General features: G+C 40.0%; 1 protein-coding gene and 1 long non-coding RNA gene across 2 annotated transcripts; both read left to right on the forward strand.

The window, feature by feature from the left end:
• Positions 27233-31031, forward strand: LOC109823547. The gene is made up of 2 exons (XR_002242412.1): positions 27233-27468; positions 30744-31031. It is a non-coding gene; the product is annotated as an uncharacterized LOC109823547 (long non-coding RNA).
• On the forward strand, positions 47067-58518 carry LOC109833912. The gene is made up of 2 exons (XM_020401776.1): positions 47067-47328; positions 57860-58518. Exons 1-2 carry the CDS (start codon positions 47067-47069, stop codon positions 58516-58518), a joined length of 921 nt encoding a protein of 306 aa, XP_020257365.1.

Consider the following 64821-nt stretch of genomic DNA (forward strand, 5'->3'; position numbering starts at 1 on the left):
ACATTCGCTCTAGCGAAGTCAACCGAATCCAAGTGGATCCGGGTTCCGCTGTGAGTATAGTAAGTTGGCGTCCACAGGCACTGTTATCTATGGATTCAATACTAGTGGGTCAAGACCCTTGGGTAAGATCCGGATAAAATGTCAAATGGGTGATTTGAAGACGGAAGTCACATGTTATGTGATTGATGCCGAGACTTCATATAACTTACTATTGGGTCGACCTTGGATCCATAGTAACGTTATAATCCCTTCCACTCTCCATCTGTGTTTAAAATATGTCGACACTGATAATAAGGTTAGGACGGTGGTCGCGGATAAGCAACCATTCAAAGGGTATGAGAATTATTTCACTGATTCTCTCCTTTATGGTAACGAATCTGATACTGAATCATCGACCCATGGCACGGACAGCGGAGAAGAAGCTGATACCGAAGCCGGACTTGATTACAATGGAGGTTTTGTTTTAAATGACATTGTACCCTTGATAATCAACCTTGACGATGAACAATTGTCAGATGGTAGTTGTAACTGGCAACTTGTCAATAATGAAATAAGTAACGATTTAGAGTACTCACTGTCTCTTGATGATGTAATAAAAGAATTGTATGACAATCCTGATTTATATGCACCGCTTCGATCGTCCTATATAACAAAGAAGCGCCTCTAGCATTCTTTCGGAACAACCCTGGTCATCCCTACCAAAATAGGAGGCGAAAGAGAAGTGATTTACAGTAAAGGAGAGGGTTTTCCATTACCAGATCATTTCTTAAGGGAAGATGAGAGTGATGACAAACCTGGTCTGCATTTATCTAAGTATAGTCCGGAAGCACGCAAGCTCATGGAAAAACAGAGATATGATTTCACACTCGGAGAAGGTTTATACTTCGATCGAGGTCCCCGTATTCCAGCCAAAGCGGCATATGTACCAAAAGGGAAACCGGATGATTATTATAAATTCAGACGAGGATTAGGGTATGTCTCTTCTTCAGAAGACGAATGTTGCTGGTTATTCAATAACCAATCATCTGAGCAATACAAAGATGGGTACCCATCAGATTCCTCGAAATGGGATTCTGATACAAGTCTGGGGGGAGTATTCAAAGCCCTAATGGCGAACATGGCTACAGCTGATCCGTCCACAATGGAGAACGACGATCAAATGCCAATATGGGAAGACCCATGGATTCATCACCTGAACATGCAGTATGGTGATAGGTGTGAACAGAGAGAACCCTCCACTGAAGATAAAATAGTCCAAATTAACATGGGCGACGAGGCTAACCCAAAGCCTATATTCATCAGCGATAGTCTTCCCTCAAATGAGGAGGAATTAATTGCTCTCATCAGGGAATATATTGACGTCTTCGCTTGGAACTATGAAGACATGCCAGGGCTCGACCCCAATGTGGTAATGCACCGCCTCGATATCAAGTCAGATGCCAAACCTGTCAAACAACAGCAAAGACAGTTTCGTCCGCAGATTATGAAAGCCATTGAGGCAGAGGTTAAGAAATTAATCAAATCAGGATTTATCCGAGAGGAGCAACATCCAGACTGGCTAGCCAACATTATTCCAGTCATGAAGAAGAACGGTAAAATCAGGATTTGCATCGACTTCAGGGACCTAAATACGGCATGTCCAAAAGATGACTTTCCTCTCCTAATCACGGATGTCATTATCGACAATACGTGCGGATTTGAGAGGATGTCTTCTATGGATGGCTTTTCAGGATATAACCAAATAAAGATGCACCCAGATGACGAGAAGCATACAGCGTTTAGAACGCCCCTCAGTGTCTTTTGCTACACGGTGATGCCTTTCGGTCTAAAGAATGCAGGCGCCACGTACCAGCGAGCAATGACTAAGATTTTCCAAGAACATCTTAGGAAAACAGTCGAGTGCTACGTTGATGATTTGGTTGTAAAGAGTCTTAACAAAGATGATCACATCAAGGACTTGAAGACAATGTTCGATCTCATGCGGAATCATCAATTGAAGATGAACCCCACTAAATCCTTCCTTGGAATGTCCAGCGAAAAATTCCTTGGATTCGTCGTCACCACTAAAGGTATACATATCGATCCTGATAAGGTGAAGGCGATACATGAACTACAACCCCCTAGAAATCTAAAAGAACTCAGAGGATTGCAACGGCGTTTCATCTCAAATCTTTCTGGGAAATGCCAACCATTCTCTAAGCTAAACAAGAAAGATGTGTCATTTATTTGGGATGACGCCTGCCAAAAAGCACTCGAAGATATCAAAACATATCTGACGAATCCTCCTGTTCTCGTTGCACCAAAATCAGGTAAACCGTTCTTGATTTACCTTAAGGAGATGAACCACTCGATAAGTGCTTTACTAGCACAAGACGATGATAATGGTCATGAACAGGCAGTCTATTACCTAAGTCGGACTTTGGTAGGCGCCGAGTCTTGATATCCGATGATTGAGAAAGAATATCTCGCATTAGTATTCGCAATGCAAAAGATGCGGCATTACTTGGTTAGACAGACGATTTACGTCATTTCTAACGTTAATCCAGTATGGGTATTTATGACGCAACCGGCCTCAATGAATTGGCGGTTAGCGAAGTGGGCCCTTCTCTTGTCCTAATATGATTTGCACTTCAAACAGCAGAAATCGATCAAAGGACAAGCGATTTGTGATCTTTTGGCGGCAAACCCGACGACGGATACAGCAGAAGTATATGATGACTTGTCGGATGAAACCCACGAGGTTAACACTACATCGCACCAACAAGTATGGCAATTATACTTCGATGGTGCTTCGAGGGCAGTTAATAGGGCAATAACCCCCGGATGTTCTAAAGTCTCCTCCGGAGTTGGAGTTGTCTTAGTTTCCCCGGGGAAGCATGTGATACCTCTGGCTTATTCACTGACTAGTCCATGTTCCAATAACATAGCAGAGTACAACGCGCTTCTCATTGGACTCAGTTTCGCCAAGGAGCTGGGGGTCGAATATCTCGAAGCTTTTGGGAATTCTCAATTGATAATCAACCAAGTCCGTGGAGAGTATGAAGTCAGGAACCAAGACCTGATCCCGTACCACCAGGAGGCCATCGAAATGACAGATTCTTTTAAAGAATTCTTTATTGAATACATCCCTCGTCTCCAGAACGCTTATGTGGATGCACTGGCAGCACTAGCGGTATCACTTGCGCAGCCTCCCAAAACTAAACTACTAGTCACGGTAAGAATGCATCAACTCTGCATACCCATATACAATATGGATGTTGAAGAGGAAGATGATATAAACATAAGCGCCAAGGAGGTGAATTCAACTCAAATTGGGTCTAAGTCCTGAGATTGGCGTTTTCCTATCATTGACTACGTCCAATATGGTATTTTGCCAGAGGATGTAAAAGAAAGGGAATCAATCCGCCGAAGAGCACCAAGATTCTTCTATAATACCGAGACCCATACATTATACCGTCGAGGGTACGATGGTTTGTTACTCCGATGCCTTTCGAACAAAGAAGCAGAAGAAGTTCTTAAGGAAGCACACGAAGGAGAATGTGGTGCGCATCAGCCCGGTCCCAAACTGTATGATCGCATCAGGAGAATGAGATATTTTTGGCCAACAATAGTTCATGATGCAATCAAATACGCCCGAGAATGTCATGCCTGTCAAGTACATGCAAATTATATGCACCAACCACCAGAGCGTTTACACACGTCATTCACGTCTTGGCCGTTTGAGACATAGGGTATGGACATTGTTGGTCCTATTTTTCCCCCTTCAGTCAAAGGTGATCGATTCATTCTTGCAATCACGGATTACTTTTCAAAGTGGGCTGAAGCGATTCCGCTTAGAGAAGTAAAGACGAACAACATCATTAATTTTATCAAACATCATGTTATATACCGACACGGCGTGCCAAGACGGATCATTCATGACAACGGTCCACAGTTCATAAGCAACGCCTTTGTCAGGTTTTGTGACAAGTTCAAAATTCAAGATGTTTCGTCAACAGCTTATTATCCCGCTGCGAATGGATTAGCTGAGGCGTTTAACAAGACGATCATTAAGATCCTGTCAAAGCTCGTGAAGACCAATAAACGAGACTGGGATGATAAACTCGGTGAAGCACTCTGGGCTTATCGTACCACCATACGCATACCTACAGGAGCTACCCCATATTCGTTGGTATACGGATGTGAAGATGTGCTACCATTGGAAATCCAAATCCCATCCCTTCGGATCGCTCTCGCAACTGAGATGACGACAGAAGAACAACATCAGAAACGTCTCGAAGAACTCGAAATGTTGGATGAAAACCACTTGGAAGCTCAACAACACATTGAGTTTTATCAAGCTAGAATATCTAGGGCTTTTAACAAAAGAGTCCGACAGAGAAGCTTCAAGGAAGGAGATCTGGTCCTCGCTGCTCGCCGACCGATAATCCTCAACTCCAAGAAGAAAGGTAAATTTGAACCCAAATGGGAAGGACCGTTCCAGGTAATTAATGCCAATAAATGAGAAGTTCCTGAAAAAGTACTATCCCTAGTACATTCAGGATAACCCATTTATCTAAAAGTTCCTTGAAGAATATTACACTTAATATTCTAGAGGATAACCCAAAAATCATTTTCACCACCAAAATCCCTCACTGATCAATTTCAATTGACAGTGAGTCCACCAAAAGTGTCTTTCTGGCCCAAACCACCAACAAATTCCCTTCTTGAATCTTTCCAGGAACAAGAGGTCCACTTTCAGTTCAGAGTCCCCTTTCGATAAACGAAAGAACTCCCTTCTTTTTCTCTTTGGTTAAGCCTTCTCATGGTTATAACCGAAGTTAAAATTTCACTTCGATAAACGAGAAACTCATCTTCAGATTAGATAACCAATCCTATAAAAGGTAAGTTTATCTAGATCTTCCAGATTCTCGGAGTGGAGATCCCACTTCTAGTTTCTTTTGTGCTAGAAATAGAATATAAAATTCTTTCTTTCCAGAATCAAGGAATAGCATATAAAATTCTTCCTTCCTTGTGTTCGGGTTCGCCTTCACCCTAAACGAAGACCGGGAAATAGAATATAAAATTCTTCCTTTTCCACACCAACCATTTCCAAGAATTTATCAATCTAGGATTCATCCTAGGAAGTTTATCCCGAATCCTAAGCAGGGATAAGTCTACGCCTAACACGCGCTGCCGGTTTAGTCTTTCTCCGTAGAAAAAGACACCAGAGTTCGATTCTGGGGTATTCTATCCTGAAACCTAAGCAAGGATAGGCCTACGCTTAACCCGCACTGCCGGTTAGTTCTTAACCGTTAAAAAGAACACCCGCCCATATATTCAACATTGTGGCAGATTGTTATTAATAACACCAAAATTCATGCCTTACACACATGGGGAATTTCATCCTGAATCCTAAGAAAGGATATGCCGACGCCTAACACGCATCGCCAGGTTAGTCTTTCACTGGCAAAGAAGACACCAGAACCTAATTCTGGGGAATTTTATCCCGAAGCCTAAGTAGGGATAAGTCAGCGTCTAATACACGTTGCCGGGTAGCCTATTCCCGTAACAATAGCGAAGTCCTATGTATTCAACATCATAGCACAAAGTCTAAGGGAGTTCATTCCTTTAGCGCAACGTTACATGCGAACGGATTTAGACAATCCGCATGCTAGCCCGACTCAAACGGTAGTCGGTAAAGGCTAATCAAATCCGTTGAAAGGCTGGGGGTTAGCCAAAAACCCCAAAGTCAACGCCTAACACGCGTCGCCGGGTAGCCTATTCCCGGAAGTCTACGTATTCGAAGTCGTAGCAACGAGTCTAAGGGAGTTTATTCCGTTAGCACAACGTTACATGCGGAACGGATTTAGACAATCCGCATGCTAGCCCGACTCAAACGGTAGTCGGTAAAGGCTAATCAAATCCGTTGAAGGCTGGGGGTTAGCCAAAAATCCTAAAGTCAACGCCTAACACGTGTTGCCGGGTAGCCTATTCCCGTAACAAATGGTAAAGCCTATGTATTCGACATCATAGCACAAAGTCTCAGAGAATTCACTCTCTTAGCACAACGTTACATGCGGAACGGATTTAGACAATCTGCATGCTAGCCCGACTCAAACGGTAGTCGGTAAAGGCTAATCAAATCCGTTGAGGGCTGAGGGTTTGCCAAAAATTCTATGAGTATTATGATCAATCATTCCAAACAAAATGAGAAATCACAATAAAGATAAAGATAAAATCATTTCCACTAAGAGGATCAAAAGTCAAAATATTCAGTAAATAAAATCATACATCAAGCCTATGGTAAAAGTCTGCTGACTAAACTTAGACAGCTTCTCATCATAAGCTTGCCTAAGCTCATCCTGCAATTCAGCTCAGATGGACTCTTCAGTGGTGGCTAAAGTCTTCACAGCAATCTCCTCCGTCTCGACCAGCTTCTGCTTCAAGGATTTCAACTCCTCAGATAAGGCAGTGTGGGCTTGCTGATCCTGTACCTTCGTCGTCTGAAGGATACTCAAAGTCTCCTCTTCTTCATGAAGTCCTCTTCTGAACTATTCTATCTTGGTCTCGCAAGAGGCAATAGAAATGTCAAGATCGTCAAGTGAAGATGATCTAACAGTAAGGTTAGCCTTAACTCGGTCTACCCGATCCCGCTGCACCTGAATCTCGAGCTCAGCAAAAACTTGAGTATCGCGCCATGTCTGTAAGCGAGTATCCAAATTGGCAGCAATGAATGAAGAGGCACCTGTATCCCGGAGCTCACGTAACATCTGAAGCTCGTGCTCCAGGCAATCAAGGTCATCAATTATAGCCTTCGCCAGATCCGGATATCCTGCATCCCTTATTGAATTTATTCTGGGATCAAGGAAAGGCTTAAATTGATGAAGGAAAAGTCCGCCGTGGAAGAGTTTGCCAATCATAGTATTCACGAAGGAGAAGAAGGAACAGACTTCTATACAGAGGATGATCTTCTCAGGATCGTTGTCTGATAACAACTCCTTCACGAGGACATGAAGCCGAGAAGAAGGCCCTATAAAAAAAGGGGGAAATCCGTCAAAAGCCTTGATGAGGAAATAAATGACATTTCTCAGTTGCTAAATGTATACCTCCTTCCTCTTGAGTCACTGGGGGTAGTGGAGGTGTAACCGTTGTTGATGTATCAACTGATGTGGTTGGTCTCACAGCCGGCTCAACAGGATCAGTCTCGACAAAAGCTTCTGTCAAACATAAAACGGAATTCTCAGATTCATCACATTATAGCTGCATTAGTCAAAAAATGGCTAGTCCTATAATTAACTTGAGAAGAGGCACGTACATTCAAAAGGACCATCCTCGGGATTCTTAGGGAGTGTAGACTCAGGAAACATATCTTCTGGCAATTGGTCATCAATCTGAGGAGAGTCATACATGAAGTGGAGCATAGGAGTGTCCACAAGCAAACCTTCCTCGTCGAAATCATCAGTCGAAAAATCTGACACAAGAAAATATAAATGCGAAAGAAGAATAAAGAGATTACGACCAATGGAAATGAGTTACCTCCTACGGATGTGTTAGCCTCTCTACTCCCAAGGTCCACGTTTGCCCCCTGCAATTTATCTAAAAGAGCAAGAAGCAAAGAGACAATTAAGGGAGACACGAATTCTGAATCGTTCAACTCCTTTGTTTGCCATCTAAAGGGTATATTATCAATGGTAGATGTACCTGGATTCGCTGAATCGGGTCCTACATTGATAGTCTCCCTAACGTCGGCAGCTTCTGCAGGCTTTTCTACCTGGTGTGGTAAGTCAGGCTCACCAGAAAATACAAAATCATGAGGAGCAGAATCGGGACTCATCTCGCTTTCTCCACGCTCTCCTATATAGAGATGGAAAAGCATGAGTCTGAAGTTCTGAATGATCAAGAGGATAGTCTATAGGGTAGATATTACCTCCGCCACTCGCAGGATCATCACCAGCCAAATCCATCTCAGATGCTTACGGAGCTGCACGCGGCTTGTGGGCTAGTCTCTTCCGCCTAGTAGCTGGAACAACAATCGAAGGTCTCGCTTGAGTAAAAGGACGGAATTCTTCTTCCCTGTCAGCCACTGTCCCTGAAACATCAAACAGTTGTCAAGATTAATAACTTTGGAAGACAGAGGGAAAAGATAGGTGATTAACCTCGTTCGAAATATTCCTCGTAATCTTCAGGATCTCCGCCTGAGGCCTCGTCAGCAGAATTGAAGGTCTTTTTTCCTTCTTCGTCAATTCGACGAGTCTTGCTCCGTGTCCTCTGTGACCGAACATCTTCCTGAATCACACGAGAATCAGCCTGAGAAGCCTCCTCAGCCACCAACTCTGCAATCGGCTTCACGGGGACGGTTTTGTTAGCTGCTAACAACCACCTACAGTTTAAGAATGTGAGCTTTAACTGACGCTCAGCACTCGGGAGACTAAACTTAGCACCAGTACAGCCCGTCATGGTCCACAGCCATGCCCGGAGACCGTCCACCAAACCGCCATGAGTCCGAAGCTGCTGACACGGGTTCCCGACATGAAGCTGATCATAACCAAACTGACGAGCGAATCGGTAGGGTAGATATGGCTCTATGAAACACTGAATCCTCACCCGGAAGGTCAGATAACCCGGCCTAATGTTCACTAGCCAATTAAAGCAGCCGATATCTAAATGAGTTTGATTCCCCCTCGGCCTGTCCTCGTCAGTCAAACACTCGCCATATTAGCTGAAGAACTGCGGGACGCAAGTGGAAAATACTCAACACTTATGGACCCGTAGCTGCTTCCTGACTTCAAAGAATCCTCACCCCTCTCACCTGCCATTCTCAAACAACTGTAGTAGGGGAACAGAGTGGTCTGCGGTGTTAGGTACCGACATCATATCAGAACGATGAAGGATGAACCAAGCCATCAAATAAGTGTATAGGAGCTTCACCTTAGTAAGAGGAATCCGAGCCGATGGTATCTTCTGTAACCGAAAAACTGTTATTCAAGATGGCAATGACATCAATGAAGAAAGCAACGAATTTTCCACGTTCACCGCACCAGATACCCCCTCCAAAGTTTTCCAGTCTCGTTCTTTTATAGAGGAGTCTGGAATACTTTGGATATGACTGTCCCAACCTTCAATCGGTGTAACGGGCTCTTGGAATAGCTTCTATTCTCGATTCCTTCAATCCTCCAGGCTATTCGGTGCTTTGTCGAATGCTTGAGAGGGTTCCGGTGCTGCATTTATTGCCTGACCGTTTGTCGGAATTTTGAATTTGAAGTCGATTCTTGATTTCCTGGCTTTTTAGCTCGAGTTAGTTGCTTCAACATGAAATTGACCATCGGTTGACTTTTTGTAGGCAAGCTGAACCGCTGGGTAGAGCACTTCCAATGGCAAAATATCACTGGACTGATACGGGACCACGCATTTCATTAACCAGATAGCGAAGTAATCGGCAAGAAGGGTCATCGGCTGAATCGATGTGGTCGCATGCCATAAGAATGATTTAAACTTGGTCCCTGCAGGAAAGCCACTCTCAGGACTGCTAATGGTATAGGAGTGAGCGTCAATCTTTTTCAGCAGACCATTAACCTCTGAAGGAGTAAGCGTTGCCAGCTCACAAATAGCCTCGCCAGAATTGCTCTCTAGATTTCTGAACAAATAACACGCGAACTGCTTCAGGCTCACATGTGACTTAGTCCTCTTCGCTAAAGGCTCAGACTGCGCCAAAGCAATATGGTAGTGACATGTGAGATCCCATAAAGTCTCATAGCGGTCGGGCATGCGGTCCTTCAGCTGACTCAATTCATGGTTAGAGGAAAAGTACTCCTGATATAACATCTGACCTATGGGCAAACCAGAAATCTTGTGCATCTCATGGAGAGCCAAGCCCAACTCTCCGTGCCTAGTCAGAAAAGTGTTCGAATCCGGGTTATAGAGCTCGCACAAAGCGAAGAAATGTTTAGCGCTAACGGTAAACCATACATGGTGGAACGAATAGCTGCATGTAGACCACAAGCGTGCAACTCCTCGCTCCATCGGCTTAAGACGTACTTCGTCATGCGAGCCCACCAAAGCTTGTCTAAAGAATTGACCCAGCCATAGAATCTATGGCGCGTCGTAGGCATCTCCCGTCCTAAGTCGGTGAGACGATTCTTCAAAGTAGAAGCAGAAGTAAGAAATTCGTTACGCGGTGGTGTATCCAGCCCCAATACTATAGGACGCAATCCAATGATATGACTCCTGCTCGAACCAGGAGCTGCCTGATGAGTAATATAGCCACAGTGAACACTCTCATGCTCCTCCGCTAAGCACCACGACATCTCCTGTGTCACGGCCTGACGCCTGAGCTCAGTCAATGAGCGGTGTCGAGGAATCTTAGGCAAATATAGAAAACCACTGTCATCTTTATGAAGCCACTGCTCGGCATCAATAAACACTGCATCAGGATCTTTAACAGAGTTACCGAATAAAAAGTCAGTCTTCCTGAGAGGCTAAACAGAGCTGGTATCCTTCACGAAAGGCGCATCAGTAATCAGCTGTCGAAGAACTCGATGTCCACCTTCCTTCACCACTTGGGCAACCTTTATCGACATGCCCGAAGAAAACTGAGGAGTAAGTGGAATAGGTAAAAAAGTATCGGAGGTTGAATAATACTCGTCACGACGCCCGTACACTGCATGAGATGAGAACGCTCCAGAAGGATATCCCACTGAAAACAAGCAATTAAGCGTTTGTTAGTCTCAGTTATAATAGGAAGTTGAACTCATCTTACGAATGGATAAGATAGAGTCACTGCTTTATAAAGGGTGAGACGATTTGGCCACATTATGCATTCATAAGATAGGGTATATCAATAATATATTCCTGCCTTATAACGCACAATGCAGCTTCAAAGCACCCCCTTTATTTACTTTGAGATATGGTTTTGACCAAGCAAAACCTATCTTTTAAAGCGTCAATCCTCACCAAGGAGAATCAAGTCTCTTCCCAATTGTCTCACCAAGGAGAACAAAACGGGGAAAAGGGATTAATCTACAAATTTCGAAATACGCCAAAAAAGAGCTCACCAGTGTACGAGGGAAGCACGCCATCAGCCGACGCAGTAGGGGATTGACCTCTCGGGATATGCGACATGATGATCTGCAAAATAAATCAGGGGATCAGATACAAAAAATTTCAGTTAGGGTGACAAACTCTAACCCTAAAATTTTACCCCATCTTTATTGCATTTAAACCCCTCAGATCTCCAAATTCTACCCCCTGAAATATGAGCTCGAGGCGTCAAATCACAACCTTAACCCTCATATGTAATCCCACAAATTCATATACTGAATTAAACATGAAATATGCTAACATTATGGAGGATTTACCTAAGGAAAAGCTCGAGGATCCAATAAAAATCAGATCTTGAAGGAGGCTCGAACCACGTGCTCGAGGGGCCTGAGAGAAACTTTATATATGGAGATTTTGAAGGATTTTTCAGTCCAAGATCAAAAGGAAAGGTAGATCTTAGACGAATTTTAGGGTTTGAAGGAGAAAGGATGCACGAGGGAAGAGAATGTAAAACCCCAAAATTTTATAATGAAATGGTGTGATTAATAGTAATAAATCTTTCTTTGGTGATAAATAACCATACATATATATTATGTATATATTTTTTACCAGGGTTTGGGAACCCAACAGGTGTTTATATATGAGAGATTTCGAGTGATATAAGTCCAGCAGGTGAAATGCCTGCAAAAGGCATTTTTGTGCTGAGCGGTCGACCGACGCGGTCGACCGTGGCGGTCGACCGGTACGGTTTTTACGGTTTTTGTTTTGGTCTTATTGGGTTTCGGGTCGGGTTAGGGAATTAGTATATATTCTAAACCTACCCAGGAGAGCCTCTCTCTTCATCTCAACGTAAAACCCTAGCCCCCTTTCTCTCCCCTCTCAAAACCCTAACTGGACCTGGTGATCTTTGAGGAGTTCGGAGGAGTGTCAGGGGATTTCCGCAGATTTGATCTCAGGAGAATCATCTCCAGAACGTTTGTCAACACCTATGGCGAGTAACTTCTCGCCCAACCCCCACCCCTTTCGTTTTTATGTCAAGATCTAAGTTTTATTGGGTTTCATTGAGCCAAATTCATATTTTTGAATAGCTAATAGAACATTATGGCATAAAGTATGAAATTAGTGTTTTCTTTGTCCTTAAAACTCACCAATGGTTCCTGTCTAAAAGATCTAGATCTGAATCTAGCTTAAAAGAAGTAAAAATCTTATTCTTTTTTTTATTTGTTAACAATGGGTGGATCATGTTTATATATATATATGGGATCTTGTTGACCAAGTTTTAAAGGTTTAAATTCGTGATTTACTGCTGCATAACATTTTCCATAAAGATGGGTTTTTGTTTTAAGATTTTTGTTTCAGGTTTCGAGCTGACAGAAACCCAGATTTGGGTTTCTGTCCGCTCGGCGGTCGACCGGTGCGGTCGACCGCTGAGCTCGTGTTGGACTATAATCCATAGAAGTCCTCGTGTTGGACTATAATCCATTTCAGTCCTCGTGTAGGATATTTGCCACTTATTCTATGAGTTGGAAATTTCCTTATAAAGTTCCTGTTTCGAACATAGTTCTCAACCCTGCATATGACTTTCTTACAGAAGTTCACGACATGATTTTGACATGACATTCATGCAGACTATGATATGGTACTGCGCTTGTGTTCTGAGATTTGTTGTATTTCATTTATTATTGTTCCTGTATTAGAACCTCGGGTTTGGTGATTAGGAGTTTACAAATTTGAGATATAAGGTATATACATGAGGGTTTCCTTGTCTGGATTATTTCGCTCGACGTACCTATTCTCGTGTTGTAAACTTCTAACTACTAAAACCCTCTTTAGCGAGACTAATGATTTTAGATCTATTATATATATTAATTGTATTTTCTTATACAACAAGCCCTTTCCCTTGGGGTTGGTTGTGATGTTACTCGCTAGCGCTTTGATGCTCGTTGTCCCTCCCCCTTTCAGGTCACGAGCCAGGAGCACGGAGAGTCGCAGGTTGATAGTGGACTATTTTAGTATTCAGCTTTACATTTTAGCTATGTAATAATTTCTTTGGGCTCCACTGTAGTTGGTATTAAACATTTGAGGACTATGCTATAGATGTTGTAAAGACCGTATGCCTTATATCCTTCATTCAGACTTATTGTATTTGAGGCTTGTTGAGAACCTCAGTATTTTCATTTCAGATATTGTCTTTGTATTTTCTGTATGTTGGATGGTGAAATAGTATTTCGATTCCTATCATTTCGTCAGTTATCTCTTGTATGATCTTTTACTTGCTTTTGTACCTACACCTGTTATTGACTCTACTAGAGTGATAGAATTGTGATGGTGAAACATGTTATTGCACGGTGTGGTGCATGGCAAGTTTGACATTCTTGGTTTCACCTAGGACTGCAGCCTTGTGTGAACCCAGGGGCGTCACAGTTGGTATCAGAGCTCTAGTTCTAGTATCCTTAGGATCATCCTGTGTCGAGTAGTGGAGCTAGGATATAGTTTTCTAGGATTCATGTATAGAGTCCGTAAGGATTTCCTAGTATGAGTGAGGACGATATATGCGTATATCTCAAAATCTGAGAATTTTTTTTTATGACCACTACTTTTGTATAAGTTTAAAGTATTAGTACAATACTATATGTTGTGAAAATCTTATTGTGATACGCTATTTATAGAAGTCTATTTTGACTCATAGACTCTTATTTTCTTATGAACAGAGAGATGGCAGGACGTGGTAGACCCCGTACCAGGAGAGCTACCCAGGCGGAGTCACAACAGACTCCATCAAAGTAGCAGCCAGCTCAGTCCGAGCCTTAGCAGGCACCACCAGAGCCGCAGCAGGCTCCTCAGTACTTGGTGGATCTTATGGCTCCTCTCATTGCCAGGATGACGGCCATTGAGTACTTGGTGACGACTCATATAGCACCACGGGCACCACCACCACTGGTAGCACAGCAGCAGGGGATACTTGCCGTTCTTGTCAGAGAGAGACCCCCAGAGGCCACGCCTGCAGTGATTCCTTTAGCAGTCCCAGACAGAGCCACAGAGCAGGAGACTTGGCTCCGTATGGTTGAGAGGTACCAGAAGATGAGGGCACCCGAGTTCTAGGGATCACCAGACCCTCTTGCAGCCCATAAGTGGAAGGAGGATATGGGCAACATTCTTGACATACTCAGTGTGGGCCCAGTTCAGAAGCAGAGATTGGCATCCTACAGTCTGAAGGGTGATGCCGGGAGATGGTACCGACTGCAGTTTACTCCAGAGCAGAGGATGACTCTCATGTGGGAGGACTTCATATATTTCTTCGATGGACAGTACATTTCTTCTGCAGCACGGACCGGGAAGGAGCTCGAGTTGTCCCGGTTGACTCAGGGGGATATGACCGTGGCAGATTTTGAGAGCAAAAGGCCAAGACAGGACAGAGTGGGGATAAGAGCAAGAACAAGAGAGGTTTTTCTGGACATCAGCAGCAGCATCAGGGCCCTTATAAAAGGGGACCCCAGCAGGAGCAAAGAGCGCACCTGCAGCGCAAGTTCCAGGGATCCTGTTTTAACTGTCACAAGGTCGGACATAAGGCATCAGAGTGCCGCAGCGCACCAGCAGGAGCCCAGCAGGGCAAGGGTCCGAACCAGCAGCAGCAGCAGCGCCAGCAGGGTAGAGGTCAGGGCCAGCAGAACAGGCTTGAGGCACCGCCAGCAGCCCAGAGGACTGAGGGACAGATTCGGGCAGTTCAGGATATTTCCCAGGGACAGATTATCCCATATTCTCAACAAAGTTTGGCGGCTTTGGAACCTGAGCCTATAGGTGGAGGCTCTTCAGGGATTAGAGAAGAGTCTCCTATGATCCTAGTGCAGGAACCTAGAGTTGAACCTTCGGGTGAGTTTTACCCATATGTTTGTATCAAGCTATTTGATGTACATTTTGCTAATGTGTGGTTATCGTATGTAGGCAAAGACCCCATTCTTCTTGATCAAGAGAATGCAGATGATAAGGTAAAGTAGACTACGAGCCAGACACCAATGACTCTCTTACTGAGCCTGACGATGCAGGCTTTGATGACAATACTAGGGTATCTTCTTATATGCTAGGTATATATTTCTCCAACCAATCTTGTGTGATTTCTTCACTTTGATAACTATCACTTCATCTATCTCCTAAGCAAATGATGAACCTGGTCTGGAGACCATGGGTGGATCTCTTCCTACTAGCAGCTATTTTGAGCCCGTGGCTGATTTTGACAGCGCCTCTAGTGTCTTGGAGTCAGATCCAGCTATCAAAATGATAGTCGATCCTGCACCAGTACCTGTTTTTGTAGTGCTGTGTAGACAGGTTATTTCTGAGTCTTCTAATGATGACGACGATGCATCGGTCTCTCTAATTCAAATAGGAGTTGGGAGGGTAGTGCCACCAAGTTCTAAGCCTCATGATGATCTTTTCATGGAGACGATTGCTTCTGGTGAGCCAAAAATCGCGTCTATAGGCGTTGAAGTTGTTCCTACAAATGTGCTTATGACTACGACATTGGTTGTGAGAATTTTTGTCTTGCTGCCGGGTGACATCTGTGTCTCCTTCCACTTAGATGTTTTTGGTATGTTACTTACGCTCCTGTCATACCTCCTATTAAGCAGTAGACAAATTCCAGTCTTGCCGACTACTTTTTTAATGACCATGGATGCGTTAGTAGTCTCTACAAAAGTGGGTCCTTCAACTCATGTGGAGATCCCCCAACCTCCTAATTCTAATGATTTGATCAAGTTGGAGGTTCAAATGTTGACTGAGAGCATAATGAAGTTGTTCAACCGAAGCTTTGAATCTGCTTTGCTTGTACGACAAGGCTTATATACTCACACTCTCACTTTGTTGAGGAATCTTCTTGGCCTTCTGACATCGGTTGCTTGTCCTGCACATATTGAACCCTTCAAGGTGATGAATGATGAAGTTGACCTTCAATTTTAAGAGTTGCAATGACTCCGTGTGACTGATATTAATGGTATCACTGAACTTGAATTCTATCAGCTCTTGGGGAATCATCATTGTTGGACCCTAGAGGGGGGGTGATTAGGGTCAAGAGGCTCTAATATGCAATTAAAAAACAGCACAAGCAAACCACAAAACAGAAATGCGATAAAAGTAAGAGAGATAAGGTTAGGAGTTCGTTATCCTTGACGCGCGATGTGTTAACAAGGTTCGGCCCTCTGGCCTACATCCCCGCTCCCCACTCTCGAGGAGAAATCCACTACACACCCGGTTTGGAAGCCGGAACTTCGTCTACACAGCGATCTCCACAGATCTCTCTCACTACACAGTTTGATCTCACAGATCACACTCCCTCACAGTAGATCTCCACAGATCTCACTCACACAGCAGAAGAAAGAAAAGCAAGAACCTCTCTTTACACAGCCCTTATAGCAAAGAGAAGGTATACTGAAGCTGGGAGGTGAATCACACTTGAAACAGAGAGAAAAACAGAGTTTTGAAAATTTGCTCAGGAAACAGAAAAAGCTCTCTGATTTTTCAAACGTTAGGGCTAAGGAAGAAGAAGAGGTCTGGGGGGTTTATATAGAAAAGTTTAAATCATTTTAAAACAAAAACAGATCTTCCCAAATGAGATAATAATCTCTTCTTCAGACCCTCATCACAGACTGTGCCAATCACTAACAAGTGAAAGCACAGTGTTCGATGTAAATGACCGTTTAAAAAAAGTCGCGGCTGACCAGAGGCGAAAATCGGTTGACCGAAGGAAATTTCGGTCGACCGAAAAATGCCTTCGGTCGACCGACCAAAAAATTCGGTCGACCGCGAGCAGCTAAGAAAATTTGGTAAAACACGCAGAGACTCATCGGTCGACCGGCACGGTCGACCGATTAAAGATTGAAAATTCGGTCGACCGTACCGGTCGACCGACGACACTCTGGAAACATACTGAAGAAAGGTCATCGGATCGGTCGACCGGACCGGTCGACCGATTTCTGATATTTTCTGAAATCTGATTTTTGACCAACTTGAAATATTTGCAAAATATTTATTTGACCTCTGAAAATTCTGAAACTTTGTAAAATGTTTTTAATACTAAAAACAAACTGTTTGGAAAAAGAATTTTGCAGATAGGTACTCATACTTGTGAAAAATAGTATTTTGTGAAGAAACGCTTAAAAGCACAAGTTTAAAAACGTGTGTGTGATTCCCAATAGCTTCAAGTAAACTCAGTAACTCTTTGCCTACATTCTAGCACTAGAGAGAAAAACAAAAGAAAGCTAATATCCTCATATAGAGAGCAATATACTTGAGCTTTGATATAGCTTGAATCGGATGAAGCTTTTGATCGAATTTGTCGTTCTTGAAATAACGTTGCTTCATCTCTTGGCCTCCTCCTCCTTTGGATATCTTCGTTGTAGCATATATTCCATCCATCCTCCATTTATGGCACTAACGAGCTTGACAAATGAATTTACTACATTTATACTCAATAAGCCATTAGTACCGATAATGGTGGTTGTAAGAACATCATCAAAACATAAGGGCTAACAATCTCCCCCTTTTTGATGATGACAACCAACCATAATATAAGAGCAAAAATAAGATAGCTTATAGATAGGTGCTCCCCCTATCTATGAGCTCCCCCTAAATATGAGCAACAAATGAGGAGATTTCTCTCCCCCTTTGTCACCATCAAAAATGGGGAAAGAAAAGCAAAATGCAAGATGCAACTAAACAAGCAAGCAAAGTAGATCTTTCACATAGTGCATAAGCCCAAACCATTTCTTATGCGACAAAAATCATCCTCTCCAAGAGGCTTAGTAAATATATCCGCTAGTTGAGATTTGGTGTCAACAAATACTAGGGATACATCTTGTCTCTCTACATGATCGCGTAAGAAATGATGGCGCACGTCAATATGCTTAGTTCTAGAATGCAAAACCGAATTTTTGGAAATATTTATTGCACTTGTGCCAAGAGGCTTAGTAAATATATCCGCTAGTTGAGATTTGGTGTCAACAAATACTAGGGATACATCTTGTCTCTCTACATGATCGCGTAAGAAATGATGGCGCACGTCAATATGCTTAGTTCTAGAATGCAAAACCGAATTTTTGGAAATATTTATGGCACTTGTGTTATCACAAAAGATTTTAATATTTTGAAAATTCAAATCATAGTCAACTAAACTTTGTTTCATCCATAAAACTTGAGCACAACATAAGCCGGCGGCAATGTATTCCGCTTCCGTAGTGGACAATGCAACACAATTTTGTTTCTTGGAAGCCCAAGAAACAAGGGAATTTCCTAAGAATTGGCATGTTCCACTAGTACTCTTGCGATCTACCTTACATCCGGCAAAGTCGGCATCACAAAAACCATATAAATCAAAAGTGGTGCTTTTTGGATAAAACAAACCAAGGTTAAAAGTTCCATTAACATACTTAATGATCCTTTTAACCGCAATTAAATGAGATGCTTTTGGAGAAGCTTGAAAACGTGCACATGCACATACACTAAACATGATGTCGGGTCTACTAGCGGTGAGATAAAGAAGACTACCTATCATACCTCGGTATAGTTTTTGGTCCACATCTTCACCACTCTCATCCGCATCAAGCTTAACACTAGTACTCATGGGAGTAGGCGCATGCTTAGAATTCTCCAACTTAAATTTCTTCACCAATTCCTTCGCATACTTGCTTTGTGAAATGAAGATCCCATCCTTAGTTTGCTTGACTTGGAGCCCGAGAAAGAATGTAAGCTCTCCCATCATACTCATCTCAAAGTGATCCTGCATAACTTTAGAAAATTCCTTGCACAAGGATTCATTAGTAGCACCAAAAATAATGTCATCCACATATATTTGAACTAAAATGAAATCATTTTTCCTTTTTCTCACAAAAAGTGTGTTATCAATAGATCCTTTTGAAAAACCATTTTCAACAAGAAAACTAGAGAGGCGAGCATACCAAGCCCTAGGAGCTTGTTTCAACCCATATAAAGCTTTTTGTACCCGGTAAACATGATTAGGAAAAGCATGATCTATAAAACCGGGGGGTTGCTCAACATACACTTCCTCTTCTATAAAACCATTTAAGAAAGCACTTTTGACATCCATTTGAAATAGTTTGAAATTTTTAAAACTAGCAAATGCCAAAAACATCCTAATAGATTCCAACCTTGCAACCGGTGCAAAGGTTTCATCATAGTCTATGCCCTCCTCTTGATTGTATCCTTGGGCAACCAAACGTGCTTTATTTCTAGTTACAATGCCATGTTCATCAAGTTTGTTTCTAAAAACCCATTTTGTACCAATAACACTAGCATTGTTAGGTCTAGGAACTAACTTCCAAACTTCATTTCTTTGAAAATTGTTTAATTCTTCATGCATAGCCAAAACCCAAAACTCATCATTTAAAGCATCATTAACCTTTTTAGGTTCTAGTTGAGATAGAAATGCAACATTACCACATTCACTCAAGGCTTTTGAGCGAGTTATAACTCCTTTTGAAGGGCTCCCAATGATTTGTTCCTTTGGGTGGTTTGATGTGAATTTCCAAGCTTTAGGTTGTTCAACTTGATCTTGAGCATTTGTGCAATCTACATCCTTTTGAGCTTCTATAGAGGGAGTGTCATTGATTTGCAACAAGTCCAATCCTCCCTCAATATCATCATCATCATCTTTCCTAGGCAACACAACTTGAGAGCCAACATTAGTCTCATCAAAAGTAACGTTTATAGACTCTTCAACAACGAGGCTTCGTTTATTGAAGACCCTATAAGCCTTACTTCGAGGTGCATAACCCAAGAAAATACCAACATCAATTTTGGAATCAAATTTATCATGGTGATCTTTTGTATTTAAAATAAAACATTTGCAACCAAAGACACGAAAATAGCCAATGAAAGGAGTTTTTCCATAATAAAGTTCATAAGGGGTTTTCTTAAGCTTTGGTCTAATCAAAACACGATTTAAAACATGGCAAGCCGTGTTGACGGCTTCCGCCCAAAAATATTTTGGCAAATCAAAAGAATTAAGCATAGTGCGTGCCATCTCTTGTATGGTGCGATTTTTCCGTTCAACAACACCATTTTGTTGTGGTGTTCTAGGAGCGGAAAACATATGAGTTATACCATGATGAGCACAAAAATCATAGAAAAATTCATTTTGAAATTCACCACCATGATCACTTCTTATCTTAACAACTTTCAAATCTTTTTCATTTTCAATTCTTTTAACATGATTTGCAAATTCTTCAAAACAATCATTTTTCTTAGCAAGAAATATTGTCCATGTAAAACGAGAAAAATCATCAATAATCACAAAAACATAGTGTTTGCCTCCAAGAGAGGTAACACGCATAGGACCAAATAAATCAAGATGAAGTAATTGCAAGGGTTTAGAAGTCGATACCTCATGGATGGATTTGAAAGAAGATTTTGTTTGTTTACCTTTGGCACAATCCTCACAAATTGTATCTTTTATGAAGTGCAAGCTAGGTAGCCCTTTCACAAGATTCTTCTTAGACAATTTTGATATTAACTCCATATTTGCATGTCCAAGTCTCTTGTGCCAAATCCAAGGGTTTTCATCAATAGCCGCAAGACACTTCACATCTTGATTAACTAACTCATTCATCTCAAAAATATAAACATTAGACTTGCGATTTGCAATAAAAACAATATTTCCATCCATACTAATGATGCATTTATCCGGTTTAAAAGAAATATCAAAACCTTTATCACTTAATTGGCTAATGCTAAGAAGATTGTGATTCAAACCATTTACTAAATAAACATCTTCTATGATGGGTGAGGGTTTCTTACCAATAGAACCGATACCAATGATTTTACCTTTCTCACCACCACCGAAGGAGACATTGCCTCCTTCAATCCTTGATAGGGTTGCAAATAACTCTTTGTTGCCCGTCATATGATGTGAGCAACCACTATCAAGGTACCACATCTCCTTACGTCGTTGCCGTGACGTTCCCTACAAAAGAAGAAGATGAAGGTGTAGTAGCTTTAGGTACCCATGTCTTGGGTCCTTGGTGGTTAGTAGTTTTGGTACCTTTTGGTACCCATATCAAACCATAAAAATCTTCATTGTCTTTAATTCTACAATGAGTAGAAATGTGTCCATGTCTCATACAATAGGTGCATACAAAATTTCTTTTGTATGTACGAATGTTAGAACCATGAAACCTATTTCTATCATAGTGATTGTAGTTAGCATAAGCATGAGTGGGTCTAGTTCTATAACTCTCAATTTCTAATCTTTCAATTTTTGATCTTAATTGCTTGTTCTCGAAATCGAGATCTCCTAGCAATTCATCTTTTAGAGCAAGAGAGGTTGTTAGTTGTTCTAGCTTAATATCACAAGAGGCATGCAATTTTTTAAAAGAAGAGTATTCTTTAGACATTCTTTTAAAATTCAAAGTTCAACTCTTCTAAAGCCATACCTATGTCACATTGCATATAGAAAGATTCACTTTCGGCCTCGGATATTACCTCATGTTCATTTGCCATGAAACAAACATTTGGGTCATGAAGAGCAAATTTGGCTCCTTCTTCATCACTCTCCGAGTTACTTGGTTCGGATTCTTCCCATCCGGCATACATAGCCTTCTTCTTCTTGTACTTCATGTACTTTTCTTTGAGCTTGGGGCAATCCTTAGCGATGTGACCCGGTTCATTGCATTCAAAACATTTACCTACACGAGAGGAAAACTTGTTGTTAGATCGGGGGTTAAATTTTTTGTTCATCTTTATGAGTCTAGAGATTCTTCTAGAGACTTCTCTAGAAAAATCAACTTCACTCTCCGACGACGAAGATGAGTTGTCACTAGCTCCTTTGAGAGCTATGGTCTTCAACTTTGGTGACGGCTCCTCAACTTCTCGTGATGGCACTTCCTCCTTCTCCTTCCCCTTGAGCTTCTTCTCATGCACTTTGAGCTTTCCGATGAGGCTATCAAGAGCTAAGGTAGTGAGGTCATGAGCTTCCTCAATGGCCGTAGCCTTGGGCTCCCATGCCGGAGTCAATGAGCGAAGTATCTTGTAGTTCATCTCTTGAATGGATAGTTGCTTATCTAGACCATGTAATTCATTGATGATATTAGTAAAGCGGGAAAACATAGCATCAATGGATTCATTAGGAAGCATTTTAAATAGCTCATAAGCATGCATGAGTCCACTGATCTTAGATTCTTTAACTTGGGGTGTTCCTTCATGTGTGACACATAATTTTTGCCAAATTTCGTATGCGGTTGCACACGTGGAAACCCTATTGTATTCATTGGGGGAAAGACCACAGATTAAGGCGTTCATGGCCTTAGCATTGAGATTGGCAAGGTGCCTTTCATCATCGGACATGTTCTCAACTTTGGACTTCTCTACATATTTCTTTTCTATAAGCCCTAGGATGTCAAGATCAATGCAACGAAGGTAAATTCTCATTCTAGCCTTCCAATAAGCAAAATTAGTCCCTGTGAAGAGTGGTGGTCTAGTTGTGGATTGTCCTTCTAACATATGCATATTCAAAGAAGCCTCCATTGGATCTTTTCTCTAAGGTTGTTAAACCAAAAACTGATATAGAGACCAAGCTCTGATACCAATTGTTGGACCCTAGAGGGGGGGTGATTAGGGTCAAGAGGCTCTAATATGCAATTTAAAAAACAGTACAAACAAACCACAGTAACAGAAGTGCAATAATAAAGAAAGAGATAAAGTTAGGAATCGTTATCCTTGACGCGCGATGTGTTAACGAGGTTCGGCCCTCTGGCCTACGTCCCCGCTCCCCACTCTCGAGGAGAAATCCACTACACACCCGGTTTGGAAGCCGGAACTTCGTCTACACAGCGATCTCCACAGATCTCTCTCACTACACAGTTTGATCTCACAGATCACACTCCCTCACAGTAGATCTCCACAGATCTCACTCACACAGCAGAAGAAAGAAATGCAAGAACCTCTCTTTACACAGCCCTTATAGCAAAGAGAAGGTATACTGAAGCTGGGAGGTGAATCACACTTGAAACAGAGAGAAAAACAGAGTTTTGAAAATTTACTCAGGAAACAGAAAAAGCTCTCTGGTTTTTCAAACGTTAGGGCTGGGAAGAAGAAGAGGTCTGGGGGGTTTATATAGAAAAGTTTAAATCATTTTAAAACAAAAACAAATCTTCCCAAATGAGATAATAATCTCTTCTTCAGACCCTCATCACAGACTGTGCCAAACACTAACAAGTGAAAGCACAGTAAACGATGTAAATGACCGTTTAAAAAAGTCGCGGCTGACCAGAGGCAAAAATCGGTTGACCGAAGGAAATTTCGGTCGACCGAAAAATGCCTTCGGTCGACCGACCAAAAAATTCGGTCGACCGCGAGCAGCTAAGGAAATTTGGTAAAACACGCAGAGACTCATCGGTCGACCGGCACGGTCGACCGATTAAAGATTGAAAATTCGGTCGACCGTACCGGTCGACCGACGACCCTCTGGAAACATACTGAAGAAAGGTCATCGGATCGGTCGACCGGACCGATCGACCGATTTCTGATATTTTCTGAAATCTGAATTTTTCACCAACTTGAAATATTTGCAAAATATTTATTTGACCTCTGAAAATTCTGAAACTTTGTAAAATGTTTTTAATACTAAAAACAAACTGCTTGGAAAAAGAATTTTGCAGATAGGTACTCATACTTGTGAAAAATAGTATTTTGTGAAAAACGCTTAAAAGCACAAGTCTAAAAACGTGTGTGTGATTCCCAATAGCTTCAAGTAAACTCAGTAACTCTTTGCCTACATTCTAGCACTAGAGAGAAAAACAAAAGAAAGCTAATATCCTCATATAGAGAGCAATATACTTGAGCTTTGATATAGCTTGAATCGGATGAAGCTTTTGATCGAATTTGTCGTTCTTGAAATAACGTTGCTTCATCTCTTGGCCTCCTCCTCCTTTGGATATCTTCGTTGTAGCATATATTCCATCCATCCTCCATTAATGGCACTAACGAGCTTGACAAATAAGTTTACTACATTTACACTCAATAAGCCATTAGTACCGATAATGGTGGTTGTAAGAACATCATCAAAACATAAGGGCTAACAATCATGAGGTCGAAGAGTCTGCTCGCAAAGAAATAGAGCAAATTAAAATGATGCTACAAGGGTTGAATGATGGGCTTGCATCAATGGACGGTAGGTAGAGATTCATAATGTCATTCTGAAGAAACAAGTGACCATCAATGAAGCTAAGGCGGCTATTGTGACCACTCAAGCATGGTTGGAAGTAGTTCAACAGCAGAAAGAGGGGCTTAAACTTAGTGGGATTTTAAGGTCGCGGAGCTTGAAGCTGAGACAAAGAGGCTGGCGGCTTTTAGATACCAAGCTGCCCCATTGATCCCGGGACTTTGAGAGAAAGGGCCCAAAAGAATGCTCATGAGGCTAGGGATTCTAGGGTGGCTAAGTGTATTACACAAATATATGCTTTTGATCCATATAACTTTCAAGAATCTTTGTAAAGCGTTGGCTCTTTCAATAAATAAAAGAACTTTTATCTCTTTTTTGATGTGTATACAATAGAGGTGTAATGTTAAGGTATAATACTTACATCTTTGTCGAGGAGAGAAAAGATAAAAATCAAACTAGTTGAGGTGTAATGTTAACATATCAAGTTTGCTCAAATTGGCAATGTTCATAGGTGTAATGTTAATATGTCAAATGAAATGACCGACAAAGGTATAATGTTAACCAGTTAGTTTTGAAGGAGTCCAAAGGACAACTATCATTTGGAAGTGTAATGTTAACTTAACAGTAGGAAATCGATAGAACTTTAATGTTAACTAATTGATTTTTGGTGAGAGAGGATTGACAGATGCATAATGTTAACAGGTCAAATCTAAAAATATAAGTTGACAAAGGTGTAGTATTAAATAGTCAATGAAATGGTCCGACAGAGGTGTAATGTTAACCAATCAGATCACTAGAATGGAAACCGTTCAGAGGTGTAATGTTAATATGATAATGGTAAAACATTTTGTGTCAAGCAAATGTGTGATGTTAACTTGATGATTGATATTTTTTTAGATCAAAATGATAAATATTTATGGTCAGGGATGGAAGCTTAAACATGACCAGAATCTCCGTGGGGAGATGAAATTAGCTAGGATCAAGGGTAATATTTCTTGAGAAATTTCCCGTTAATTAGCGCCATGAGCCTATTGCCATTTTGATCAACTAAGTAATATGCTCCATTTGAGTAGATTGTCTCCACTATGAATAGACCTTCCCATTTGAGTTGGAATTATCTTAGTCTTGTGTGTCATGACCATGGGTTGACGAATGGCTAAGACTAGGTCGCCTTCCTTGAAGGACCATTCTTATATTCTCCTGGCTCTCAAGATACATGATTGACATGTCTTGACTCGCTGCTGAGCTTGAAGTCTCAGCTCATCTAGCGACTCTAGTTCTTGGAGCAACTTCTGATGATGGTCTTCAGTTGTCATCTTCTCAGCAAGAATGATTCTCAATGATAGCATCTGAATTTCCAGAGGGATCACGGATTCATGTTCGTAGAACAAGAAAAAAGGCATAGAGCCAATGGGAGTGTGGACTGTTGTTCGATAAGCCCTTAAACACTCTCCAAGTTTCTCATCCAAATCTTATTTGTTAGAGGAGATGAACTTCTATAGAAGTTTGATAATGCCTATATGCCATGTTTCAAATGGCCATAAAGCAATAGTCAGATGCAATTCTTCCAGAGGTTGGTGTGAAAAATCAGCATGGACTTGACATGCATGACATCGTTTAGCGTAGCTATTGCATATGTTATCATTGTTGGCAAGTAATAACTGAGATGACAAAGCCAATCCTAAAGTTTGGAACCTGGTTGATGAGCTCCACATGTACCCTCGTGGGCTTCTTTTAATGCTCCTTGATCTTCACTTGGTGATACGCATAGGAGCAATATGCCATCGAACTATCAGCAATATAGAGTCTGCGTAGCAGAATTATATAAGAAGCGTGAAGCCCTTCTTTGAATAGAGATTGTTTGCTTTGGCTATCGAGTAATATTTCGTGCAAGACATAATCAATAATCGGAAAACACCAATCATTAACTTCGAAGTGAGTTGTTATACATGCACTTCGTTAGCTTCTAGAATCTACATGACAATTGGGCTACACATTTCCACTAGTAGAATTCGCCTACAATAATAATTTTCATTCCACTATTGGTGTGGCACCATACGAAGCTCTCTATAGGAGGTGATGCAGCTCCCCAATCTGTTGGGAGGTGATCGGCGGCCGTCAACTACTTGGACCTGATCTAATTCATATAATGATAGCTAAGCTCCAAATCATGTAGCAGCATATAAGAACAACACAAAGTAGATAGAAGAGCTATGCAAATCATCAACAAAAGATCTAGATTTCCAATTCGATGACCATATATTTCTAAAGGATACACCAACAAAAGGCATATCAAGAGGTTGAAAGAAAGGCAAACTCCATCTGAGATACATTGGTCCATTCAAGATCTTGGAGATGATCGAACTTGTTGCTTATCGTCTAGCCTTGTCACTAGAGTTTACAAACATTCATGATGTGTTTCACATCTCAAATCTGAAGAAATATGTAGGCAAACTAAGAACACATCATCTCTCACCAAGCTTTGCCTCTACAAGAAGATCTGTCCAATTAAGAGCAACCTAATTCCACTATTGGAAGAAGCTGAGTAACAAGTTTATGTTCTTACTCAAATTTCTATGAAACAATGGTGGGGTCAAAGATGCAACATGGGAAACCGAGGTTGAGATGCGAAAGTCATATCCGCTTTTGTTTTAAGGGCACATAAAGTTTTGCGGATGAAATTTCATTTTAGAGGGGCAGTATGTAAAATTCCTATTTTTCTGATAGTCGAATACCGTTATTGGTACCAACCTTTGTACTGATATCTGCAATACACAACTTCTAATAGCATGAGTTAGAGACCAATTATGTGATAATAGTTGTCTAACTATGCTGTTCTTATCCATTGTTAGCACTTGACCCTAAAACTAATTTTTTTCTTAACTATCATTAGCACAAGTCTAAACTATGACAAATTTACACAAAAATCCCTCCACACTTATCCTTTTTGATGACCAAGACACCCTAGCATGGGTGGGAAATTTTATAAATAAACCCGTCAGTTATATCATATTTCATTCTAAAGATAACACATGGCAAGCCTATCAATATCCACAACCTCTCTATTCCTTATTTTTCTTGTGTATGAGAAAAACTCTCATGTTCTCCCCTTTCCTCTCCCTCTAGATAAGCCACACCCCACTACAAAATCCTCCATTTTTCATTTTCCATTTCCCACTCCAAGCTCTCTCTCTCTCTCTTTCACAAGGATGAAGAAGAAGAAGAAGCAAGTAGAAGAATTATTTGCAAGGAAGCTATGATAGAGGAGAGTTTAGAGCTACTATCAGGTATCATTCAAACCTACTTCCTACTTTGATTTAATTTAGGCTTTGATCTAAAAATTATCATGAGAGATTTATAAGGAAGGCTTGATAGAGAGAGTTTCAATGAATCAATGCTTGCGTGAAGGATTTTAATTGTTGTTGTACACGCATGCCACCCAAGAATGAAGAAAAATCACATCTTTCTGCATCCTAATAAAGAAAAATATGAACTTACATGATTAAGAAAAATATGAACTTACATGATTATTCCTGAAAGGCTTGCGTGTTGATATTTGTAACTTCATTCTCGTACAGCAGCTTCTTGCAGAAAACATGTTGATAGTAATTTGGGCATAGCTCTCTCTAGAAGAATCATTTTTGAGAAAATTTTTCCTTTTTTAGAAACTAGACTCCTGTACATTTCTGTTGGCACTAGTTTGGATTAATTGGAATTGAATTGCTATCTAAATTGGTAGTCTAAACTCAATGCGTGCGCACTAAATATGCAGTCTAACCTCTGGGACTTTTTTTACATGTAAAAATCTATTTCTATGCTTGATAAAGTGAAGAAAATTGTGGGATTTAAAATAGGTCTATCAAGGTACCTATATACTAGGTATAGTTGTATTTTAATGAATAATCTGAAAGGGGTTTTCGGTTTCTAGCTTATTTCTACAATTCTGACACCTTTATGTTGTAGAGAGTATAACTCTTCCTAAAAAGCTTGCGTGCAAAAATTTCCTTGTGCTGGTGAAACTAGACTTGTATAGTAACAATTTCGCTTTTATTTCACTTAGTTTGGATATCATTTTTCCCCTCATCCCTTCACTTGACCTCTACTAATATGTTCTGCATTTCAGTATATACATGTCTTACATGTTTGAGTATAACTTACCCTTTAGATATTAGAATTTCAAACCACTTGTTGTTTTGAAAACTATATTCATAAAGGAGTATCTTGAATCTAGTTTCATGTGTTCAGGACATTAATTGATCTCCTATTTATCCATCTAAATCTACTATATGTATACTGTATTTCACTCTTTGTGCATGCCATGAGTGTTGAGTGTAACCTCCTCGAGCATAGCATATCTATCATGATATAATTTATAATTTTAGAAGATAACAAAAGACCAAGTTGTTTAGAATCTCATATGAGTATACATGCATGCATGTGTATATAGGAGAGGAGCTCTTGAAATTGTTCGACGACACCGAGGAACATGACATCAACAACAGGCAGCCCTTTTTTGCTCCCTCTTAGTTTGTTGAGAGTTTGATTGTTAAATTCTTAAAATTTTGATGAGTTGGATTTTGATATTCTAATATGTATCCTATTCATTCTGTGAAAGCCTACTTGAAGTACTTCATGCATGGAAATGATTGCTAATCGCTTGTTCATCACTATTTCATTGTGTTGATGCTCAATATCAAACAGAATAATCTAGAAGAGGATGGTTGCAGAGTGATGAAGGATGATGGAGGACCCGCTCCCTTCTTCGACTTTATGCCTGATTCTGGACGAGGGCTTGATGTCCACGCTGCACAAATAAGAAGAAACCCGTGAGAGGGCGGTGACCGTTTCCCCCGTGGTTCCTCTGACGGTCAAGTTAGTAAAATTCGAGTAGGGAAGGGGAAGGTCAAGAACCTATGTGGTTCTTAAGGTAGAAATGTGCATGCCTAGAGAGATCTACCTGAGCTCCTCTATGTTGATGAAGAACTGTGTGTTCTTTTTCTATGTACATTAGAGATGATGATTTCCTAGATTTAACTAAGGAGAAGTCTTGATCCCCCCTCCTCTCTTCTTGTTGGGATTAGATAGGCCCTATTTAGCCTAGCCTCGAGAAGCGGTGTTGGAGTGTAGGCTAAGAGTCGAGTCATCCCTCACTTTACAGGTGTCGGCTAGCGACTGGAGGGGAAGTCACTTCAGCTCTAGAGAGGATGTCTCAGCATTTTCTGGGAAGCGATTGAGAACGTGGCAGAAGACATGCTAGCATGCTGAATCATCCCTCACCTTACAGGTGTCGGCTGGCGACTAGAGGGGAAGTCACTTCATTATGGGAGAGTGTGTCTCCGTATTTTCTGGAAAGGGATTGAACTGACAAGTCTTTGAGACCTTATCAGGCCAAAATCTAAATAAGGATTGTCCAAGGTGGACTAAGATATTGACATATGCTCTGGGATAGAGGCTTGGGGCTGGGGCCGAGTTCTCAACTTAATCGGCAGCAGGGAATGACCCTCCAATCATTTCTGAGAAATGTTCAGCGAGTGGCCGAGTGTTCTAAGCAAGGTTGTCCTCGATAATACGATCGACCGACACCGCCTTTCGCGTCGACTCAGGAGTGTCGGCCTGTCCGACTGGTTATAATGTCATCTCGTCTCAGCTAATAATCGTCTCTTGAATCGATATAAAGATGTGGACTCGTCTGGGAGGTCAGGATCTCTCGTGCCGACCAATATCACCTCTGGTGTCGACACCAGAGTGTCGGCTTGATGAGTCGGTGTGGCCGAGGTCACTATGATTGTGCCTTGGGTTTATTCTTGATAAGGTACCAAGGTCTTGTAATTAGCCATGATGGTCGAGTTGTACTAGAGGATTCGACCATATGTTGTACTTTGGGCTAAGGGCTTGTTATCCAACTAAGGAGTCGAATGCCTAGAACTCTTGAGAGTTGACAAGGGCTTTCATTCCCCTAAGGTCGAGAGAAAACTATGGGAGTCGGCCAAAGGGTTGAGTTTGTTTTGCTAGGACTCTTATCGTATCATTTTGCAACTATCCGTATCTTGGGTGAGTGAACACCATAATACATTGCTTATTCAATTCAATATTATGCCTTTGAAATTCGATCAATGACTAACATGATCAGTTCTTTCTTAGATAGATAAAACTATTACCTTGACTAGTAGAACTAACTAATTTATTGGCTTGAATGATGCCCTATTATTCATGGATTTTTACATTATTATGTCCCCAGCTAGGCCAAGTGCCCTGTGTGAGGACACTCAGCGGTGAATATATAATTGAATGCATGCATAATTTATTGATATATCCCATGATTGGGAAATTTAGAATTCTGAATATTGAGGTTGTTTATTCATTATTGGCATTCACAAGTTTTATTTCGATCATCAATTATATTACTAGCACTAGTATTTTATTGTTGATATCTATTGGTTTTAATTTCTATTGCCTACACCATCATTTCTTTTCCCCTTATAGTTTATACCTTGATTTTTTTTCTTATGGTTGGCTATTGAGCCTTACACACTCCCCTACTTCTTTTTGCATCCACGCATAGGTAGCGATCAAGTTAAAGATAAGGGAATTACAAACTCCAAAGAGGACTAGCTCTAGTGCTCAGCAAAAGAAGAATAGTTAACTCGTTAAGTAATGATGTATAATAACTCTATATAAAAATTCTATGATGTAACTATTCCCTTAAGGTCTTCTAGCTATTTTGGTATTTTGTGGATTCCGTTGTGAACTTGTGATTCTGGGTGTTGTATATTTCTTTTACTTTATTCTGCTCTTTGGTTGTATTAATTGAACAAGATTGTTTACAAGAATTATGTAGGTTGACCCTCCATCTTACAGCTGGCTCATGCTCAATTTCCATATACCTCCCTAGTTGTTGTTTTGGGGGACGTTACACTTATTAGCTCCAGTTGTTAGGTTAGAAGCTATTAGAATTTTGCTTGCATTTGCATGTTTTAATGGCTTTAAATTGTATCAAATAGATATTAAAAGTGCTTTTCTCAATGGTTTTCTAAAGAAAGAAGTCTATACAAAACAACCCCTTTTTTAGATTTTAAATTTCCAAATCACGTTCATAAATATACAAAACCTCTATAGAGCTTGAAACAAGCACCTTCCGTATGGTGTGATCATCTTAGTAATTTTCTTTTAGAAAAAAAAAGTTTTAAAAGGGGAGAGCTGACGCAATACTTTTCATAAATCATGATGATTGCGATTTTCTTGTTATCAAAATATATGTTAATGACATTACTTTTAATGCTACTAATGATCTCTTCATATCGAGGCTTTGAGAAAGCTATGCGGGATGATTTCGAGATGAGCTTGGTTAGTTAGTTGAAATACTTTCTTAAATTTCAAGTGAATCGATCAAAGCAAAGGAGTTTTTATTTCACAAACCAAGTATGTGAAGGAGCTTTTAAAGAAATTCAGCACGGAAAATATTAGACTAGCAAGTGCACTAACGAGTCCATTGGTGAAGATATCAAAGGATATGAGTGGTGTCTCAGTTGATCAGAAGACATAGAGAGACACAATTGGTAGCCTTTTATATCCTTCGACTTCTCGCCCTAATATCATGTTTTTAATTTTCTTATGTGCGTCTTTTCAATCTTATCCAAAGGAGTCTCATTTTAAAGCTGTCAAAAGAACTTTTTAATATTTGCATGGTACAAAATCCTTTAGTTATTGTGATTCTTTCATGCTTCTAATTTTTTGGATTCTAATTATGCGAGTTGTCTCACGGATAGAAAGAGCTAGCAGTACATGTCACTTATTAGGTAATTCATTAGTCTCATGAACTTGTAGAAAACAAAATTATTTTGCACATTCCACTACCAAAGCAAAATGCATTGTATTAGGAAGTTCTTGTAGGCTTTGTGGATGATGCAAACTTTAGAAGACTATGAGCTTTAACTTTACCATAGTATCTCTCAAGAGTGATGGCGAAAGTGCAATTGCTTTAACAGATAATCCCATACAATACTCATGCACGAAGCGCATAGATGTCTGATATCATTTTATTTATGATCATATAAAGAAAAAGGACATATGCATTAAGCTTGTCACTACCAATCAACAACTAGCTGACATCTTCACCAAACCTCTACGTGAAAAGAGATTTGTCCTAGGCAAGAGTTAGGTATCATTTCCTTGGATGTCTACTTAGTCTATTTGAGATTCAATGGATATTTTTCCCCTCTAATATTACTATCCTATTGATTCAATGGATATTTTCCCCCTCTAATATTACTATCCTATGATAAATTTTGATAAATAGATACTAATTGCATTATTTGACAGTACATATAAATATTTTCCCCTGCAATAATAAGTTATCCATGAAAATTTTGAAAGTTTTTTTTTGCATATATAATTAATATTTGATTTGGCTTTATAAATATCAACGTGTATGTTGTAGTGTATGTCAGATTACTATTTATATAGCAGCATGTTACTTGTATTATGCGGTGGTACATACATATTATAGAAAAGTAATCTAAAATATGTTCATGAGTTATGTAATGATCATATATAACATAAGATAAGGATATGTATGTTGTGCGCAGCGGAAATTTCGGCAGCACCTCCGGTGCGCAAGGTGCACAACAAGAGATTAAATCGTAATAAGAATTTCTGTCTCACCAAGGAAACAAGAATCTGAAGCGGATATCTCAACAAAGTGAGATTAAGAATTTCTGTCTCACCAAGGAAACAAGAATCTGAAGCGGATATCTCAACAAAGTGAGATATCGGCTCTTCCTCTCATCAGTTCTAGGACTGACCTGTCGAGGGATCCTACAAGCTATTACAAATCACAGCAAGAACACAAATTTTACGTGGTTCGGCAATAGCCTACGTCCACGGGGCAAGGAGGGGGAGATCTACTATTAGAGGGAGAATATAAATAGGGTTTATAATCTCACAACCTAAACCCTCTCACAAACTCTCAGATCCCTCACACAAATATTCTCTTAAAGGAACAGCCGTAATTAACTCCGTGCACCGAACTCTCCTTCACAAAGCCTTGATTTGCAGCAGCCGCAAAAATCCCTTTAAGCTTCTAACCTCGCACCTGCTTTTCTCCGCAGCCGCAGAAAAAAAAACACACTTTCCACGCCTCTGCCTCCTCCGCTCACGTTTCCCGAAACCCTAGAGACAAGTTATATAGGCGCACGAACTAACTCGGGTGGGCCTTCAAGTGAACGAACAAATTAGTTGATTCGTGGGCAATATCTTCACGCGGAAACAGCGGAAACGTGGTTCTGCGCGCTCACGTGGGTCTGGCCCACCTCCCACTAATGCGTTCGTTCACAATTCTTCACCTCGGTGAAGTTTCTTCCAAAACTGAGCCGACACCAAAGCAACGAAATGTCCCACTTGTTGTGTAGTACGAACTCAATCCACAACAAGTCGAGAACCCGAACGAGAGTCCAAACAATCTCACCCCCAACAACTAATCCAAACTGGTTGCATCTGAAAGACTGCCTACATATCCTCTTGCCCAAGGAATCAAGCCGAACGTAGTTCACCCAATGGCCTCCAAAGGCCTCAACACTGAAGAATGTTCAAAAGGTCCAAACAATGACCAAACTTGACACCTGAAACAACTTTGGTCAACATATCTGTAGGGTTGTCCTTCGTGTGGATCTTCTCCAACATGACGTCTCCTTCATCCAAAACGTCACGAACAAAATGGAATCTGACATTGATATGCTTCGTGCGTGCATGATAAACCTGGTTCTTCGCCAAATAGATAGCTGACATGCTATCACAATATACCCGAAGGGTCTCCTGTGCAATCCCCAAGTTCTCCAATAATCCCTGTAACCACAAAGTCTCCTTCACAGCGTCAGTCAACGTCATATACTCTGCCTCCATAGTGGAGAGAACCACTGTAGACTAAAGTGTGCATCTCCAACATACCGATGATCCTGCTAGTGTAAACACATATCCGCTAGTAGACCGGCGCTTGTCCAGATCTCCCCCATAATCAGAATCCACGTAACCAATACAATCCTACCCTGTCTTCTCATTCTTCTGAAATACCAAACCAACATCCACGGTACCTTTGATATACCGTAGAATCCACTTCAATGCCTCCCAATGACCCTTCCCGGGGTCGTGCATGTACCTGGATACCATGCTCACGGCCTGTGACAAATCTGGCCTTGTACACACCATCGCATACATCAAGCTACCCACAGCATTGGCATATGGAACTTTGGACATGTATTCACGGTTCTCAACTGAAACAGGTGACATCTTAGCTGATAGCTTAAAGTGGGGAGCTAATGGAGTACTCACTGGCTTGGCATTGCCATCATAACTGAATTTCTTCAGCATCTTCTGCAAGTAACTCATCTGTGTCAACTTCAACCTCCCCTTCACCCTGTCTCTCTTAATCTCCATACCCAATATCTTCTTTGCTTCTCCAAGATCCTTCATCTCAAATTCGGATGACAATTCCTTTTTTAACTTTCTAATAGCTGAAGTATTCCTGGAAGCTATGAGCATATCGTCAACATATAACAGCAAATAGATATATTCACCATTCTGTAGCTTGTGCATGTAAACACATGGATCATATGGGCTTCTTGTGTACCCTCGGCCAATCATAAAGCCGTCGAATCTCTTGTACCATTGTCGCAGTGATTGCTTTAATCCGTAAAGAGACTTCTTCAGCTTGCACACTAATTCTTCCTTTCCTGCAGCTTTGAACCCCATAGGTTGTGTCATGTAGATCTCTTCTTCTAAATCTCTATGTAGAAAGGCTGTTTTCACATTTATCTGGACCAAATCCAAATCCAGCTGTGCCACCAATGTTAATAAAATACGAATCGACGAATGCTTTACAACAGGTGAAAATACCTCGTTGTAATAAACGCCCTCTAGTTGTGTATATCTCTTGGCAACCAATCTGGCTTTGAATCTAATTTCCCCAATAGAAGATCCCTCTTTTTTTGCATACACCCACTTGCATCTAATAGCCTTCTTACCCTTTGGTAGCTTTGCAAGTTTCCACATGTCGTTCTTATGAAGAGACTGCATCTCCTCCTCCATGGCTTCCCTCCACCTAATCGAATCAGAGCTTGACGCTGCTTCCTTGAATGTAGAAGGAATCAAATCATCAACGACTTCTGCTGATAAAGCATATGCAACCATGACATCGTCATATCTAGCTGGCCGACGAATGTTTCTTCTTGGTCTATTAGCTGCAATAGACTCCTGAACATGACCCTGTTCCTGAGTCCCAACATCCACTATATCCTCTAAATGCCCGGCTATCATCTAATCTCCTTCTAGTGTCACCTCTGTAGGAGCCTCGATGGATACAATGCTCTCTGGAGTGGGTGGAGTCACATCATCCTCCACCTGTTGTGATATCTCTTGAATCTGGTCTTCCTCCACCTGCTGAGGAACTTGAGGCTTCATCATGTACGCCTCGTTAAATATGACATTTCTGCTAATAACTATCTTCTTGTCTTGTGGATCCCATAACTTGAAGCATTTAACTTCATCTCTAAATCCCACAAAGACTGCTTTCCTCGCCCTCGAATTCAATTTTCCATCACTGACATGGTAATACGCTGGACACTCAAATATCCGAAGTGACTCATAGTCACTAGCTACCGAACCAGACCAACGTTCCAACGGAGTCTTCCCCTGTATCGCAGTGCACGACAACCTATTCACGAGATGGCTCGCATAAACCAACGCTTCGTCCCAAAAGGATCTAGGCAATCAACTCTGTGTCATCATACATCGCACCTTCTCCAGCAATGTACGTTTCAATCTCTCAGCCATGTCGTTCTGTTGCGGTGTCTCTCGAACTGTGAAGTGTCACCTAATGCCGTGATCCCGACAAAACTGCAGAAACGGATCACTCTTATACTCTCCACCATTATCTGAACGTAGAGTTTTCACCTTTCTACCTATCTGCAGCTCCACTTTCTTTTTCCACTCCACAAAAATATCCAGAACCTGATGTTTATGCTTCATCGGGTATACCAAATTCTTCCTGGAATAGTCATCAATGAAAGTGACAAAATAGTTGGCCCCACCAAGTGATGTGTGCTTGGAAGGGCCCCAAACATCTGTGTGAATATAGTCCAATATATCTTGGGTATTGTGAATAGCGGTACCGAATTTTACTTTTGTCTTCTTCCCAAGTATGCAATGTTCACACAGCTCCATCTTACAGGTCTTTGCACCCTTCAATAGCCACTGCTTCGCTAATACATGCAGGGACTTATCACCAGTGTGTCCCAATCTCATATGCCATAAGCTAGTAGTATCTTCCTCTGTGGTAATCAAAGCTGCCAGACCCCCTGTTATTGTCTTGCCCTTCAAGTAGTAAAGGTTGTTTTCCCTGACACCTCGCATCACCACCATGGCCCCTGTTATTGTCTTGCCCTTCAAGTAGTAAAGGTTGTTTTCCCTGACACCTCGCATCACCACCATGGGCCCCTTTGTAACCTTCAGAGTCGCATTCTCCAAGATCACCTTATAGCCAGCTGCCTCCAAAGTTCCAAGCGAAATGATATTCTTCGTCAATTGAGGAACAAATCTCACTTCCTTCAGCTCCCGAGTCACCCCGTCACACATCCAGATCCGTACTGTACCAATACCACCAATAGAGCATATGTGATCATTACCCATGAGCATAACATCCCCTCTTTCTAACTCCTCAAAGCTGGAGAACCAATCCCTCCTAGGGCAAATATGGTATGTAGCACCAGAATCCATCATCCACTATGTAGAGTCAGCGTAACAAACTGGCGGTAATGCAGAGCATGAATAGCCTGAAGAATCTGTATCTGAATTATCGTCACTAGCCTTGACAACATTCACTTCCGAAGCTTGTACAGCTTTCCCTTTATTCTTCCCGGCTTTGTCTTTCAACTTTGGGCAGTCGTTCTTCCAATATCCTTCTTCTTTACAAAAACGACACTGGTTCCTACCAATATTTCTATGGCCACCTCTTGACTTCGATCTTGAGCGATCACCTGGACGACGGTTTGGACCACGGCCTCGAACTGCTAATGCATCTCCCGATGCCTTCTCGGAGGGTTCGTCATTACTCTTCCTCAACTCATAATTCACCAAAGCTGAGGTCACCTCCTTGTAGCTAACCGTAGTTCTTCCATTTATCACAGTGAGAACAAACGTACCAAAATCATCATCCGGCAACGAACACAATAGTAGCATCGCTTTGTCTTCATCCTCAACCATGATATCTACATTGGCCATATCCGAAATTAGCTTCGTGAAGTTGTTAACATGCTCCAGAATGGAAACTCCCCTCTTCATCTTTAATTGGTAAAACCTCTTCTTCAAGTGAAGCCGATTCTCAATGCTCTTCGTCAGATACTTCTCATTGAGTGTTTTCCACATTCTCTTCACCGACGTCTCGTTCATTATGTCATAAATAAGATCCGGTGTCAAGCATGACCGAATAACTCCACAAGCCCTACTATTCATCTTCTTCCAAACATTGTCCTCCATATCAGCGGGTTTCTCTTGTAACTCAAAAGTCTCCTCCAAATTTTGTGCATCCAAGGCGTCCATCACCTGACACCTCCACAATCCGAAATTAATCTTGCCGTTGAACTTCGGAACATCAATCTTCGTGTTATGATGCTCAGACTCTGTATCGCCTTCGAAAGAGATGATCCCGATGTGCTTGTTTCTCCCATGTTGTCGATCTAATTCTTCAAATAGGAATCCTTCAGCGAATCCTTCGAACAAGCCCCAAATCCAACCAGGAGCTCTGATACCACTTGTTGTGTACAGCTGTCTCACCAAGGAAACAAGAATCTGAAGCGGATATCTCAACAAAGTGAGATATCGGCTCTTCCTCTCATCAGTCCTAGGACTGACCTGTCGAGGGATCCTAAAAGCTATTACAAATCACGACAAGAACACAAATTTTACGTGATTCGGCAAATAGCCTATGTCCACGGGGCAAGGAGGGGGGGGATCTACTATTAGAGGGAGAATACAAATAGGGTTTATAATCTCACAACCTAAACCCTCTCACGAACTCTCAGATCCCTCACACAAATATTCTCTCAAAGGAACAACCGCAATTAACTCCGTGCACCGAACTCTCCTTCACAAAGCCTTGATTTGCAGCAGCCGCAAAATCCCTTTAAGCTTCTGACCTCGCACCTGCTTTTCTCCACAGCCGCAGAAAAAAAAACACTTTGCCCCTGCCTCCTCCGCTCACGTTTCCTGAAACCCTAGAGACAAGTTATATAGGCGCACGAACTAACTCGGGTGGGCCTTCAAGTGAATGAACAAATTAGTTGATTCGTGGGCAATATCTTCACGCGGAAACAACAGACAAGTGGTTCTGCGCATTCACGTGGGTCTGGCCCACCTCCCACTAATGCGTTCGTTCAAAATTGATTGGAAAATGGTGTACCGTAAAAGATGCAAATAGTAATTGGCTACTCCAAACAAAAACAAAGTAATATCTACAAGGAAAACACTATAGGCACACCCCCAACCACACCTTGGGAAACACCCCCTCTCTCAGCTATAGTGCACGGGACCCACTTTAGATTTTTAAAAAAATCTAAAGTGAACCCCGTGTACTGTAGCTGAGAGAGGGGGTGTGCCCCAAGGTGTGGTTGGGGGTGTGCCTGTAGTGCCACTCTATCTACAAAAAGAATGCAGTGAAAGAGGCCAATGAGCACACACTCCAGTAGAAATGTATCAAAGAGAGCATGTCACATGTTTAGAGGCTGTGTTATACCTGTTATGCACTATATATCCTAAAAGTAAGTACCCCACAACATTGTTTTAAGATATATGTCTTATCTCACATGATAAGTTGAGCGAAATAATTCTCAGTTTATATTGTCATTGATATGTTATTAATCTAGAATTGCAATTTTGTAAATTTTACACAATATTTGAAAATCTCATTGATATTTTTACTCCTTATGTGTTTAATCTAATGATGTTCCATCATATTTTGTAGTATTTTGTATTGTCAAATTTATTTTATGCTTACATGAAAGGGACCTAGTTGGTTTTCAACACTATCTTTTATTAAATTAAGAAAATAGTTATATTATTTATCAAATAATGCTATAATATAAATTTTTCATGTATATTATTTTAATAATAACAAAAGTGGGAGAAATGATTGAAATAGATATGGAAAATGGGAGATTCAAAATAGGGGTAGAGATTTTTTTTTAGTGAAGAGATTTATTTGAAAAATTGAGCTTGAACGGCAAGCTTAGTTTTAATGGGAGTTCATGACTTGTTAAGCTTTGTGAGTTGTCATAACCTTCTCAAGAATATACACTCAAGTTTCATGCATGCTTAAGGGTTTTGTTTTGCACTCATTGATCATTATTTATACTATCATAAAATTGAAATGATTTGATTAGAATTTTAACAATTCATATACTTGATTTCAATTCTTGAGTTTGTTATTATCAAAAGAGATAGATTATTTCATGTTAATCACACAATCAACTCTTTTGATTAATAATAAACATTCATATATTTTTTATGGTGTTTTGAGATGAAGTGTGCAGTTTATACAAGTTCATAGCCTAGAAAGAAATCAGAAGTTAAATTTAGAAATGTCTGTCTCTTTATTATAAATCTATAGAAGTAAAAGGAACTCAATTCAGAGTTGTAAAACATAAGTTACGAAGATTTTAGCAAAACAGAGTCAGAACAATCGGTAGCAAACCAGATATAACTGGTTTCAATCCGTAGATGCCTGATATGGTCAGACGTCATATTTTTAGAAAAACCTAGCAGGGAAATTTGATCTCATATGCAAATGTCTGGTACTAAATTTTGGACATGTGGTCTCAAATTCAGACAATTGAACATGTGCATATCAGACAGATGAAAGCATGCACATAGGATACTAAAATTTTCATAGGCCATAACTTTTGATTCGGTTATTAGAATCAGTATTATAATATGTTTTCAGAAAGCTTGCAACATGCTTTACTAGATTAAACTGATGTTCACAAGTTTACTCAACCATAAAACATCTCGGAGCCTCAAAACAATGTCTGAAATTTGTTAAATGGAAACTAATTCTCAAAACATTTGCGGGAGATGCCTAGTTTTGAAATTCAGTCATCTGAATTATAATTTATACATCTGTTTACTAATTTGAGATATTTGGTCAATGCATTTTGGTCACTTGATTTTCTGAGTTCTAATTTAAATTGTTCATTTGTACCTCTCGATCAAGGGTTTGGAGAATATAAAAGTTAGGTTTTTTCATTAGAGTGATTGATTGGAACTTTCTACTTTGATCTCTTGGAGATTTTGAGATGACATCGACATCACAATTCAAAGGGCATCTTCGCAGTGACACCGACATTATTAATTGAATATCATCTCAATTGTTAAGGATGTATTTTTATCTTGAACTGTTTTTAATTTAATTCAGTTTGCAAATCTAGAGATCAGGTTGAAGTGATCTTGCTAAAATTCTGTGTCTTGGGTAGATTGAGTGTGAGAGTATATGACAGTTATATTGTGCTTTACACCTTTGTGATATTGGGTAGGATTAGGTGTAAGAGCTTTGATGAATGTAGGAGTTTGGTATCTTGTGACTTTTGATTTCACTTCTGTTTTTCTTTGTTAGTTTTCTTAAAGTGAATAATACCCATGACAAGGGGTGTTTACATGTAGTACTATGTTTTCTGAAGTTTTGGAAATTTTCTGGGATCCTTAAAAGCTAATTTTCTGTAAAACATGTATATTTGCTTTTCGTATGTCTGAGTAATGTTTTGTCAGTATGTACATGGTGATGCTAGGAGTGTTTTCATATAGTTGTTATCTTAGATTAGATGATGTTAGGTAGTTGTCGTTGATCTTGCTTTACATGAAGGATGGAAAATGTTTATTATGGATTCTGAGCAGATTATATTGGACGGGCTCCCACGTGAACGAGTCCAGACCCATTTCTGTTATCATGTTGCCTGAATCATAAATTAATGTTGAATAATTTTTCCAAAAGAAAACATGGGCTGCTGCAGCAGCCCATGTGATGTTTCTTTTTTCAAAAGTGTTGGGCCCCACCGAAGAAAATTTAAGACGTAGGCCCCACATGTATAGTAAAATATTATTATTTTATTAATGCATAATATTTTCCCAAACGCTATAAATAGACCCCAAATCCTTAAGAAAAATTCATTCAAAAAACAACAATGAATATATACAGATATATATTATAGAATAGCTAGTGCTCGTAGGAACAGTGCCTAGACCGAGAAGGTTTTATAGATCGAGGAGATCTTTGCCTAATAGATCGAGGAGATCTTTGCCTGATAGATCAAGGAGATATTGACAGTATTGGGTCGGTGCACACCAGAGTACTAGACTGCTGTTCCTGAAAGCAATTTGGCCTTGGGATCCTTGCACCGGAGTAGGCGAAATAATGCTTTAAGTACAGTATTTTACAAACGCACAGCAGCTGAGTTGGAAAATTTTAAATTACTGCACTTTATTTTTCTGTTCAGTTTTTGCTGTTATATATATGTATTATTCCAGATTTAACCACAGACGCCAACAATCTTAAAGCATTATTTTGATCTACCATGGATCCTGCGAGGACTCTTGGAGTGGACTATCTTAAGTTAGAGAATTTTAACGATTCCAACTTCAACGCATGGCGTCGGAAAGTAATCTTCGGGATGCAACTCCTGAAAATCTACTATGTGGTTTCTGAGGAAAAACCCGACTCTGAAGAAGACTTTGAAGCTGAAGCCTCTTGGGCTAGAGATGATCACTTCTACAGGAGTTATTTTCTTAACTGCCTGGCCGATCATCTAGCAGATGCTTACACCAATAAGCCCTCTGCAAAGAAAATCTGGTATGCTCTGGAGGACCAGTACAAGGATGATGAGAAGCTATCCAAATCTTACATCATTGACAAATTTCTAGACTTGTAGTTCGAAGATGATACTGAGGTTTTACCTCAAGTCAAAGAGCTTGAAAAGCTTGTTATGAAGCTGAAGGATGAAAATATCAGTCTTTGTCAAACCTTCATTTCTGGTGTAATTGTCAACAAGCTTCCTCCATCTTGGATGTCATTCTCCACTGACATTCGAAGAAGGAAAAGACAAGTGACTCTGTCTGATTTGAAGAGGTTCATTCGGATCGAGGACGAGACTCGAACTCGCACGTGTTAGACCCTAGAGGGGGGGGGGGGATTAGGGGCTTATGCTAATCTAATCCGATTAAATACCAATTAAAATTAATTAACACGTTATCCTAGCAAGTATGAAATACAACAAGAAAATAAACTAGGATAAGCAATATGAACAATGAGATATATCCTATATGATAGAGATATATGCAAGGATATATAAACAACACAAGGGTAAATAATCTAAACAAGATAGTGGATGAAATAAATGAGTAATGCACAATTGGCGATATAAGATAAATGTAAAAACAAATACGTCAAAGACAAACTCAAACAAGCAATATGATCACGGATTTCGGACCTTTCGTCCTACGTCTCCGCTACCCACTCCCGGGGAGAAATCCACTAACACAATCCGGTTTGGAAGCCGGAACTTCTTCTACACACTCGGTTTTCTAGTTAACCGAAAACTCTACAACTCACACTCTTGCAATCACACTCTACACCCACTAAGTGTTGGACCTAGCCGTGTCTCCCTCAAGTGCTCGGTTACAACCTCTCCCTAGGCACGTCAACCGACGCCACTCCTCTTGGGACGATCCCCGACTCTCACCACACACTCCTCACTCGGTGTACAAGTGTATTACAAAGTGATTCTCACAATAAGCACAAATATGACAAATGATTGTTCTCAAAACAAGGTGAGAACTCAATTAAGCACAACTCTTAGTCACAAACCCACAACCCCAAATTATACTATGAATGTAAATACAATAAGCTCAAAAGGTTGTGTGTGAACAAAGAGATATAAATCAAAACTAAACTCAATGTAGTTCTAGCTTAATAACAATGATAATCAAATATATAAAAAAGCTAGAAATAGAGTTTAGAAAACTTCTCAATATATCAAGAGTTGGAGGGAGAATAGTTGAATGCCCAAACACCAATAGATGATCTCCTCAAGCTCTTGTAGAATTGAATCACAAAAACAAACTCTCAATTTGCTTAAAAGCTTTTTAAACACACTTAAACCAAACTAAAACCCTTGTTAAAAACTTTATTAAACTTGATTAAAAACCCTCTTGGTTAGTTTAAGAGTTGAAGGCAATGGGGTACTTATACCCTCTCTCAACTCAGCCAAAAACCTGAGCAAAAGACAAAACACAACCCCAAGGCAACGGTCAAAAAACTAGCCGTTGGAAGCTGAAAACAACATCGTCGGTCGACCGGAAAATTCATCGGTCGACCGGAAAATTCATCGGTCGACCGGAAAATTCATCGGTCGACCGGAAAATTCATCGGTCGACCGGAAAATTCTAAACAAACACTAAACAAGTTTAAACCCTTGTTAAAATCTTTTAAACCATTCTCTTGTTGGTTGAAAGATGACACCAATGGGGTATTTATACCCACTCCAAAACTCAGCCAAAACCCCAAGCAAAAGTCCAAAAAGCCCCAGAAAAATCAGCTCAGAAAATAGCCGTTGGAGTGCAACGGATCTATTGTCGGTCGACTGGACTTTTCTGTCGGTCGACCGATGGAGAAGTTCGGTCGACCGACGGAAAAGTCCGGTCGACCGCTATCCAGGTCAAAACAAAAGAAAACGAGCAGAGACTTCGTCGGTCGACCGGTGCGGTCGACCGATGGAGCTTTCGGTCGACCGGACCGGTCGACCAAGTTTATAAACTGAGAATACAATATTTTCACAAAATTGCATATTCTATGTAATGTTTTTAAAAACACAATAGTAAATATGAAATATGTGATTTCATATTATAAACATGAAAACTCAAAAACTATGTATGTATATATAGAACTATATATATGCATAGAAACCAAAACTTATGTATATATATATATAACTATATATATATATATATATATATACGAAGAAACCAATAAATATGTGTGTATAGATATTGAGCTTAACGTACTTAACACACATAATATAAAACCCTAAACTAAATTACCCAAGCAATCTTGATCTTCAATTAAGCTTGACTTGGTACACTTGCGGATGAAGCTTGAACTTGATCTTTAACTTGAATTGTATAGGCTTCAACCCGACATTCCGCCAACCTCCTTTGGATATCATCGTTGAAGCGCAATCCATACAACCTCCAACTACGTTGTTCGTCTACAATAAATAGGAATACACAAATACTAGACAAACAACATTAGTGGTAAATTGTTTGTTAAACATCATCAAAACAAGAAGGCCAACAGCACGAAGACTAAGCTCCTTGCTAAGCAAAAGGCGTCTGCTAACATGATGGCTACTAACTCTGAAAAGGGTAATAATTCATCTTTCAAGAAGAAGAAGTCTTTTAACAGAAAGAAGAATCAGAATCCGAAGAACCTGAACGTCCAGAAGAAAGAGTTCAAGAAAAGCGGCAAATGCTTCAACTATGGGAAGCAATGAAATTTTGCCAAAGACTGCAAAGCACCAAAGAAGGAAACAACACACAATGTCAATCAAGTTGATGATTGTGTGGCCATGCTCTTCTAGGTAACAACTCTAAGCAACATCTCTAGTTGGTGGTTAGATACGTGTGCTACTTGTCATGTATGCTCCAATAGAGATATGTTCTCTTCTTATGTTGCTACCAAAGAGAATGTATCAATGACTGATCATTCTGTGGTTCTCGTTCTTGGAACTGGGACTGTGGTGCTGACTCTTTCTTCAGGAAAGACTCTCACATTGAAGGATGTGAAATACATTCTCTCAATTGCCAAAAACATAGTCTCTGGAAGCATGTTATGTGATGCAGGCATGAGGCTGGATTTCCAGGGAGGAAAGGCTGTATTATCCTTCAAGAAAATATATTTTGGCAATGCATATCGTACTGATGACATGTATAAAATCAGTACGAGTGCACCCAACCCCATTGTAAATAAAGTATCCTCTTCTGCTTACTTCTCTGTGTTATGGCACAATAGGCTGGGACATGTAAATTATAGAAAATTATCCAGCATGGAGAAGTTAGGATTACTTCTAAAATATGAGGGTAATAAACCTGAGAAGTGTGAAGTTTGCGCGCAAGCAAAGCTGACGAGGAAGCCATTTTCAAGTATCACGAGGAGCACTAAACTGTTGGATCTGATTCATTCAGATACTTGTGATTTCAATAGCTTCGTCACTCGTGGTGGCAAAAAGTACTTCATCACGTTCATTGACGATCATTCTCGCTTCTGTCACGTTTACCTGCTAAAATCTAAAGATATAGCATTCAGTAAATTTATCGAGTTTCGGACTCGAGTGGAGAAGCAGCTTGGACTACAGGTGAAAAGACTCAGGAGCGATAGAGGAGAAGAATACCGATCTAAGGAGACGAAAACATACTTCAAGGAGCATGAAATCATTGCTGAAACTACTGCTCCGTATTCTCCGCAATCTAATAGGATTGCAGAAAGGAAGAATCGCACATTGACCGAGATGGTGAATTCGTTGCTAATCACATCTGGTTTACTTACCTGCTATTGGGGAGAGGCTTTGCTAATGACAAACTGGATTTTGAACAGAGTACCATATTCTAAAGCTGATAATACTTCCCATTAGTTATGGTTGGGATATCTAGATTCTTTGGATAATCTCAAAGTGTGGGGGTGTCAAGTATATGTTTGAATTCCAGATATCAGAAGGCCTAAGCTCAAACCAAAGGCTAACAAATGTGTGTTTCTTGGCTTCGCTAAAGATAGCAATGCTTGTAGGTTCCTGAACCTTGGAACCAACTCCATCATTGAAGCTTGAGATGCAGAATTCTTTGAGGATAAGTTTATCAAAGATAAAGACTTATTGCTCAAAGATACAGCAGAGAATGCTAGTACGTTAGATGCACCAGAGGAGCAAGTTTCGTAAGAAACTAAAAATGTCAATAATGAAGGAGTTATCGAACCATCTTCCAAGCGTATCAGGAGGCAAAAAGATTTTGGAGATGACTTCATCACCTATAATGTGGAAGGAGACCCACAGACTTTTCAAGAAGTAATGCAGTCAATAGATGTTCTTCTGTGGAAAGAAACTATAGATGATGAGATGGATTCATTGGTCCAAAATCATACTTGGGATCTGGTGGATGTACCTGAAGGTGCAAGGCCTATTAGTTGCAAGTGGATCTTCAAGAAGAAGCTTCGTCCTGATGGTACTATTAAAAAGTACAAAGCAAGTTTGATGGAGAAAGGATTCTCTCAGAAAGAAGGTATAGATTTCATTGATATCTATGCACCAGTTTGTAGGATCACTATCATCAGAGTGCTTATCGCATGGGCGGTGATTAAAAGGTTCGTCATACATCAGATGGATATGAAGACTGTCTTTCTCAATGGAGATCTCACAGAAGAAATCTACATGGAGAAACCAGAAGGACTTGATGCTCCAGCTGGTAAGGTTTGTAAACTTGTTAAGTCATTATATGGACTTAAGCAGGCACCAAAACTCTGACATGAGAAGTTCAATGGCGTTGTTCGTAACAATGGGTATCAAGTCAGTGAATCCGACAAGTGTCTATATATCAAGGTCATTGAAAGAAAGGTGGTGGTCATCTGCCTCTATGTGGATGATATGCTCATCATAGGGAGTGATTTGGAGATAGTAATATCTACCAAGAAATTTTTTCAGCACAGTTCAGCATGAAGGACCTTGGAACTACGGACGTGATTCTCAGAATCAAAATCATATACTCTGAAGAGGGTATTTGATTGTCTCAATCTCATTATGTCGAGAGCATGCTAAGGAAGTATGACTACTACGACCGGTCAAAACTGTTAGTGTCATATGATTACAACAAGAAACTTCTACCGAACACTGGAAGACCAGTAGAGCAGCTGAGGTACTCAAAGATCATTGGGAGTCATATGTATGTGATGAGCTGCACAAGGCCAGATATAGCATTCGTTGTAGGAATGCTTAGTAGGTTCACAAGTAATCCTGGAAAGCTACATTGGGATGTTGTCCAAAGATTAATGAGATACTTGAAAGGAACTACAGGTCTGGGCCTATTATACACTGGATATCTGGGTGTAATCGAAGGCTATTCAGATGCGAGCTAATGCTCAGAACCAGATGAGTGCAGATCTACTGGAGGATTTGTCTTCACCATGGGTGGAGCTGTCATCTCGTGGAAGTCTAAGAAGCTGATGCGGCATAAACATATACCAAAAATATTACAAGTGCACAACCGTGTCAAGTTATAGTATAAAAAGTTATCAATCCTACGAGAAAGGTGTTTTGTAGGAGAAAATATAAATCGGTTCTTATGTTGTGTGCGTGACAAATAGGAGTGAAGAATAAGTGTGATTATGGAGAGATGGAGAGAATGAAAATGATTGTGTAAATGAATATATTTGAGAGTGGAAGTGATAAAAAAAATAAATGTGATCAACAAGGCAAGAATGAAAAATTAAGAAACAAATAAAAATCAAGAATGAAAAATAAAATTCAAAAAAGTAAAGATGGTGGATTCAATTAAAGATATGGGTAATCTAAAATTGAACCCACTTCTTAGAAAATGGTGATTCCTTAAAGGGTTCTAGCCTAAAGACGAATCAAAGAAAATAAAAATAAACAAAAAGAAAAACTAAACCTAAGAGGGTTCGAGCCTCAAGTTGATAGTGCAAGAAATTAAAATCTAACTACAAAATAAATTACAAAATCTAAACTACAAAATAAATTATAAGAATTAAATACAAGAAAATAAATCTAACCTATAAGCATGAAATAAATCTAAGGCAAGATGGTTCTAGCCTCTTGGCTATTTAACAAGAAAATAAAATCTAACTACAAGCATAGAAATAAATCTAAACTAATAAGCAATAAAAAAGAAATAAAAGAGAAAAATAAAAGAAATGCAAACCTCCAAATAATTCTTCATCTCCATCTTCATTATCCAACAAAGAGAAAAAATATTTAAAGTGGTGAAAAAAATTCTTTTATTAATTGTAACAAAAAGTTATAAATTTGGAAGATCTTCTCAATTAAGAGTAACCATCCTCTCCAAAAGGAGATACAAAAATTTTTACCCCTTTAACCCCTCACTCTCTATCCCTATTTATAGTAAACAATAATGAATAAGAGCCATTGGATGAAGACTTAAGCCCTAATGAATCATTTTTAGCCTTTGAGCTTTTGGGTTTGGATTCTTGGGCCTTTTGCTTGTTGATTTTTCATTGGGCTTCGTGATTTTCCTTTGAGCTTTGCTTCATTTCTTCATGATTCATGCTTCATTGTTTTGGTTCTGGGCTTTTGTTTCATGGGCTTCTGGCTTGATTTTTGGATTGTTCACAATGCGTACAAGAGGTAAGACTTTGTTTCATGGGCTTTGACGTTTTGGGCTTCATTAATTCATGAAAATTTAAAGAGTTTATTTTTCTCTTTGGCTTCATGGGCTCACTGTTATAAATAGCGGTAAATAGCCCCGCAATAGCAGTGCTAATAGCGTTAGCGGTCCCTTCCCGCGACGCTATCGCCCGCTACGCTATCGCGCAATAGCGGTGACATATTGTGGAATATGTCTGTTTGCAAAAGCAACCAATAGTGTGTCATAACGGTAAATAGTGAGCGATTGCATTCAAAATTTGTTTTTTGACTGTTATTTAAAAGCGGTTTGAGGCTTTTTTTTAATTGAACTCAACCCTTGACCATTGCATTCCACCGTCTCCTGTGATTTTCAGCATACTCCCGTCACCTCTCATAGCCTCTGACACCTACCTTGATACACTTCCTCTCACCTCCTTCACCGTGAGCTCCTCTTAGGGTAGTCCTGTCACCGTTAAGCTATTCTTCTTGAAGACGATGATTTTTTGACTCCTCCAGTCATCTTCGGTATTACGTGATGGTTACATGTCTATTTCATATTTAGGATCTCTTTAAATTATCTAATATGTCTTTTAGATTTCTTAGATTTTTCTTTAATTTTTCTTTTTTTTAGTATTTATACATATCTAAATTAGACCGCTATTTAACTTTGCGCTTTTTACCGCTATTTTATCGTAATAGCCCGAAATAACCTTAGCGACGTCTCACCGACAATGATTGCACAGTCATCGATGGAATCTGAGTTCTTCGCACTTTGTGTTGCAGGAGATGAAGCTGAGTAGCTCAGTTGTATTCTCCGAGACCTTCCATTGACAGGATTGCAAGGCGCAATTACTATCTATTGTGATAATCAGGCGGCGAGTGCTGTGGCAGCAAACTCGATGTTCAATGGAAAGAAACGGACCATTCGTCTGAAGCATGGCTATTTGAGAGAGCTCATTTGTCAAGGAGTCATCTCTGTGATTGACGTCCGATCTTCAGAGAATGTGGTTGATCCTTTGACTAAGGGTCTGAAAAAGGACATAGTCAAAAGGACGTCTGCTGGAATGGGTCTTAAAGTTTTGTAAGTCTTATAAATACTTATCATGTTTATTAAATTATTAGTTCAAAGCTTATGCTACTAATAATAAAATAAATGGTTCAAAAATCAAGTAAAATTTTCAAAGTTTGGTGAGTCTTACAAATACTTACCATTTACATCTAGTTATTAGTTCAAAGCGTATGCTACCAATGACAAGATAAATGGTTCAAAAGTCAAGTAAGATTTACAAGTGAAATGGTTCAAGTTTTCTTGGATTAGTCGGTGTTTAAGGCAAGGTTTGGGGGTTACATAACGTGCTCCATAAGGAACGATGTACTTAATTGATCTTTGATCAACCTCTAATACTATCCTTACCTGGCTGAACTACCCGAGTAAAACTTTGATCTTTTCACCTAGAATCCTATCATGTAAAGGGGATGGCTGTTAAGCCTTAATGGGTCCAAAGCATTTTGGATGCGGGGTGTTAGATAGGAAACACACCTAAAGGACTCACCTAGAATCCTATCATGAGAGAGGGTGGCTCTTAAGCCTTAATGAATTCAAAGCATTTCGGATGCAGGGTGTTTGATAGGAAACATGCCTAAAGAACTCACCTATGCATGGGTAGAGATTTGGCCGTCTCCTATGATGTCTTGTGGAAAGATATCGTAGAAACCAAGACATGCACAGGACCATAAATGTGCAAAGGCAAAGGCAAAGGCAAAGACAAAGCAAGTGTGGTTCACAGTGAAAACTACCACAGATAAGTTTGATCTTATGTGATCGCTGGATTTTTAGACATGTGTTGGTTCAAGTCTCTGCGACACCATGCACCTATCTTTTATTCAGTTGATCTAAAGAGGATTCAAGTCATTGTGACATCTACCTTATGCACAACGATTGAAACGACGACACCGTTACACAACACTAGTTTTTTAAAAAAATTGTGGGGGATTGTTGAATAATTTTTTCAAAAGAAAACATGGGCTGCTGTAGCAGCCCATGTGATATTTGTTTTTTCAAAAGTTGTGGGCCCCACTGAAGAAAATTTAAGACATGAGCCCCACATGTATAGTAAAATATTATTATTTTATTAGTGCATAGTATTTTTCCGAACGCTATAAATAGACACCAAATCCTTAAGGAAAATTCATTAAAAAAATAACAATCAATATATACAAATATATATTGTAGAATAGCTAGTGCTCGTAGGAATAGTGCCTAGACCGAAAAGGTTTTATAGATCGAGGAGATCTTTGCCTGATAGATCGAGGAGATCTTGACACTACTGGGTCGGTGCACACAAGAATACTGGACTGCTGTTCCTAGAAGCAATTTGGCATTGGGATCCTTGCACCGGAGTAAGCCAAATAATGCTTTAACCACAACGTTTTACAAACGCACAGCAGCTGAGTTGGAAAATTTTAAATTACTGCACTTCATTTTTCTGTTTAGTTTTTGCTGTTATATATCTGTATAATTCCAGATTTAACCACAGGAGCTAACAATTAACAGTCAGTACTAGGGATTGAGTACCAAGTAGTTCCAAGCCTTTCCCACCCACTAGTTCTAATTTTTATCATTATGTTTCCTTATCAGACTCTTCAGCTTTTATGTAGATTCTTTATGTACTATTTAATCAGGACATCATGATATTATTATCAAGCAGCTTATTGTTATGTATCTTTTCCTGCATAGACTTGTTATTTGTAATCAGTCATATTATATACTTCAATTGTTATATCGTACCTTTGTGGAGTTTCTCATCTACCATCATTATTTAATTTTGTGGTGGTGCTCATGGAGCTGGAGGTGTCTTTGCGTCTTTCATATGGAACTTTTTAACAAGTTCCCTTGCATATTTTTCTTAACTAATGAAAATATAATCATCCTCTTGTTTGATTTGTAAGCCAAGAAAGAAATTTCATTCTCCTATCATACTCATATAAAAAATTCATCCATCATAATCTGAAATTTTTGCAAAGATTTTTGTTAGTAGCACTAGAAATAATATCAACATATATTTAAAGAAGGATGATATCAAATTTATCATGGTTGATGAATAATGCACAATATATCATGCCTTTTAAAAACTATGACCAAAGGGAAACTTGGATGGTCTTTCATAGCAAGTTCTAGGGGCTTGTTTTAAGCCATAAAGAGCTTTATGAAACTTATAGACGTGGTTTGAAAACTCATGAGGGCCGGGTTGTGCAACATAAATTTCTTCTGTCGAAAACCCATTCAAAAATACACTTTTGAGATCCATTTAATATAATTAAAATTCTTATGACAAGCAAATGGAAGGAGCATCCTGAATGGCATCAAGTCTAGCTATGGGAGTAGAGGTCTCAACAAAATCTATGTCTCTTCTTGATTATAACCTTGTGCAACTAATTTGACTTTGTTTCTTGTGCCTAACTCATCTAACTTGTTCTTAAAGCTAAGAAAACAAAAAGCCAAAGCATATTCGAGTTCAAGCTCAGAAGATGAGGATGATGGTGGCATGGCTAAAGACTATATATATATTTTGGACTCTCCCTCTGCTTTTTCATCTCACTCTTTCAATCTCATCGCTCCTTCAATTGCATCCCATGTATTACGGGATGGCTCACAAGAATTTCAAGAACCACTTTAAATAAATAATGTTACACTTTAATAGTTGTTATCTTATCATCCCTTACATGTAGGAGTGAATGAAGAACTCTGTGGACGAGCTTATTTTTCTGATACTCTTTTCCAACTGCTCTCATTTTATTCATGTAACTAGTGAAACTGGTACCATCTCTTCAATAATCTCGGAGGATCTCATCTTGAAGTTCTTTTACTTACCCATTAGTATAGCAGGTTTGGCCTCCTTGACCTGAGACGTTCTCTCATGGGTGACTTCTACTAGCAATTACCAAATTTCTGGTGCAGTCACACAACCCAAAACGCAATTAAATTCTTCAGCAGTAAGTAAAAAGTAAAAATCATTTACTTTGGCATTTATTCTTTTATTTATCATTTCACTTGTTCTCAGTTTTGATAATTGTTGTTTCTACTACAGTGACAGTTGTGGAGAAGAACTTGAAAAAAGCAGATTTTTGGTCATAAGTCGACTCATGCACATGCATAAGTCGACTTATGGTAAGTCGACTTATGTTGTGTCGTAAGTCGACTTACGATCTGCTGTGGATTGTTAATTTTGGGCTCTGGCAAGTCGACTTATCAGACCTGTTAAGTCGACTTATGAACTCTTCTCCGGTTGTCGTTTTTTCGCTCTGCCAAGTCGACTTATGCAGACTGATAAGTCGACTTACGACGGGTTTTTTGAAAAGTTCAGGTTCCTATTTGCAGTCTGTTTGGTTTTCTGTTTTGGTATAAATACCAATACGATTTGAGGGTTCTGAGGGAGCATATTTGGGGAAATTGGAGCACAGAAAAGAGAGATCTTTCTGAGCTATTGGTTAGGGTTATTGATTGAGAGGTTGAGAGATTTGTTGGTGAGATTAGTTGGTTCGTTTGAGCGATTTGTAATCTCAATTTGTACTCTCCTTCTCTATTAGTGGAAACCCTCTCTTTTCTTGCCCCGTGGACATAGGCAATTGCCGAACCACGTTAAAATTGGTGTTTGGTTTTGTGCATTGATATTTGGTTGTTTTTGGCCTTCTTTGATCGGCGTTTGTTTTGGTTCCTCGGCGCCGCCGTCTGTCCCAACAAGTGGTATCAGAGCATATCACTGTTGTCCGTCCCTACAAGTGGTATCAGAGCATATCGCTGTTGTCCGTCCCTACAAGTGGTATCAGAGCTCGGGCTACGCTTGGGCTATTTGGAGGAGTAGATCGCTTTGGAAGTTCGTCTAGGGCTTCGTTTGGTGATAAAGGTGGGATCTTTTTGGTAAAAATCTCGTCTTTTTCAATTTGGATCTATTTCTCGTTTGTTTTCACATTGGTTTGGTGGTGTTTTGAGGATTATGGCTGAGAAAGAAGGAGTTATGGGCAGTACTTCCGGCGTGAAGACCGTCCAAAGCTCGAATATCCACTCGATGAAGATTGACGTGGAAAAGTTCAATGGCACAAACAATTTTGGACTTTGGCGATGCGAAGTCATGGATGCGCTCAACGTACAAAAATTGAAAGATACATTAGAGTTGGATGGGAAACCGGACAATATTGATGAGAAGGTTTGGAAAAAGATGAATAGAACGGCGTGTGGTGTGATTAGGTCTTGTCTCACTCAAGATCTAAAGTATGATGTGATTAATGAGACTTCTGCAAAGAAGATTTAGGAGATCCCTGAGAGCAAGTATTTGACCAAGAGTGTGGAGAATCACTTGCATTTGAAGAGGAGGCTTTACCGCTTCTAGTTGAAGAAAGAAACATCCATTGGTGATCACATGAACCACTACACGAAGCTTCTTGCGGATTTGGCGAATGTAGATGTGGTGATTGAGGATGAGGACAAGGCGTTGTTGTTGTTGAGTTCCTTGCCAGACGAGGAATATGAGACCTTCGTTCTTACCCTTATTAATGGGAAGACATCTCTTTCGTATAGTGAGGTCACCGCTGCACTTGTGAATTATCAACTTCGAAAGAAGGATAAGGAGACTTCGATTGAGCCGGTAGCGGGGGCGTTGGTCACAAGAGCAAAGGGTCCAAACCGTAGTGGGAGGTCGCAGTCTAGAGGGGCACATCTTGGAGTTCGTAAGAATCAGTGTGCCTTTTGCAAAGAGGATGGATATTAGAAAGCCGAATGTCCAAAGTTAGTTGATCGAGCCGGGAAGAATAAGGGAAAAGCTATTCAAGCTTCAGAGGCGAATGTTGTCAATGCTAGTGGCAACATTTCAGATTCGGATTCTTCGGGCTACTCATTATCTGCACTGCCGTCAGTTTGTGTTGTCTACTCTACAGAGTGGATGTTGGATTCGGGGGCTACATACCACATTTGCCCTATGAGGGATTGGTTCTCCAGCTTTCAGGAGTTGGAAAGAGGAGATTTCGTGCTCATGGGGAATGATCACAAATGATCTATTGGTGGTATCGGTACCGTTCGGATCAGGATGAGTGACGGGGTGATTCGGGAGTTGGTTGGAGTGAGGTTCGTTCCTCAGTTGAAGAAGAACATCATTTCACTTGGAGTTTTGGAGGCAGCAGGCTATAGGGTGACCTTGGCGGATGCACGCTTCAAGGTTACCTTTGGGTCCATGATTGTGATGAAGGACGTCAGAAGGAGCAATTTGTACTATTTGCTTGGGAGCACGGTGATTGATAGGGAGATGACGACTTCATCAGATTCGACTAGACTGTGGCATTGTTGGGTGCTGGGGTATATGATTGGTAATGTCGTGCATTGGTTGTTGAGGAGTGCTATGACCTGCAGATTGAAGTCCTGTGAGCATATTAGGATGAGCAAGACCGTGGTGGAGTTTGGCATTCCTATCCATCGAGCGAGGGGTCTTTTAGGAGGTGTTCAGTCAGGCATTTGGGGGCCTTCCAAGGAGGCATCATTGGGAGGTAATCGTATCTTGGTTTCCACAGTTGGTGATTGTTCTAGGCATTATTGGGTCGCGACCAGTTCCCGTTGGTGTAAAGTCCAGAAAGGTAACTCGTTGTTCTAGATTTGGTAGGGGTCCTTTCTTGCGTTTGTGCCGAGCTCACGGCAATAGGAGACACTTCATTGGTGTGGAGACTTTGGGGCGACGAGATGAGATGACAGTTTCGATCGGTCGTTCCTTTCCGGAGGAGGATCGGCGTTGGTTGTCGAGCATTGGTTCTGGAGCTTCGACATATTTGGGTCATCTTAGTCACAGGTCGTCGACTGCTGCATTAGGAGTTATTAGATCTGGTGGAGCTGCTTCAGAATTTGGGTTGCGTCGGATATTTGGATACCCAGCATTTGGTCACATCGAGGATGTGAGATTTGATCCGATTGCGCGTTTGGGGTTCGAAGGCTCAGTTGATTATCGTTTGGGAGCTTCTGATTTTGTTCTGAGCAGGTATGTCACTTTTGACTCTCTTGATCAGGTCGTTTGGATATCGCAGCAGGTGGAGGGTGATGCTACTTCACGTTGGGTGGAACTTATTCCACATACTCCAGATCATACTGCGTCATTTGGGATTCCAGCTGAGGTGACACAGGTTGGGGATCATTTGATTTCGGATGCAGATGATGGATTGGTTTTGGATTCGGTTGCAGCTGGTGGACATGATTTGGATACGACCATTGGTTCACCTCAGATGGAGGTGTTTGATTTGTATCAGTTTGGGGCCGCTATTAGTTGCAGATCCGTTGACGATATTGGGGAAGAGTTGCATACTTTTCTATTTGTTTGAGGGTCTTTGGAGGCCGTTTGGGTGAACTACGTGAAGGCTTGATTCCTTGGGTAAGAGGATACGTAGGCAGTCTTTATGATGCAGCCGATTTGATGAGCGACATCGACATTTGGGGTGGGTGTTCGCACTCCCATTTGGGTCTCAACATGTGAGGCATTTGTTTGGTTGGTGTCGGTTTAGTTTTGGGAAAACTTCACCGAGGTGGAGAATTATGGAGAAGAACTTGGAAAAAGCAGATTTTTGGTCATAAGTCGACTCATGCACAAGCATAAGTCGACTTATGGTAAGTCGACTTATGTTGTGTCGTAAGTCGACTTACGATCTGCTGTGGATTGTTGATTTTGGGCTCTGGCAAGTTGACTTATCAGACCTGTTAAGTCGACTTATGAACTCTTCTCCAGTTATCGTTTTTTCGCTCTGCGAAGTCGACTTATACAGACTGATAAGTCGACTTACGACAATTTTTTTGGAAAGTTCAGGTTCCTATTTGCAGTCTGTTTGGGTTTCTGTTTTGGTATAAATACCAATACGATTTGAGGGTTCTGAGGGAGCATATTTGGGGATTTTGGAGCACAGAAAAGAGAGATCTTTCTGAGCTATTGGTTAGGGTTATTGGTTGAGAGGTTGAGAGATTTGTTGGTGAGATTAGTTGGTTCATTTGAGCGATTTGTAATCTCAATTTGTACTCTCCTTCTCTATTAGTGGAAACCCTCCCCCTTCTTGCCCCATGGACGTAGGCAATTGCCGAACCACGTTAAAATTGGTGTTTGAGTTTGTGCATTGATATTTGGTTGTTTTTGGCCTTCTTTGATCGGCGTTTGTTTTGGTTCCTCGGCGCCGCCGTCTGTCCCAACAACAGTGAGTTTGTTATAACCAGACTCAACCATGTTCCAAACAAAGTTAGTGGACAAAAGAAATACTCTTATACGAGCTTTCTAAGACAAAAAGTTCATGCAATCAAAAAGTGGGCATTCAGGAAAAGTGATCAAGGTTCCTAAACATGTCATCTATCCTTAGGATGTTAAGCCTAAATAAATATACCAATGCTTTGATATCATTGTTGGAATCTATATGCACGCCTGGAAGGAGGATTGAATAGGATTGCCACAGCTTTTTGAGTTATCATAGACTTTGTAAAAAAATTAAATGGAAGTAATAAAATGATAAGCAAAGCAATAGACTCAGAAATAATCATAGCTAGAACACATAAGATTTTATAGTAACTTGGATAAATAATTCTACATCCACTCTTTCTTCTTGTGAAGGGGCTTCCTAACTATGTGAAACTTTACCTGAATCACAAATCCGATTCAGTAGGCTTATCAAGACTAAAACCCTAGTTTCACCTCAACTAGTCGTCTAGCCAATCCAATCACAAATTGAATAACCTAGCCTTAGCTAATACTAATTCCTCATTTCCCTCCTATTTGAGTATGCATTCAAACAAGCATACAACTGATCAAATGATTGTAAAAACAAGTTTAAACCAAAGTGTCATTACCATTTCGTGCAATACAAAAAGATCTTATAGCTCTAAACCATTCTTCAAAAAATATAACCAAAATTTAATGAAGAAACAATGAAAGATCTGATTGAGGACAGCACTCCTTGAAGAAACAATGAAGATGTGATAAGAAAAAAAGAGATGAGCTTTGCAGAAAGTTCTTGTGGGATAATTCTGATCAATCTTTTAAAACTTCTCTTGTCTCGTGGGAGAGGGTGTGCATGAGTAAGGATCAAGGAGGTCTGGGGATTTTTTCTGCCCTCATTTGGAATGTTGCTTCAGCCATCAAGTGTATCTGGCACATTTATACCAACAGGGAATCCCTATGGATTAAATGGATTCATGAAAATTATTTAAAACATTCAGATATTTGGCAAGTGGTTGCAAAGCCTGGTGACTCCTGGATGTGGAAACAGTTGATTAGAACAAGGGATAAAGCAATGGCTTTGTGTGGCGGTGAGAACAATCTTAAGCTGCTGATTAGTTCCTGCTGCAAAAATTCAAAACTCAGAATCTCTGCCATATACAATGCTCTCTTACATTCAACTAATGAAGTGCAATGGACCAAAGTTGTTTGGGGAAGATTAAATATCCCTAAACACTCATTCATAAGCTGCTTAGTCTTTCAAGACAGACTTCTAACAAAGGACAGGTTATATAGAAGAGGAATCATAAATTCTAATCTGTGTAGCCTTTGCGATGGTGCTTGCAGTGAATCCAGGAATCACTTGTTCTTTGAGTGTGCTTTCTCTTGTGAAGTATGGAATAGTATCATGGATTGGATGGATTTTAATTGGCGTGCCTGTCATTGGCATCATGTTTTAGAGTGGTTCACTGTCAGACAGCGTGGGAAGGGGCTTAAGCAGCTACTCAAGAACCTGGCACTGACAGCAACTATTTATTACATTTGGAGGGAACGCAATGTTAGAATCTTCCAACAAAAATACAGGAGCACAACACAGCTGATTAGAGAAATCGAGACTGATATTTGGATCACCATACTCAACAATCCATTAGCTAGATAAATCAGAAATGTGACTTCTTTTGTGTGGTTACATTTTGATTTAGAGATGTTCTGTTGAATGATTGTGTACTCTCATATTCTATCTGAGCATTTGATGTCCTATATCTTTCATATTTGGTTATGAATAAAATTTTTCATTGACTAAAAAAAAGAAGAAGATGTGATAAGAAGCTCTGGGGAGGTGGAGATGAGATTCTCTTCAATAAGTACCAAACACTGGCTCTCTCTTTCTTTTTCTATCCTTTATTCTCAATTAGGTCAAAGGCAAGAGAGGGAATCCCTATAAAAACAGCTAAGATTAAAAAATTAAACCTGTGATTGTTCTCGAGTCTCATTGATGAGCATGCCTCAACAATGAGTATACATTCTCAACAATGAGAAAAAAGTCTATGGACTTTCCTCTAATTGATGAAGAGTTACAATCAACTATGCTTGGTACCTTTCTCACTTATGAGCAAAGATACTCATTAATGTGCCTAAAGGTACACTCATCAATGAGAAAGGATATTCATTGGTGAGTATCTTCGCCGAAATTCCTGTTGAGCTAATTCTCACTCCTTTTGCTCTTAATCTCATTTCTAATTTATTATAACTTGCACAAAATATCTCAAACACATATTAGATCCAAATGAATGCTTTTTGATATTCAAACTAATACATTGTATGGACACGGTTCAAGCACCGTTTACTAGTCACAGATTTCTTCTTTGTCGGAGATGCTTCTGCTTTTCGCTTGTTATGCTCAGTGGTTGTTTAAGTTCTACTCTATATTTTTATTAAGTTAACTATATGAAGGGGATATCTTTAGTGGTTACCCAGAACATGCTTCAGGATTTTGTTGTGAGGTACCAAATTTCTAGTCTTTTAGAACAGAAGATCTCTTAGACGAAGATGATGTCTTCCATCACAGAGTTGACGGCTCCAGTCTATCAACTACAATTGGAGATTGGGTTGCTGTATCTACTTCATTCTTTTTCACAGGAGGTTTTCAGTAAGCTGGGGATTGTCCCATGGAAAATGACGTAGAACTCTCTTGCAATCTCACTTAGATATATCATTATTTGTGAACAGTTCAAAGTAATCCCGAGGTTCAGTATTTTTTAACATTTTGTGACCCTCAATATTGAAGGGTATTCCTCTTGATATGAAAGGGTAGAAGAGTTAGTTTTTCTTTTGCATCGAGCTGGCCCTTTTTTCACCCCTTTCTTTATTAGTGGCAGGGTCTTAAGGATGGGTTGGCCCCTCATTGTAGAGGGGTGTCGGAGAAGAGTCCACAACTGATGAGCTAAGAGACATTGAGAAAATCAGGTCTCTCCTCCTGCCAAAGGACATTATTGAGTTGTTATCTAAACCTAGCTTGTCAGATGCAATGATTATATACCTCCTAGTGATGCACTAACTTTCGTCGGGTACATATCCTGTTTGCCTAACTCGAACATCAAGAACCAACCCATTAAGGACCATCTAATCCGGATTGCAATAATACTGCTATGGATTCATCCAAAGATCATGATCATCAAGGGGAGAGGTCTTAAAATGAAAAGATTCTGAACTCGAGGTTGGTACAATATCTGAAGCTATCAAGAAAGTATCTGAGTTTTTGAGTTCTACCAAGTGAGACCTTTCCTCTGCTTCTCAAGAATAGGTTTGTTTGAGATTGATGCTTTGAGAGGAAAAATACCATGCTGGCTGTTAGGCTTCATGAGAAATTAGAGCTTACAAAGGTGTCTATGGCCAGTATAAGCTTGACAATCTGAGATGGGCAGCGCAGGCAAGCGATCATCAGGCTCAAAGTTTTAAGAGGGAATTATAGTCCTCTGATATATGCTTACAGATACTTAGAGACAGCCTTCATATCCTTGAACTGGTTTGGTATTGCAAAGGAGTGTTCCCAAGATTGGATTCAGAAATACGGTGCAATCTACCAGGATTTGCTTCAGACTTAGATAGGCTTGTTACCATACAGGAGCAGTTGGTTGCCACTCAAAGAAGAGTGTCAATAGCAGAAAAGGAGCACGCTAGCACACAAAGGCTATTTGTGCGTTTAGATTCCAATGCTGCTTTTGCTCTTTAAGATAGTCTGACTAGCGGTTACTCTTCATCCATTAGGTTGGGTGTTGTTGCTTCTCAAGCGGAGGCGCTAGCTAGAGTTTATCCCATAACTGTTAAATCAAATTCTGCACCCTAGGTTGTACATGAGTAGGATCCTTTGATGTGTTCATTTTTCTCCATGAAACTTTATTTTTGAGTATCATGTTAAGAATTTAGACCTTTGCATTAATGATCCAAATTTTCTTTTCGAATCCTGTGATGATCATGTCAACAAAGTTCTCAAGTAAAGTTAGTTTGCCTATACAGGAAGTCTTGTTTGCCTTTAAGTCAAGAGTGTGAGATTAAGATCATGAGGTCTTTGGCATCACTGTTGACAAAGGTCCTTGAGGGAGGTCTTATGGTTACAAGCTAGGGATGATATTCCTTGAGGGTGATCGGTTGCCTTAAGTTGAGAGTGTATATCCCTAAAAACGGACTTTGTTCCTCGATCCAAGGATTTAGATCGTTTTAGAAGGTCCTTGCCTATTATGGGAGAGAGTCTTTTACTTCTGATGGAACACTTTTAATGCCCCTGAATAGGGGTCTCTTTTGTTCAGGGCTTGGTGCCTCGAGCTGGAGATGAAGATCTCGTAAGAAGGACTTCAATAGTTCATGACCTGGGTTTCACAAACCTAGACCTCAGGACTATACCTTGGTAAGAGGATTTTCACCCTAAGGAGAGGGCTACTGACTTGTTGAGCTGTAGGCTCACTATCTGTAAAACCCCGAAAGTTTTGAGCTTATGAATGATGAATTGAATTAGTATGTGATTAATTACAATAAGTGGATATTTATTTTGATAAATATTATTAATTAGTGTATGAGTACACTAACAAGTATTTTGAATATTTATTTTGATAAATATTATTAATTAGTGTATGAGTACACTAACAAGTATTTTGAGTGTAAACAAGTTAGTACATGAGAAAGAAACGAGTCGAAACATGCACAATGGCCAAAGTCGCGTATCTGGAATTTCGTGTGTTGGTCGACCGCCGCACACCCTACAGTCGACCGTCGATCGGGAAACCAGTTTTTCCCTGTTTGAGTTGGTTTCGGGTATTTGAGGCCCATATTTGTTTTCACTGTTATATATATCTTTTGTTCACAAGTTTTATAGTATTTTAAAACCCTAGCAGCCACCAAACTCCCCTATAAACACTAATTTGATTTTTGAGGAAGATTCAAAGGCTTTAGAGCGGGATTTCAGGTTGTTTCGACTTTTGGCTTAGGGATCTACCTTGGCTTTACATCTTGCACGTTTTTCAACAAGTTTCAAGCGTGTTTCATCTCTGCTGATCCCTCTCCCTATTTTAAAATGTTTTTAAAAGAGTTTTAATAAGTTGTATAGAGCCTAATTGATTAATTTGTGTATAAAAAGAAAATCTTGTATATTATGTGTATAAAGACTAGGTCTTTTCATGTTAAAGAGATTAAGAAAGAATTTACAGAAGTATTTTAAGATCTAAAAATGATTAAAAACTTTATTTATAAGAATTTAGATGATTTGTTCTTCGTTTTTAAGGTTTCTTGCATGATTGAGGGTTTAAATATGAGTTCTTGTGCAAATAATCATGCTTTATATGTTGAAATTGTTCCCGGAGATGTTAATATGTTGTTTATATGGTTTCATGCAAGTTTCATATTGTTTTAAACAAGTTTAATCATAAAATCATGACACGAACACAATCTGTGCAGAAACTTGCACGTTCTGAACAGATCACGTTCGGTCGACCGCGCTCCAGACCGAGGCCTGGGAGGCTTCTGGTTGCAGTTTGGTCGACTGCCGCATACCCTGCGGTCGACCTCCAGTCTGGCAGTGGCCTGTGCATGTTTTGTGATACACTATTTTGATTTTCAAGAGAGTTTTTCGATCTTGTATTGTTATATTATGATGCTTAAGAGTTGTTTAACATCTGAGATGATGGTGAACACCAGATATGGATACGCACACCGAGATATGTGCACGTACACTTAGTTATGGTGAACATATTTTTTTGACACATGTTGAGTTAATAAAAGTAAATTAATATTTGTTAAAGTATTATTGCTCATCAGTTATGGATGCTCAGTGTGGATGTTTATCCCGTAATGAGATCTCTGTTGTACCACACTAGGAGTATTTGGATGTTTTTCCCATAACGAGACCTCGGTTATACTAAATACTCGAAGATGATCGGTGTATGCTTTTTGGGTTGGGCTGAGGTGCCTATTCAGCATTGTACGATCATCTGAAAGCATATTCGGAAATAGGGAGATAAAACCTATTACTGCAGGACTAATGAGCATATCCAGAAATAGAGAAAGAAAATCTATTTGCTGTAAGGACGATTGACTAAGGAGGTTGTATCTGATATCCGCATAATATTGTGCGAACCTTACAACAGTATCGTTATTTTATGTATCCGGAATAGGGAGATAAAACCTATTGCCACAGAGCGATTGAGTAAGAACCTTATAAAAGTATCGTTATTGTACATGGAGATGCGCGCGCGCACACACACACACACATATGTGTGTGTGTGTGTGTGTGTGTGTGTGTGTGTGTGTGTGTGTGTGTGTGTATATATACAGTTGTAGTTTTGCTCCCTTGTTAGATTACATATGAGTAGGGTACATCCTTTGATATATGGCATACATGATACAATGGTGATTTTTGAGTTGGGTGATTCTTCTTTTGTTATTGCGTCGGCTACCCGAGGGTAGTTCGAGATGTGACATTAGTTCTATATAGGTGAGGTTTGGAGTATTTTCTTTTGATTGATGTTTTTATTCATAGAGTTGGAATTGATGTTTAGGAATTCACAATTTGAGACATGGTATATACATGAGGGTTTCCTTGTTTGGATTATTTCGCTCGACGTACTAATTCTCGTGTTGTGGATTTCTAAATACCAATCTCCAGTTAGAGTTATATGAATTATTTTATAATTATATGTACTAACTATATTTTCTTATATACTCCTACACATTCCCCTTAGGAGCGGTGGAGATGATCTCGCTAGTACTTTGACGCTCGTTGTCCCCCTCCCCCCTTTTCAGGTATCGAGTCCGGCACACGGAGAGTTGCAGGTTGATGGGATTGCACCTTAAATTCCATCTAGATATTATTATATTATAGTTATTTAAGAACTCCACATTTTTTATAAGACTCTAGACTTGTATTTCATTATGTAGAGGCTGAGTGCCTTAGTGAGATTTTATTTGACTCATTATATTGAGATTATTTTAGACTTAGAGATATTTTAATTTTATTTCAGTTAGGCTCATTTATTGATTATTCTTACGCTTCTTCTGTGCATATCTGATCTTGTACTATTTCCATTATTTGCCTATTTTGTACCTTTACCTATTTGTTAACTCTTCTAGAGAGATAGTGACTGTGATGGTGAAACATATTTGCCTATTTTGTACCTTCACCTATTTGTTAACTCTTCTAGAGAGATAGTGATTGTGATGGTGAAACATATCGTAGCATGGTGTTGGTGCTTGGCAGGTTTGACAATCCGAGTTTTACCTTGGACTGCAGGCTTGTATGAACCCTAGGGCGTCACATTTGGTATCAGAACTTCTTCTGTGCATATCTAATCTTGTGCTATTTCCATTATTTTCCTGTTTTGTACCTTCAACTATTTGTTAACTCTTCTAGAGAGATAGTGATTGTGATGGTGAAACATGCCGTAGCATGATGTTGATGCTTGACAGGTTTGACAATCCGGGTTTTACCTTGGACTGTAGCCTTGTGTGAACTCTGAGGCATCACAGTTGGTATCAGAGCTCTAGTTCTAATATTTTTAGGATCATCCATGTGTCATATTGTGGAGCTAGGATAGATTTTACTAAGAATTATGTATAGAGTCTGATAGGAATTCTTAGTATGAGTGAGGACGTATTATATATATATATATATTAGGCAAAATGGCCAGATTGGTATATTTTCTCGAGGCTTGGTGACAAGTTGGTATATTTTCTTTTAGTTTTGTCAGATTGGTATATTTTCTCAACTCCAGCGCCATATAGGCCTTAAATTTAGCCGGAGTTACTGTTCCGGCCAGTGCTGATGGGATTTTTTGCATAAAACTCCCTCATCAAATACAGTTTCCTGCTTCTAACCCCCCTCTCCCTCCTCCTCCTCCTCCTTTTCAACCTCCCCTTCTCCCTCATCCTCCTCATCCTCCTCCCTCCTCCCTCCTCATCCCTCTTCCCGATCCCC

This window comes from Asparagus officinalis, chromosome 1 (assembly GCF_001876935.1).
Source record: "Asparagus officinalis chromosome 1, Aspof.V1, whole genome shotgun sequence".
In the NCBI taxonomy this organism is placed as follows: domain Eukaryota; kingdom Viridiplantae; phylum Streptophyta; class Magnoliopsida; order Asparagales; family Asparagaceae; genus Asparagus; species Asparagus officinalis.

Coding starts and splice junctions, on each gene's coding strand:
- LOC109833912 (XM_020401776.1), top strand. CDS start 47,067: ATGCTAAGGAAGTATGACTACTACGACCGGTCAAAACTGTTAGTGTCA. Junction 47,329..57,859: donor ATACTTGAAAGGAACTACAG/GTCTGGGCCTAT, acceptor TAAAACATTCAG/ATATTTGGCAAGTGGTTGCA.